Source organism: Ipomoea nil, unplaced genomic scaffold, assembly GCF_001879475.1.
Source record: "Ipomoea nil cultivar Tokyo-kokei standard unplaced genomic scaffold, Asagao_1.1 scaffold3321, whole genome shotgun sequence".
NCBI lineage: Eukaryota > Viridiplantae > Streptophyta > Magnoliopsida > Solanales > Convolvulaceae > Ipomoea > Ipomoea nil.
The window spans coordinates 5,589,942-5,662,030 of NW_017619749.1; the positions used below are offsets into that span (position 1 = coordinate 5,589,942).

The 72,089-nt window shown below is 33.0% G+C and overlaps 2 protein-coding genes and 3 long non-coding RNA genes across 14 annotated transcripts in view; 3 read left to right on the plus strand and 2 right to left on the minus strand.

The window, feature by feature from the left end:
- LOC109170353 overlaps window positions 1-30 on the plus strand; it is a 1,038-nt gene extending 1,008 nt beyond the window's left edge. Inside the window, exon 3 of the long non-coding RNA XR_002052402.1 lies at window positions 1-30. This exon is cut by the window's left edge and continues 31 nt beyond it. This is a non-coding gene — a long non-coding RNA (uncharacterized LOC109170353).
- A 2,671-nt stretch (window positions 31-2,701) lies between these two features.
- Window positions 2,702-4,780, plus strand: LOC109170355. Of its 6 annotated transcripts, none has more exons than XR_002052406.1 (6): window positions 2,702-2,786; window positions 2,939-2,987; window positions 3,463-3,607; window positions 3,692-3,969; window positions 4,061-4,147; window positions 4,226-4,780. It is a non-coding gene; the product is annotated as an uncharacterized LOC109170355 (long non-coding RNA). The 6 variants fall into 6 exon arrangements; XR_002052410.1 differs by having other exon boundaries at window positions 3,539-3,607; XR_002052408.1 differs by having other exon boundaries at window positions 2,939-3,607; window positions 4,226-4,353; window positions 4,424-4,437.
- A 10,703-nt stretch (window positions 4,781-15,483) lies between these two features.
- On the minus strand, window positions 15,484-20,906 carry LOC109170349 (PHD finger protein EHD3). Of its 5 annotated transcripts, none has more exons than XM_019319425.1 (7): window positions 20,802-20,906; window positions 20,243-20,589; window positions 19,419-19,643; window positions 18,993-19,325; window positions 17,726-17,815; window positions 17,554-17,598; window positions 15,484-16,733 (listed from the first exon to the last, which is right to left on the minus strand). In XM_019319425.1, exons 2-7 carry the CDS (start codon window positions 20,474-20,476, stop codon window positions 15,816-15,818), a joined length of 1,845 nt encoding a protein of 614 aa, XP_019174970.1. In that variant the 5' UTR covers window positions 20,477-20,589; window positions 20,802-20,906; the 3' UTR covers window positions 15,484-15,815. The 5 variants fall into 5 exon arrangements, with proteins under 5 accessions (XP_019174970.1, XP_019174971.1, XP_019174972.1 ...); XM_019319426.1 differs by having other exon boundaries at window positions 20,243-20,514; window positions 20,802-20,901; XM_019319427.1 differs by having other exon boundaries at window positions 20,243-20,501; window positions 20,802-20,899.
- Window positions 20,907-24,456: 3,550 nt separating this feature from the next.
- Window positions 24,457-26,553, plus strand: LOC109170351 (BTB/POZ domain-containing protein At4g08455-like). The gene is made up of 2 exons (XM_019319430.1): window positions 24,457-24,975; window positions 25,778-26,553. Exons 1-2 carry the CDS (start codon window positions 24,568-24,570, stop codon window positions 26,243-26,245), a joined length of 876 nt encoding a protein of 291 aa, XP_019174975.1. The 5' UTR covers window positions 24,457-24,567; the 3' UTR covers window positions 26,246-26,553.
- Window positions 26,554-30,404: 3,851 nt separating this feature from the next.
- Window positions 30,405-33,576, minus strand: LOC109170357. Its single transcript, XR_002052415.1, has 5 exons — window positions 33,494-33,576; window positions 33,209-33,314; window positions 31,124-31,219; window positions 30,983-31,036; window positions 30,405-30,749 (listed from the first exon to the last, which is right to left on the minus strand). It is a non-coding gene; the product is annotated as an uncharacterized LOC109170357 (long non-coding RNA).
- Window positions 33,577-72,089: the final 38,513 nt, after the last annotated feature.

Here is a 72,089-nt window from a genome sequence, read left to right on the forward strand (position 1 = left end):
CCGCCGGCTTGGTCTTCGAAGTGAAACAGAGTAGGTATTTGGGACTGTTGATTTCAAGTTTCTTTATGCACCTCAAGTTAATAAATTAATCATGTGGCTGTTACTAAACAGTTGGTGCGCAATTCATCTCCACCGGGTGAAACTGGAATGCTTGTTGTTGATTCTGTGGTATGTAATCCTTGGTGTTTTTTAAAAGCATATATCTTGGTTTTTGTTTAGCACTGTTTATTAGAGAATTGGGTTTATTTCAGGTGCCTGGTGGTCCAGCTTATAATCACTTAGAGCTAGGTGATGTGCTTGTTTGCATGAATGTGAAGGTCAGTTTGCACATCTTGTGGGACATGTTACCTTTATGAAAGAATTACATATACGCAATGTGCATGATGGTCATTTCACAGTGCACATTGGTATATTGCTTGCTGCTATTACTTCCATCTACAATCTTGCTTCTGAGCTTTTAATGCAATGCATATTGCATTCAGTTGGTTGTTTAAGTGCACTGGGCTCAGTGTTTTTGTCAGATCAGAACCAGATTTCTTTGTCGTTTGTTGTCTGTCTGTCTTTTAGTGTTTGAATAGGCTTTAATCATATTGCTAGCAGATATTGGAAAACTGTACATTTCCTTGTCTACATATGTTTAGGAGCCATTTCAGGTCTGTCAGATGAAAGTTGAATGTTGCAGGCAAACTATTCTCATGTAGAGCGCAGAACCTGCATTTTATATTTTTATCATATTGAGTCGCATTACATCTAAAGTTGAAATTGTGATAGTGCTTCCAAATGCTTAAGATCAAATTACATGCTATAATTTTTATTTTATAAATATAAAAGTACTCAATCATGTTTATTGGCAGAGAACATCCTTGCTTTCAACACCACACTTTTCCACCTCCTTTTTCCTTAAACATCTAAATGTCTTGTTAAACAACCAGTGTTCTGTGCTGTAACTTAATTATACCAAATCACTGCTGGAATCATAATGGGTTAGAACCCTATCATTGGATATGCTAATCTCAAGCTGTATTTGATAAAACCATCTGCATTAATTGCCTGCCCCAACCCCTGGTGGGTTCATATGTTGTTTTCTAATTTAATTTCTTTGACAGTAAGACATTGCTTGAATAGTTCTGTTTTATCTTGTTAGGTTAGGGTGTTTTTTTTTGCTTAGGTGATTGGATAAGTCTATACACACACACACACACACACATATTTTATATATATATATATATATATATATATATTTATTTATTTATTTATTTATTTATTATGACATTGTTGGAAAAGGTAGGTCATTAATGTTACTTATCATTGTGAATAATTTCTGGCTTTTCCCTCCTTGGTGCAGGCTAGAAATTTCCGTTGTCACTGTGGCCTTGTCTATGTCGCAGAACCACGGTTTATCTTTAACTTCCATACATGTTCATATTTGCTTTCCCTTGAACTGAATTTACTAATTATTACGTACTGGTCTTTAATTTGTTTCAACTTTCAAGTTGAATATCTATCATCCACTTTTGAAGTATTATATATTTTGTTGCTGTAGACAAGTTGATTGTTAATTAGTAAGCAACTTGTTTTCTTGGATTTTTACAAGGGAAAAGCTGTTAATGTGATGGGGTGCGGGGGGAGTGGGGGTATACGAGTGATATTACATCCACTTTTATTTTTCACTTATATATTTGATGGTAATGAAGCGAGTTCACCATAAAACTACTCTTTTAATTGCTGCATGTTTGTTTATGTGATTACTCTTTTCTTTATTTCCTTTGGTATAAAATGTGGACATTTATTTGATTATAAGTTATTTTTTGTAATACTTGTGGTAGTTGAGCTACTCTGCTTTTTATGGAAGTTTTGCTTATGAAAGTTAATTATCATATTATAAATGGTAAAATGGGTTACTAATGTTTTACACAGGCGTATGATATATGTGCGTGAGTCACATGCTGAAAAGATAGGAATGGTTCAAGATGTTCCATATGAGATCGTGAATGTGGTTGATCAATTTTCCAGAATCACTTGCTAATATGACTTGGTGATGAATGTGGTATTCTTGATTTTCTGGCTCTTACTTTGAAGTCTCATGCATGAATATCTTCTGTATAATCTTGCATTTAGACATTATTCCATTAATAAAGTTAGGCCTATAATTAATAGTTCAGCTGATTTTAATTTTTCTTGAGATTTCGACATTTATCCTTGTTTATATTATTTCCCTCCCAAAAAACCTAGCTGACCACGCAGATGTCAATGAATGAAAAGTGAAGGCGAAAAAATCACGAACCATATGATCGCAGTCCACAAGCTGGGCTGACTATCTCTCCTGTAGCCAGAAAGTGAGCCCCTTCCAAAGCTCCGGTGATACTAAAAGACCAGCACGATCCGCAAGAACCCTATAAGCTTCCCCGGTGTCAGAAAACACATACATCTGTATATGGGTTAAAAGAAACAGTACTGAAAGTTGAAAAAGACCTGATTTTTGACGCCGGTGACGGCACCATGGTCGCGCCAGTCGAAGTCGGTGGGCAGATTGTCAGTTGGGAGGATCGGGGCTTTGTTCATGTCGGCGAGGAGCCTGAGTTGATCGTATCATTGGAAGGTTTCAGTTTTCCCCATGTTTATATTGAAAACAGTTGTGCTTTGGATTGTTAATTTGTCCACCATTAATGCGCTCAATTTGTGCACAATTGCTTATTTGTGTGAAAAATCTAAATATTGTGGGTGTGTATTCATTGTCTTGAAGAGATTTATCTGAAATAGAGGCCGAGAAGAAGACCCTTGAAGAGGTTCATGTTTACTCATGATTTTTTAAAAAAGCTTGTTTACTTTTTTGATATGCAAAATCTACCATTGGCTTGATCTTTGTTATTTGCCTTATATCTTGTGATTGCTGCATTACCTTGCAACTTGTTTATAAAAGATTCTTTTTTGCATACAGGAAATAAAAAAATGCTCGTGAGAGAGATAGGAGAAGTCTACTACGAGCTGTAAGGCACACTAAAACTTCTTTACTTCTATAAATATGTGTTTTTTAGCTGTTTTATCTGCACTGGGTAGTTTAGGCTAGTGTTGAATGACACAAGAAAAATGACCGCTCGTGGCTTGGAAACATTAAGAACTAATCACAGCGTGCAACTTCGTGTACAAATTTGATAACACATGTGATTATGTGAAATCTAGCCGTCTTTGGTATCTGAAACAACCTTCCGTATTTATTGCACATCCTTCTTAATAATTGGATTGCAAGATAGATATATAGCATACGTTGTATTTCCAAGATTTAATAATTACAAAGGCATCGATAATCTGGATCCATGGCTCTTCGTTTTTGCTACCTCTTCGTAGTGTTGAGAAGGTAGTCTCCTTTAATGGACTTCTAAACGTCCATTAAATGCTATATATATATCTGCCAGTTATAGTTGCCAAACTACACTTCTTCAACTTTCTGCAATTCACTTCCAGAATGGAAAACTTAGTAGCCATGGCTCCATTATACATTTTGGGTCGTGATATAGCCCCCATGAACACCACAACGTAGGTATGATGTCCCTGAGAGAAGAGGTGCAGCAAGCATCAATGCAAAGAATGTGTATTCCAGGATAATGAGGTATGTGTGTCAACTAAGTGTGATACTTTACAGTTTAGCACATTTTACTTGCAATTTCATGACCTAATGAATGAAATTTAACAGGGGACTATCATTCATGCAAACATTCCGACAGATTTTGTTATTTTGAAGAAAAATATACTGCTATGTTAAAGGTAGGTCACGTGTACTCAATAAGAAATTTCTGGTCATTAGTAACCTCTACACTTACAAGACAAGCCCACACAAATATATGTTGAAGTTCTACTACAAGACAGTGGTTAGAGAGCTAAATGACAATGTTTTGCCAAGGCTGATGTTTCGATTGCAGTCTTTGTCCTATTTGAAACAGAAACTGGATAGAGATGAAAAAGAGTTGATTGGTAAGTTTTCAACTTTGTTTCCTATTTTTTCTTTCTTATTCTGCCTTGGGAATAAGTTTTTAACCTATATTTTATTTGTATAACTATTTAGATGTAATTGGAATGGTATATCTCCACAAGAGAAGGTCATCAATGGGAAATCTGCCAGGCTTATTGACTTTCTACTAGAAGATACACAGTAATATTCACTCTCCTTTTTATGTCTTATATTTTATGATTTACACAGTATTCTAATCAAATCCTCTTAAATCCTTAGGGGTACTCAAATCAAATGCACAGTTTGGGACGATCACGTCTCAAAACTGGAGCCATTCTACCTGTCTACCAAACATGAGCCTCTTATCATTTTACTACAGTTTTGCAGAGTTAAAGTTGTTCTTAACAGTAACAATGACTTTGTAAAATCACTACCAATGTTGTATTCTATTAGCCTAATAATTTTTTACCCAAACAGCTGGTGATATTAAGATTTGCAGCAGCTATGATGTTACCCAGATCTACATCAATAGTGATTTCCCAGAGTTTCAAGAATTTAAAGCGAAGTATGATTTTTCCTAACCTCATCCATTAAACATTTGCACACAGAATTTAAAGAGAGGTATGTCATTTGCAAACTGTGGAGCTGTCAAGAGGTCTTTGCTAGATGAATTCTCTTCTACCCAAAGTTCCAAGAAGTCTAAGTAGGGGCATGTGAATATGGAAAAATTGGACTGAAAATATTTCAGTCCAAATTTGAGTGAGGTTTGTGTGGACAATTGGACACAAAATTTGCTAAGCATAATTTTAAGTGAACAAGTGTTTTTTTGTGGTTTCTGTGAAAATTTAGTGCTTGAGCACCCAAATATCTTAAGACAATTTTTATCTATGTTTAAAAATCTAAGTCTTTCTTTGGCAGGTATCAATACATAGATATCAAGAAGATATATCTTGATATACTTGCACCTAAAGATCAAATGGGACATATGTGCCTGGTCCAAATGTGAATTTAACTTTTATTTTTTTGCAGGTATCAAGACTTAGATATGATGAAGAAATTGTTTTTTTTTATGCGACATGTAACCTTATAAATAAGAAGGATGTAACATTATAGGTAGTATAGTCTAGAATGAAAAATGTAACCTTAGATAGTGTAGTCTAGAATGCAATATGTAACATTATCTACATGCAATCCAAAATTGTCTACTCTAATCAATGTAAATCAGTTTGTTCACATACCTTATTATGGTACAAAACATCAGTTTAAATCTTTTTTACATCCTCCAAATAGTTATGAGAATCAACCTGCAATATCATTGAAGTGAATTGCAAAATAAGAAGGATTTTAAGTCAAAAACTAAGTCCAAAGTATAACAGGCACATACCTTGCCTTTTTTACATCTTAAGCGAATTGCATAATTAGAAGGATTTTAAGTAAAGATACTAGGTCCAAAGTGCTAACAGGCACATACCTTACCTTTTTAAATATAACAAAAACAGTTGATATTGTATTGATCTTTAAAACCACCATAGTGTTTCCCACCTGGCACAGTAGAGAACAACAATGGTTTAAGTATGATGCACATAATGCAAAATAGATTACTTAATATATGATAGTACCTTAAACCATTGTTGCACACTATTTGCATATAGTGAAGTCACTTGAAAAATAATATGATATCAGGTAGTTTAATTAGAAAATTATCCATAAGGCTTATTGGACATTACCCTAGCTAAGACTACGAGCGAGTGATGATGCCATAAGGGCTCAACCCTTGGGTGTTTCCCGTCATTTGGTGGTCTGAATGGCGGACATAGCTAAGAAACGAGCGAGAAGATGATACTATGGTGAATGATCTGTTGTTTCCCGATCCTGAAGGTCAACTCACTCAGATAAGGGCCTAAGGGGATGGGTTGGTAAACATTGCTATGGGTTCAAACGGATATAGGTAATGGGCTATGTTAGAATTAAAAAAAAAAAAAAATTGTTTATTGTTGGGCTGACAGTTATTTTATTTATTTATTTATTTAGATGGCAATTTATATCCTACATCACAGCGCGCATTGCACTGTGCGCCCAGATGCAAAACGACGTCGTTTTAAATTTATTTATTTTTTTAAAATTTTCCGCCTCAGTGAATGACAGTAATTTTTTCTTTAAAAAAAACTCGTTGTTCAAAAATATACATAATGTTATACTAGAATACACATAATTGTATACATGAATGTACATAATTATATAACAAAATATACATACTCTTTTTAAAAGATAATACACATAATCTAACATAATACATAATAAACATAAACTTTTAACATAATACACATCAACACTTAACATAATACACACAAATTTTCTAATTCGGATGTACATAATTGTATAAAAAAATGTACATAACTGTGTGTAGTGATTCTTTGACTTTGCCGCCATTCCTGCTTCTCTTATCTTCCTCACGGATCGGATTTCAGCAGCTGCTTCCGATCTCTTCTAACATTTGGTATCAGGGTCGGTTTTTAAATTTTTGTGGCCCTGTTCGTGTAAATAAATAAGGCCCTGCCAAAATTAAAATTTATAAAACTAATACCGTAATTTTATTATCTAAATATATAACAAAAAAAAATTTATCTGTGCATCGCACGCACACTGCACGGATAATTGGGCAATAATTTATGGTATCAGAGCAAAATATATATATATATATATATATTGCTCTGATACCATGAATTTTGCTCTGATATCACACAATGCACGCGCCATGAAAATGGCAATTTTTTCCAAAGAGAGGAAAAGGTAAGAAATACGCAACAGGTGAAATGGACTAACACGAAAACTCACAAACTCAATGGATAAAATGTAAAAACACATATTTATTTCTGTAAAAAGAAGATGTGTCTCTTATAAAAATACCAACCCCAAAGCTGAAACAAGATCAGATCTACTCCTCTCCGATCCTCTCCGCTTCCAGCTTCGTTCACCGCTCTTGTTAGTTGTTGTGCTTCCTAGCTAGCATACCTTTGGTTCCTCATATCCCTTTGCTGCTTTCTGGGCTAGCTTCTTGATTTTTGAAAGGCGGACACCATCTAACAGTAGCTGTTCTTCATTTTCCCTGCTAAGTTCTGTATTCTTCTCAGATCATCAATAATGCAAACCATCTTCTTTCTCTGATTACCACTTTACAATGATGAACAATTGAGTTCTCCACAGCAACTGTACGTGTTCGGGATTTCCTTTCACTTCGCCATTCCTTCTCTCATCTTCCTCACGGATCGTGTTCGGGATTTCAGCACCTGCTTCCGATCTCTTCTGGTATCTATTTTAATTTCCACTCATTTTTAACAATCCAAATGCTTAATGTGTGTATGTATGTATATATATTGACTTTTTAGTGTAGATTTGAAAAGCAAAAGACAAAAATGGGTAAAAACAAAAAGGTGGATAAAAATATGTAAAGCACTAAGCTGATTACCTTCTTCTCATTAGGATTTTCAAGAAAAAGGTAATCAAGTTACCTCAGTTAACACCGTTGCTGGAATAATAGAGGTACTTACATACTCTATGTGATTTTGTTTTTCGCAACTAATAATAATAATAATAATAATAATAATAATAATAATAATATTATTATTATTATTATTATTATTACCATAGTGTAGTGTATGGCCATACACTACACTATGGTAATAATAATAATAATAATAATAATAATAATAATAATAATAATAATATTATTATTATTATTATTATTATTATTATTATTATTATTATTATTATTATTATTATTATTATTATTATTATTACGTGTATGGTATGTACTCTTGTGTATTATTATTATTATTATTATTATTATTATTATTATTATTATTATTTGTATTATTATTATTATTATTACGTGTTGCATGACACTCTATACGCTAGTGTCATGCAACACGTAATAATAATAATAATAATAATAATAATAATAATAATAATAATAATAATAATAATAATAATAATAATACACAAGAGTACATACCATACACGTAGTAATAATAATAATAATAATAATAATAATAATAATAATAATAATACACAAGAGTACATACCATACACGTAGTAATAATAATAATAATAATAATAATAATAATAATAATAATAATAATAATAATAATAATAATAATAATAATAATAATAATAATAAAAATTAGTACCCTCGGGTGCCCGTCGGAAAGCTCACAGAGGTCAACAATGTAGAAGTCGATTTCCTAATGAAATGGACTTTGGACGTCAACGTCGTTGATGACGATATGCCATCTATGTAATCCGTTGTTCCTTTTGTTAATGTGAATGTCATGAAAAATTACAATATAGTTGCACTAATAATTACACATTTATAATTATGAAGTTCACCGCAATACAAATAATAAAATAAATAAATAAATACATAATAAAAATATTTAAAATACGTTATTATTATCATGCAATCATCGTACTACAAATGACTATTTACAATTTTAAAATCTTTGTTTATGTGATTTTTTTTTTGAAAACTTTATGTTATTAATTAATATTTAATAAAATAAAATTTTCAAAAAATAAATTCAAAATTGCAAGGGTTGGACTTCCATTTGGAAGATTGTGAGTTCAAGCCTCAGTGGAGGTGTTATTGGTTCTTGGTCTTTGTGTTTCAGTAGGTTGAGAAAGTATGTATACTACATGGAGGCGTTATTGGTTCTTGGTCTTTGTGTTTCAGTAGGTTGAGAAAGTATGTATACTACATGGAGGCAAAGAAAGTATGTATACTACATTGTAACAGATCCAATTATTGGTTTTTGAATTAGGAAGAACACACTGAACACCCCAACCCTAAGGGCCCGCCCGCCCGACAGAGCATTTGGGAGGGTATAAATCATAGTGACTCAACTGAACATGAACCATAGAGGCTAGACCAGTGCTCACTGCGCACAAGGCCCTCACTTTGAGAGGTTGCTCCCACACTGCCGCTAGTGAGACTTGATCCCTGGTCATTCTTCCAAAGTTTCACCTTTATGACCAATCAAACAAATTAATGGTGTTTGCAATTCTAAATAATTAATATATTATTAAAGAAGGCAATAGTTAACTTTTTTAATTAAACAAAGTGAAAAGAAGGCAAAGTAATTCCCTTCTTTTGTAACACTTTGTCGTCCAAAGCAAGAAGAATAAAAGAAGCTATTGCCATTACCTTCTTTTCAAATAGGATTTTGAAAAGAAGGTAATGGCATTGATACTTTACATATTTTAATTTAGGGTTTTTAATTAACACATTTTTGTCCAAGTTATATCAAAAGTGTACATTCTTAGCTATGAGGTTAATTTATTAATAATTACTTTGATTTCCTAGGTTGTATGAATGTGATATTGTGGACCCCAACCCTAGTCCCTACCCTACATAAAATCTCATATTCTCCTACTGGTACACTAACTATCTTTTGTGTAAGCTAGGTTGTAATTGGGTACACACAATATTAAAAGATAAGTAAAATGAAAAATTGAAAGAAAATACAAATGTATGGATGGGGTGGTGTGTAGTGTTGTAAAGAATAAAAATGTTATGTGACAGCAGTCGTTGTTAGATGTCCCTTTCTCTAGCTATATATTTATGGGAATTGTGGACTTAGAGTCAAAGGGGACCACTTTCCGGATATGTATGTTACTTTGTTTTTAATTGGAAAATCAATAATACACCATTGACCACCCATTTCTGTACTAGATAGATAGTATGACTCTGTGGGCCCTACCCTACATCCATGCATGCCATTCTCTCTCATCATAAAATCCAAATATTAAGCTATTTAGGTCCATTTATAACAACTCAAAGCTATTTTTTTCGAATGACATGACTCATTATCTACTAATGTGCATTATGTAATATTATTATATAGCTCACAAACTAAATTTATAACTCGATAACAATTAGTTAATTAGAAGTGTGATTTTTAATTTATAATGCTAACATTATTATTATTATTATTATTATTATTATTATTATTATTATTATTATTATTATTATTATTATTATTATCACCGACATCATCGTATGTGCCTGAAAAATTGAACAGATATTATAACTGCATATAACAATATTTGTCCACATGCATTAACAATTACCTTGTCTTTTATTATAGGTTTGATTTATAGTAAGAGAACATATGGCTCTCATCATATTTTTCATTTTGGTCTTCTTGACACTGTGGACCTTGGGGAAACTGCTATATAGGCGCATTAGGCCAATTCCCATTTCTGTAAGTATTTCATTATTTTAAAAGTATATATTTTTGTTTAACCATGGAGTATATATATTCATAATTTTTACTAATTGAATTATTTTATCATTAGGAAACTGTGGACTCGAGTGCCTCAACGGTTGAGGCATCACCTCAAGATACAGGATCAGGCTCTATTACAACATCTACCTTTGTAAGTTGAAAAATTATACTATGAGCTTCATATATAATTTTTATATTGTAGATTCATAAAATTTATACTTTAGATTCCAATATGGGCATCTCTTATCATACTGAGATCTAGTCATCAAGATCTAGGATCTCCTTTAATTTGCCAATTCCCTCCTTAATAGCATCAGCTTCATGAAAGGAATCATCCTCGATCAGCTCCGATCCTTATCGTCGTCTGTCTCAAACCCAGCTAGGCCCACAGAATCTGATATCCAGCACACCCTTGATCCCCTCCTTCATTATATTTACCTTTCTCTGATCCCCGGCCTTTCCTCTCTAACTACTTAAGGAACTTTTCCCAGCAGACAAACTGCCTGCATGGAAATCACAAAGGCCATGGGGTCTTCAAATTCATAATAAACCATTGCCTTCATTCCCATTAGCATTTCTCCATTTACAAACCTCCACAACATGACCTTAGCTTGCTTTAAAACATGTAGTACTACAGTGCAGTAATGTGGGAATCTCTCATACACTACCTGCTCAATATAGCCACTATCCTCATTTCCAATCTATTTAGAGAGCCCAATGAATATTTCAGAGACCTTTGGCTTCAGTAAGTCAACCTCCACCTTAACTCTTGCAAAGCTAGCTTGGATTGGTCTAGTAAAATTAATGGTTGCATAATCAGCAACTAAAAATTTTCCTATAGGCTTACATATTTGCCTAAGGGTTGTTTAAGAAAACATATTTACACTCAGTCTTGCCAGTTTATGAATTATTGATTGAGATATATTGATTTTAGGAGGAGGTTGGGGAGCATTTGACTGACATTGATGAGCTAGCATCATCCGTAGAGGCAGTAAGTATTATCCTCTTTTTATTTTATTTTACTTATCTTATTTACTATTAAATTGTCAAATAATATCTTTTTTCTTCTTATTTTTTATAATTTTTTTAATTAATTTTTTATTTTAGGTGGCTAGGGATCTTCCTAGTGCCTCTGGCATTGAGGCATCACTTCCAGCCAATAATGAGATAGAAATTGTCTCTGCTACTTCAGCTTCCTCTGTAATTTTTAGTTTTTCTAGTAAAATTAATGGTTGCAGAATCAACAACTAAAAACTTTCCTATAGACTTACATATTTGCCTAAGGGTTGTTTCCAAAAACATATTTGCACTCGTCTTGACAGTCTAAGAATTATTGATTGTCATATTTTGCCATATTATTAAATGGTCAAAAAATAACAATATCTTTTTTCTTCTTATTTTTTATAATTTTTTAAATTAATTTTTAGTTTAGGAGGAGGTTGGGGAGCCGACTGCCATTGATTCAACAGAGATAGTAAGTATTATACTTTTTTTTTTACTTATCTTATTTACTATTAAATGGTTAAATAATCTCATTTTTTTCTTCTTATTTTCTATAATTTTTTAATTTTTTGGTTTTAGGTGGCTAGGGATCTCTCTGGTGCCTCCAGCATTGAGGCATCACTTCTCGGCAACAATGAGATTGAAATGATCTCTACTACTCCAGCTTCCTTTGTAAGTTCTAATTTTTTTATTATTTTTTTTAAAAATAAACTACCATATAAACATTATTAATTATTATATTTTGATTTTCAGGAGGTTGGAGAGCAACCCAATATCACTGCTCTTGAGCCACCATCAATAGAGTCTGTAAGTATTATCCTAATTTTATTTTATTTTATTTCTGTAATTTATTATAAAATGGTCAAACAAACTTTTAAAAAAAAACTTGTTTTCTTTAATATTTTTCATAATTTTTTAAACTTAACTTCTATATTTAATATTATTTTTAATATAATTTCTAGATACATGTTTTGTTAACATAAAAATATTAATAGTTATTTCATTTTCAATTAGTAATTGTATTAGTTTCATTTCAGGATTGTAGAGGCGATCAAGTGCTTGTGTGGTTGGTATGTGGGATTGCGATAGCTTATGGGGTTACGCATATTATTAATAATATCAGCACCCTCAAAGAAGACAAGAGTATCGTGCCATGGCTTGGTATGTTGTGGGGTCTGGGACTTTGTTTTAGCAGTCTCCTATTCTTTTGGGTAGTTACCGGAGCAAATATAATGTTGATAAATAAATTAGTTAGCTTTTGTCCTAGTTTTATGACATTTATTCACAGGTGTAGCACATGCAAAAGCTCTCCTTAATTGTAGGAATATTTAGCTTGTTTACGTTAATGTAATGCTTATATAAATGCTATTTATCTTCCTCTGTTATACTGATTGTCCTCTGTTATACTGCTTTCAAAATTCAAATGTTTGAGCCTCCTCATATATATATTGCTGCCCCCAACTCATAAGTTATCATGCATGGCGTTTGTATGTTTTTTTTTTTTTTTGTAATTAAAGTACATTTTTAGTACATTTTCCTTTCTGTGATTTTGACAGTACTGCAGTAACGTGTAGTTGTGTAACTCACAATGTGAATATTTGACCTTACAAAAAAAAGTGAATAAAAATACTAGGTAACCAACTAATAATACTTTCCGTAATAACCTAGTACTGATTAATGAAAAACTAGTCCACCCATGAGTGCTGGCTTGGAACTATCGTGGCTTGGTGATCCTCGTACAGTTCAATTAAGTGAGTGTCTATAGTGGCTAAGGAGCAACCCAAGATTATCTTTCTAATGGAAACCAAAGTTAGATGCGAGCATGCAGACGGGCTTTTGAGGGAGTCTTCTACTTTGACGGCGGTGGGATGGGGGAGGTCTAGCCTTGCTATGGAAAGAAAATGACTCATTCAACTTACTCAATCACTCCACCAACCATGTTGACGTAGAGATTAAAATCACAAGTTCACTACATTGGAGATTTACGTATTTCTATGATTACCCCGTGCAAAATTGTGGGATCTCTTATAGAATTTACTTTGTATTCTACGGGACAAATATTAATTACCCTCGATGATGGATGGAGACTTTAACGTAATCCTCCCTCAGAATGAAGAAAAGTGGTTGACATCCCCATCTTACGTCATTAATGGAAGTTTTTTTTTTTTTTTTTTTTTCATTCGTGACGGTATGCAACACTTATTTCCATTTGCTTAATTAATTATTTATTTAAAAAAAAATGCATCGGTTTTATAATGTTTTTATTAGGTGGTTAAGGGATAGTTGCATGCATGCTATGTTGACTATTGTTGGTGCTATTATAGCATCCCTACTATGGGATAATACAAGATTAATGTCAAGTCAATAAATTTGGGTGTGGTTCTTTCTAGATGTGGGGTAGGATTATTTTCAAAGAGAATCATTCTGCAAAGAAGGAAATAATGTCAGAATAAAAATTAAAAAAAATAATAATAATAAAAAGATTTATAAAAAAAAAAAAAAAAAAAAAAAAAAAGAGAAGATTGATGCGCGCACCTTGCGCCCGCTAGGGCGTGTCAGAGTGGCCGCCTGGTGGGCACTTTCACTTTTGAACCCTTTTTACCTTTCTTTAAAAAAAAAAAGTTAAAATTTATTCAATTTTTACTTATTCTTTTTGACCCACATTTTTTTTCTTTTTCCTAATGACACTTACAAAAACTCTTCAAAAATCACAACGGGAATCAATAGTGTGATCCTCTTGCACAGTCAATCCTTTTTTTTTTTTTTTGAAACCTATATAGTCAATCCTTTTCTATTCATTTTATAATACAATTTTAAAATAACATCTTATTTTGAAAAGAGTAAATACCCAAAATGGTCCCTCGACTATAGCTAAATTCACAAATTGGTCCTCGACTTTCAATTTCAACTAATTAAGTCCTTAACTTTGCAATTTTAACACAATTTGGTCCTCTGTCTATTTGACCGTTTGTTGACTGTGATTTTTGACCAAAATTGATAGAAATTGCATAGTCAATGTACTCAATTAATATTTTTGAAAGTCAAGTGTTGCAATTAACACAAGTGCAATAGTCAGTGGACCAAAATTGAAATTTTCTCCATAATTTTTATACAGTAAATCCATAATTTCTATATTGTATATCTATAATTTCTAGAAGCTAAAATAAATCTACTTTAGATTCATAATTTCTAACCACAAATCTATATCCATAATTTCTATACTGTAGATTCATAATTTCTATACTGTATATCCATAATTTCGAAACTCTCGGTAAATTAAAATTTATATTTTAGATTCATAAAATTTATTACCAAACTTTTATTTGCGGATAATTGGTTCATCTTTTATAGAGTTTCTCAATTTGAATGCACTATCCTCAAAAATATTATTGAGTCTATCTCTAAAGCCTCCGTACAGTCTGTCAATGCTGCCAAATCCACTATCACTTTAGCAAAAACGTTCTCAGGGAGCTTAGAGAAGTTGTGTGTGTTAGCTTGGGTATGCGGGAAGGCAATTTGAATGGTAATTACTTAAGTTTCCCCTCTCTAATAGGAAGACACAAAAGAGAAATTAGGTTTCATCCGTGATAAGGTTGTGAGTAAAATCAAGAATTAACTGTTAAATTTCTGTCCAAATCTAGTCATGAAGTTCTCCTTAAGAATGTCATACAAGTCATTCCTTCTTATGCTATGAGTATTTTTCTTATCCCGATTGAGTTGGGGAAGGAGATTGAAAGAACCGTAAATGCTTTTTGGTGGGGCTATGAAGGCCTGAAGGGGAGAGACTATGGGCATTAGATAGGAAGGGTTGAGAAGCTTGGATCGTTATGCTGTGGAACTATGTACTATGGGCATTAGATAGGAAGGGTTGAGAAGCTTGGATCGTTATGCTGTGGAACTATGTACACCTTGTTCTATGTTCATAATTACTGAATTATATGTTCGTAATTATAAAACTATTTATTCATAATTTTTAAACTTTATATTCACAATTACATAATTTTATGTTCATAATTACTAAATTATATTTTCATAATTATAAAGCTATATATTCATAATTTTTGAACTATATATTCATATTTATGAACAATTTTAGAATTATGTCAACATTGCAAAGTGGACACGTTTCCACAACATAATTTGCTGGCAAGTGAGAAATTGTGGACAAATACAGTTCTAGTTTGATGCCAACCAAAAGTTCTAACCTTAATTAACTAGCTAATCCAACAACAACAACAACAACAACAAAAAGTCAAAACGACAGCAAAATAGGCATTCATCTCCACCTTAGCTTTAACATGTATTCTCATTCTACAACAGACAACATATATCAATAATTTGGATTATCAAAAAGAATACAGAATATGAAACCTGAAATATATGAGGGATGGTTGTTAGGACTGTTAGTTACTTAGTTTATGCTATGCAATTTGCATGGTACAAAAATCTACAAGTTGGAACTTCAGCTTCTACCTACGTACCCCAAAACGAAGCATCCTGCAACACAAGCCCAGAGTTTACAAGGCTCCATAATGTCAACTACCCTGCTGCTGCAGCAAAATACAGTTCCATCAGAAACGAAACTAGGTTCTTGTATCCAGAACGATTGTCCTATCCACATTCTCTCCCATCACGGCCAAGTTCTCCTCATAGTTGAGAGTTTTGGCAGCATTTAGAAGCATGTCTACACCTCCTGATTTATCTAATGCATCTTCATCCTTTGATTTCTGCTCATCTAGCCCTCCAGTGCACATCCGTGCTCTCTGTCTCAACTTATTTTCAAATTTCTCATATGACTTTTTCACCTTGCGTATGCGCTTAATTCCTGCTTCACATTTTCCACAAAACCACTTTCCTTTAGGAATTGAAGTCCTTGGGGGTTGCAAGCAGTAGATATGATATGCACGATCACAGCCATCACACAGGACAATTTGAGTGTCATCACGATCAGTCAGGCAAATTCTACAAAGACATGATGGACAATACCAGCGGGAACAATAACAATTCAACTCCTTTCTACTCAAGCATCTCTCGTGGTAAAATTTGTGAAGGCAGAAGTTATGGCCACATATTTGGAACTTTTCACCACTTTTTACTTCAGTTTTACAAACATTGCAAACAGGCTCTTCGTCAAAAAGTTGAACTTCATCATCCGCTAACCCATTTGAACTCTCCTCCAACTCTATGAGCTTTTCTAATTTCATAAGCTCATCATCATGTACATCCATCGGTGCTCTAGGGGCACTCAGTCTTTCACACACTACACAGTTGTCATGGGGTGATTCAATCCCCTTTGCAGTACAGTTGGCGCAATACCAACTCCTTGGAGGAATTTCTTTAACTGCAGGCTGAATACAGGAAACATGATACATCTCCTCACATGAATCACACACTAAAGAATCAATTCCATCTGCTTTTTCTCCACAGTGCCTGCAAGTACATGCCTTGGGGTGCTCTGCTCTGCTCTGCAAGTGATTTGTGTTGTTTTCTTGTGTAACAAACTGGAAATTCCCCCCCCCAAAAAAAGCAACAAGTTATCAATTGAGTTAGTACCAAGCTATAAAGTCTTCAAGCCAACTACTAAATCATGTGTCAAAACCATATCTTGTAAACTACTCCAAAACTTCCACAGAATGTATGCAATTAACTCATAATTGAGAATAAGAATTGAGACAATATGTTGCTGAAAACAAATAAAAATATACTTTGAAAATAGTTATAGTCCTACTCAGAAGTCAACCCAAAGTCCTATTTAAGGGAAAAAATACTAAGGGTGTGTTTGGTTCGCACATAGGAATCGGAATCGGAATGGGTATCAAATGCTTGGTAATGGTAATGGGTTTTGGTGGAAGTATTTAACATGTTTGGTAGTAGGGTGGAATGTGAATGGTTACTAATAGTAGTGCTTGAAAATGAATAAGGGAATGAAACCCTTATTTTATATGGGTATGGGTTTTTCAATTGATGGGGTATTCGAAACCCATAGTAGTGCTCTAAAAACCTATCAACCAAACGACAACAATCACTTTCATACCCATTCCTATGGGCAAAACCCACCAACCAAACACACCCTAAATGTTACTTCCCATGATCTCTTTTTGTATGTCTCAAAAAATGATGACAGGCAAATGTGCAAACACGGTAGAAGCCAGGTCACCCATGACCCACCATATCTCTCAATCTCAGGAAAGATCTTGAGTGCATATTGCAATTAAAGAACTCCCCTCAGAAACTACAGACCTAACAGAATCAACTTTACCACCAATCCCCCAGTCAAAAGCAAAATTAATGAAGCAAATTATATTGAAAACAAATTCTTACCTTATTCTTATCATCCTCAGAAACATTGTGTGCCATACCAGCCACCTGTTACCCAGATGAAATGATTAGCAAAAACATATCACAAATAAAACAGAGAGAGAGAGAGAGACGGGGTGTGTGTGTAAAGAGAGAGGAAGGAACCCAAAACTGGGAGAGCTTGCATGCCATGTACCTGAGCCTGGAAATAAGACATAGATTTCTCTGAAAGACACTTTGAAATAGCTAGAATTTCACTCCCAAACTTATGAAGCTTTGTCCACATCTACAAGTGAGCAGATGATTGAGACATCAGCAAATTGTAAGGTTTTATTATCCTGACCATAGCATCAAAACACAAAACATGCAATAAAAGACTAGTCATCAAGCATGCAAAACCACTCCCAGCTCAAAAAGATTCTGTCAACATAGATTTTGGACAACAATGTTCACAATATCTGATGGATCCAATTTCCTTTCTTCTGCATTAAAATTCAACCTTATACCAATTCAAGTCAACAGGCATATGATTAAAGGGCCCAATAATCAGATATAACTTGAAAAGCATCAAAGCATACAGCAACCACAGGCATAAATAGAACCAAACATAAAACACTCACAAAAACAAAGAAAATGATAAGGCCACAGATTCTTAAAGAATGCACAAGTTTATTGCAAAATCAGTTCTGCATAAGAACCTCATAACCATAGCAAAAGGAATCCTAACATTTGCTACACAATATCCCTTTGCAACCATTAACTACAGGCTTACTAAATCCTAAAAAATCTCTTCCCAGGTAAGTGTGAACCCCTCTAACAAATCCACTTATACTAAAATAAAACAAACAAATAGGTTCATTCTTAACATACTTATCCAGGGATATGCAAAACCTCTGTGAAGGATAAAAATGTCTGAGATATCTCTCAGAAGTGTTCCAAAACATTCCTAAAATTCTTATTACCAAATAACAAAAAGTGTGATGAGAACCAATAATATATGTATGAAGCTGCATGCAGTGAATGACATGTAAGATGAAACAAGAAACATATTCTTCAAATTTCAGATTTGAGGATAGTATCCCACTTGGACAGATTATATTTGTCATAAGGCTAAAGTGAAAGTTAAGTATTAAATATGGAATTTGACATTGCTTCATTTTGTGAAGAGCATCTGAAGTACTTAAAAAAAAACAATTAAATAATAGTGTAGAAAGAATGCAAATGACTTTTGATACACAACTGGAAAAATATAACAAGATACAATGAACGACATAAGGGTTGTAGAAAGGTGAGGATCATCTACTGAAGCAAAATAATCCACTTAAGCCCATGAGCCTCAAAGTGTCAACACTAAACAATTTATGCAGAGTATACTCAGCATAGTATACCACATCTATAGAATGATCAAAGATGCATCACACACACACACGAAAAAGCACATCCAGGAAACTTCAAAAAGGTACCTCTTGAATATCAGAGTGAAAAGACATCAGCGAATCTTCATACAGTCCCTCTTTCATTTTTGAGTGCATAGTACTGATATTCAGAAATTGGTCAACCTTCATTCCTTCAAAATTTTCAAAAAGTACACTGCATAATTGAGAAAATTCTTCTGATAAGACAATATCTGAAAATATGCGCCGACAGACTTGAGTAGCAGTGCAATGATTTGGTTCATTTACTAATCCAGTGGGCACTATCTCCAAATTCCCTTTAGCTTCATCTTGAATATCAGAAGGCATAGAGTTTGATGGATAAGTGAATTTCCTCACAGTTTTGCAGCAGTTACCAGATTCCTAACAGAACAAACAAAAGGTAAAATGAATCATGAAAAGTGGTGTTGATCTAACTGCACATCAAGCAATTGCCAAGTCCTATTATAGCTATACCTTAACTGCAGTTGCACAGTAAGTCTCGGGGTGTGAAGCCAGTGCCTCTCCTATGCATTCTTTCAAGCCACTGTCACTCTCTAGTGACTGGTAGATCTGCTCCAGAGCAACATTCCTCCATTTATTTATGGAGAAATAACTGGAACCATTTAAACGTCCATTTGACTCCACATGAGCAACACTAGTTTGCATATAAGAATTTCTGAAGAAAATTCTGTCGACTGACTGCAGGAAATAGGATCAAGAAACCATCAAATAAATGAGGCATTGATTGAATGTTGATGCTAGAAATTGTCAAAGTGGTACATACTCCACCCTTATTGATTAGCAATCATTGGGCAGAAAAATCAACCCAAAAAGTTTTTAACAGAAAAATAACAATAATCTTCAAAGTCAACACAATATTTCACTGTTAATTTTAGAGGAGCAAAATGGAAGTAGATCAATAACAGAAATCACAATGACATGTTACAACAACAACAGAAGCAGCAGAAAACAAAAACACATGCATGTACAATTCCAATTACAATTTCACTATCAGTACCCAAATTGGCTGGCACCTCATGTTGTACCACTATAATTACATGTAAACTTAAAATCCTTGTCTATATTATTGCTTCAGATTAAATTATTAATTGTGTGAATGTGTGATATCTTTTTACATGGTTAATTGTGTTATAGTGGTTGTTTCACAGCTAAATATAGTCTATATAAGAATGAACCAGAGTTCAATTTTATAATCAGCCCCATATTTCTAAGAACAGGCAACAGAAATAGCAGAGAATTATTAGAGAAAATATAGGGAATACCAAAGGTTAGCTAACCTTGGAAGTAATTTGAACAGTTGAATCCTCAGAATCTTTTCCTTCTGATTTAAAGTGCTTCCGTCTCTTGTACGTTCTTAAACAATTTCTGGAAGACTCTCCAGATTTTCCTCTACCATTTGCACTTTCAATCCCAAAACCATTAGAACACTTCATTGCCTGAGTATTTTCCACAACAAGACTTGTGCAGCTGCCGCCACCATACCCATTGCTTTCTTTCTCTTTACTCACCATGTCTACATCAAGCAAGCCCTAATTCCTGAAGTTGTCCACTATACATGCTAATATAAATATTTTTCCGACTAGAGAGAAACACCAATTTGCACAATTTGAGATATTCAATTTCTCTGTAAATTCACGGAAATGAACCCATTTCACAAATTCACTATTGACGAAGATAAAATTCCAACATTCAAGACTTGTGGATATAAAAACTTCATCTCCAAATTAAAAAATTCAAGCGAAAAACTTATGCTTCACTTCTTCTCTAATTATATAGGCAAAAATAAACATAAAACTGTAAGCATGTTTGTATATGTAGAGAGAAATAGTAGTTCACCTTGGTGTGCAGAGCCTGAGTTGAACCCTAGAGTAGAGAGATGTGAGAGAGATTTGGGCTTATCCGAGACCGAGAGGGCTTTTCAAAATTTTGAAAACTGAGAGGGTGCGTTGGTGGAGTTGTAGTCCAAATTTTTTCGCTTAATTGACCAAAAATTGACGGTGAGCGCCTACATTTTACCGCCTTTGCCCGTCACCCGCTTCATTTGTATGGGTTGTATATAATCATGTATATGTACACGCTAAAATAATGAGGTTTTTTTTTTTAAGTACAATAAAATAATGAGTTAATTCTCAAAAATCAAAATATTATTTTGATTATATGTGTATTTTTAAAATAGTCATAAGTTTTAAAATTTGCTAAACTTAATCCTAGTCTATTTTTATATTCTTAAAAAATTCTCAATTAATTTGCTACTTTGCTGGTTAAATGAGAGAAACTAGTCAAATTAAGTGATGTGTCTTCTTATTTTTCTTGAAATTAATTACTAAAATGGTCCCTTGACTATAATAAAATTACTAATTTAGTTCTTGATCAATTAAGTTCTTCAACTTTAAAAATCTTAACCAATTTGTTTCTTCTTTAGTTTTGTCCTTAGACTTCCGTTAACTTATGACTAAATTGGCAGTCTTGCTATAGTCAAAAGACCATTTCAGTAATTAACTTTGGGATGACAATTCGGTTCCATTTTCCCGAATCGAATCAAACAACTAAACGGTAATGGATTCTTGTATACTGAATGATTTGGTAAAAAACTAAACCGAATCGAATGATTTGGTAAAAAACTAAACCGAACCGAATTATTTGGTAAAAAAACCGAATCGAACCGAATACCGTTTGAATTTTTTAAACAAAATTCAAACGATATTCGATTTGATTCTAAAAAACGGTAAATGAAAATATTGTAAATTGCAATGTTTGTATTTTCAGTGGTCTAGAACAAATTGTTGAATAGCCAAACACTTTCTTTAGCATTTTGATATTTGGGTTATTATCATCCTAAATGCATTATAGATATCTAATTATAAATTAATTAAATGCATATGTATTATTTGTTGTTGTAGCTACTAATTTATTTAATTTAATAAGAGTAATAAAGTGGCATACATACTTTTCATCAACAATAATTAAATCATTGTTTTTTTTTTCCATTTGTTGTTGGGACAATTTGTTTTTTTTTTTTAGAGTTTGTCAATGACAATTGTTACAATTCCTGTCAATATAGGATGATAATAAATAATTTAAAATATATAGTTACACTAGATATTGTTATAATGATATATTAAGAATTTACTTACAGATTTATTTAGAAGTTTTAATGCATTTATAAAATCCTGATGTGTAAACTTGTTCAATTAGAGCCAATGTGATGTCAACATTATTAATTCTTTGAAAAATGATCATATCGTTTTAGAGTATATGTGTAATTGTATTTATGATTAACAACTTTGTAGTTAGGTCGCGCAGGTCTGATAATGATGCAAGAACAATTTTGTTCGATAAAAAAATAGTATAATATTTATAAAGTAATGTACAGTTGTACCATTATAAAAAATACATACCAAAAATATTAATACCATAATGACCTAAATCATTAAAAAAATGTAAAAATATAATTGAAATATTAAGTTTTGTTCTAAATAATCAAAATAACATTAATTGAACGAAAAAAAGGAAAAAAAAAAAGAACTAAAATTGTTTTGTTTTGTTTTTTAAATGCATAAAAATCAAATGATTTTTAAAGTTCCTGATTTATAATCTTTGAATGTTATGTATTCTGGGACTAATTATTTGACAAAAATTTATGTTAAATTTTATATTATATAATTTTAATACATTTTAACATACTCGTAGTATATGTTTAGCAATTATGCCAACTCTAAGGTCTCGTTTGGTTTGCGGAAAATATTTGAGGGGAAATGGAATTGAAATTTCATGGAAAAGAAATTAACGGCAAGATTAATTACATTGTTTGGTTGGTGGAAAATAAATTAATGGGAATATCGATTCCATTGTTTGGTTGAGTTTGGAATTGTAAGGAATAATGAGTATAAAGACAACTATACCCCTACATAATAATAACAATAATAATAATAATTGTAATTAATAAAAGTTGATGAGGGTATAATTGTCCTACTTGTTTTCCATGGAAAACATTTTCCATGGAAAACAAAATACCAAGAGGGGCCATGGAAAATGTTTTCCATTAACAAAACAAAGGAAAATCTAGTTTTCATCAAATTCAAGGAAAACAATTTCCTTGGAAAACATTTTCCATGAACCAAACATGCCCTAATTGAAATGAGGTTCGAACATAAAACCTTTCTTATAAAAATTAATGAGTAAGTTAAAAATATTAAATAATTAACAGAATATTTTGTTACTAAAGTCTATACTCATAGAATTTAAGTTATTTAATGGAATAAAATAATATAATAGAGGGTAAATAAAGAAAATCTGTAAAAAATACTAAAATCAAAATAATATGAACAATCATTCATTTTAAGAAACAATTATACCGACATTTTTTTTATTCCAATTAAGAACCTAACATTATTGGCTCTTATTATAATTGCAGATTTCATTGTCACAATTATAAAATAAGGGTGGGGATGGGGCAGAATAAGCAAATATTTTCAATCGTTATGCCATGGAACCGTGTTCACCATGGATGGTGAACACGGTCCCAACGGTAACAGTGCACCGTTATCTTTTTTTTTTTTCTTAATTTACCGCGCAACTTTTCGAGGAAGCTTCTTCAACATAATCCCATAAAAAGAAAATTAATAATTTCATAACTGCACATTCATAATTGCTTGGATTTATGAATGTGCAGTTATGAAATTATGAATTTTCTGTTATGAAATTATGAACTTTTTGTTATGAGATTATGAATTTACAAAAAATTTATAATTACATAGCTGTAAATTCATAATCTCATAACAGAAAATTCATAATTTCATAAATGTTTTTTTTTATGCGATTATTATAAATTTTCTGTTATGAGATTATGAATTTACAGTACATTCATAATCTAATAATAGAAAATTCATAATTTGATCAAACGTGCGCCGTTAACACAATATTAATTAATTTTTTCCCGTAAAACGGCACCGTTCAGACCCGTACGTTTCCAAAGCATAATTTGCGAAATATTTTATTCCCCTCTAAAAATTTGTTATTCTTTAAATTCATTTTGATATGTATATCCACCATTGGACATTATGAATTGCTCAGTTGATTGATTGCATTAACTTATAACTAAAGACTAAATCATCTAATAAAAAGTAACTTTGCCTCTGGAACTTAATGTACTTGATTAATCAAAGACCACAATGTGAAATTTTTGAATTCCATTAAAAATATATATAGAAAAGGTAAAAATTTATGTAAGATTGTCTCACAGGTCTCAATATGTGAGACGTATCGAATATTTAATTAATGAAGTCAAAGATTTGATCCATCAATAAAAAAATAATCAAAGATCCGACTCACTTACAAATTGAAACCCGTAAGACAATTTGATACAAGTGTTACCATATCGGAAAATGTCTCAAAAATATTAAAAGGTCTGAAAATTTTATTTTTTTGAAGTGGTCGATAACATTAATCATCATAAGAAGATAATACAGAGTGAGGCCCAGTTGGCCCATGATAAGCAGCAAGGCAATTGGGCAGGGCATTTGTGAATTGTGATGAAAGTGAAGTCATGAAACATGGTAAAAGGGAGCGGATAAAAAGGGGAGACTGAGAAAGAGAATTGAAAATGAGAAGGCACCACAGGCGGCGATCATCGACGCCCTCAATGGAATTCGGCGACGTAGACGAGGACGAAGAGGAGGAGGAAGAAGAAGAATCTCCGGAGTCGACGAGGATGAAGTGCGTGTCCTGCAAAGAGGAGTACTGCGCTCGCGACGCTGGAACCTGCCGGGAGTGCTACGAGGAGGCCAGCGAGACGGAGGAGGAGCTCAAGAGGGAGATCGAAGACCTCAAGGCCAAAGTCAACTTTCTCAGATTCTGGGCCCTGCCCGATCATCCCCTTCACCTCTCCTTTCCCCACCGCCCTCAATCTTCCACTCCTTGTTTCTCCGACGTCGTTTTGGTCGCCTCCAACGACCAATCCGCCAAGAACGCCCCACATTCCGTTCCCGTTCCGGCCCATCGCGCTGTTCTGGTTACACTCCTCTCCTCTCCTATTTTTTTTTTCCTGCATATTTCATATTTCTGCCTGCAATGCCAAACGCTACCGAGTTATAATTTCAACAATATCGAATCAAATCGAATATACTAAGCCACAAATTGAATTGAGTTAATTATACCAAAAAATTTATACAGTAATCTTAAAATTGTTAGAAAATCAGAGTGCTAATAACTTGTAGGGATGAAAGGAAATCGTATTGCTAAAGTTATAGTTTTATAGGCATATGGCTGGCAAACTTTTATTTATTTATTTATTTTTCATAATCGAATTGAGCTATTGCTTTAATGGCTGCACAGGCAAAGGTTTAATAGCAAATGTTTTATGTTGCAGTGAGGATCTATTTCTTTTGTGGCTTCCCTAGTTATAATATTCAACATTTTGTGTAATGTTTGACATAATTGGTTGGCCATATTTGTATGAAACTCCGACTTGGACTTGTAATATTTGCTGTGCACATATATCCGGTATCCCACAATCTTAATGTATTTGAGGCACATGTTTCATTCTTACTATGTAAACAATAAATTGGTTTTCTCATTAGTGACCTTAGGTTTGTGATTACTAATTGATCAATTATTGAATTACATTTTCTGAGGTCATATTTACTAGTTCATGATTGATGTGCTGGTTTACATTTACCCAACCAAGTATTATCCATTTGAGTATTTGTGAAAATTTTCCCCAAGTAACTTACCTGCATTTGTTAAGTCACTATCTTATCTTTTACTGGAAATGTATGGTTTAATTGTTGAGATATGTGTGAATGTTGAAACAGGCGAGTCGGTCCCCAGTATTCAGAGCAATGCTTGAAAATGAGATGGAAGAAAGCTTGAGCGGCACAATTAAAATTAGTGATGTATCATATGATGCTCTTCGAGCCTTTGTGAATTATTTGTACACTGCGGAAGCATGCCTAGATGAGAACATGGCCTGTGACCTTCTAGTTTTGGCTGAAAAGTACCAAGTCAAACATCTCAAGACCTACTGTGAGAAGTTTCTAATATCGAAGCTGAACTGGGAGAACTCACTTGTAAACTTTGCGTTTGCTCACCAGCACAATGCAAAGAACTTGCTCGATGCAGCGTTGGCATTGATCATGGACAACATGGACAAGCTGAGCAAGCGAGAAGAATACAAAGAACTGGTGGAGAAGGATCCCAGGCTTGTTGTAGAACTCTATGAAGCTTATCTCTCCAAACAGGTCAATACTGCAGTTCGTAAAGATCCCACCGCAAAGGCATGAACAATACCCAACTCTCATCTATTTCTTCACACATTCATTCAATGATGAACCAGTTGATGCAAATGACTTGTCATGCATGTGTAATTAATGCATCCATCTTCTTCATGTTTAATTACTCCAAAGATAACAACTCCACTATTTGTTATTATATATATATATATATTTTTTTTTTCTTTTCTTTTGGATTAGATAGTTGAAAACAGCAAAACCTGGATCGGATCATTTTGAACTTGGGACCCAAAATTGAAAAAACATTATTGTATTGTTAAGTGATTTGGAATGAACCCTTCCTTAGCTTATTACATAATTACTCATATCTCTAAATTTGTATTGTTGTTGTGGTACCCTTCACAAGACTCCCAGGTAGGGGCGATGCACATAACATAACAATTGGAGTGCAATCTTTAAGGGGGCTCATGGATCCTATTCTAAAGTAAAGTTAGGTTGCATGTTTAAACATAGGATATGATCAATTGTTATGCTGTGCAACCGTGTGCACCATGCATGGTGCACACGGTTGCATAACGATGTCATTTCATTAAAAAAAATAAAAAAATCTCACGGATTGTTTATGTAGAAAATGAAAATAAGTACACTATCATCCCCTTTTAATCAAAATGAGTACAAATCATGTTTGAACTATAAAGAAAAAATTCTTAAAATGGTCCTCCGACTATGGTCTTTTTTCAAAATTGATCTTTTGACTTTTAATTGCACTCAAAGTAGTCATTTGACTATAGTGAAAATCCCAAATTACTAGTTTTACCCCTCATTTTAACACCCACTTAACACCAAATTAACGGAGGACCATTTTGGCTTAAAATTCAATAGTCGAAGGACCACTTTGGGTGCAATTAAAAGTCAAGGAACCAATTTGAGAAAAGATCATAGTCGGAGGACCATTTTGAGAATTAACTTCATATATTCGAAATATCTATGACAAGTTATTGTATCGGTGTAAAATAAAACTTCTAATTCGATCTATTCTTCTCGTAACAAAATCAACTTGTAATTCTACACAAATTGAATAGTTTTTGTGTGTGTGTGTGTGCAGCGAAAGGGGCGAGAGCGGAGAACCCCCATCAAGTGATTCTACGGATGAAACCTCCTCTGTCGTCAGCATGAAGAAGATCCCTTAAGCAACAAATTAAATAGTAATGATGCTCACAAAATAAATTAAAGAATAAATGGGTCTCCACGTGCGATAAAAAAGAATGAGTTCTTGGATCATGTGCAAGCGGAGCATGAAGTGGAAAAAAAAAAAATTTGCTTGGCTAGTTATAATATTCAACATTTTGTGTAATGATTGACATAATCGGTTGGTAATATTTGTATGATACATTGAAACTCCGATTTGGACTTGTAATAATTAATTAACATGAAGTCCGAATTAACTAAATTCAATAATTAAAAGAAAATACATAAAGACAAGTATAATGGTCGAGAGACAACGCGTTTGTATTAATGTTTCTTGTGTAAAGAGATGACAAGATATTGTCTAATAGATTAGGACATAAAAGAAATGGTCCAACAAACACCCTAAATTGAGGGTGGACTGTGAAACCAAGTCACGGCCCCACCATTCGGGCTTGGAGACGGGCTCTCGTGGTCACCCTCGAGGCCCTTGTTCTGTATCTATGAATTTATCACTTTCCTAGTTATCATATATTGTTTTATGGGAAAATGGAGAGTTTGGTCGTGAGTTATAACTGTAGTGATGACTCAGTCCCTATGTTATTACCGTATTTATTTTTAGTTCCTCAATTATGAGAAAAGTGGCAAGTTTGATTTCTGGCGCTAGTGGTGTGTTGACAAATAAATAAATTTCTTAATAAAACTTGTAAACTTAGCCAAAATACTTTCTCCAAATCGACAAAAGCCATAAGTTGCTTATGTAATCAACGAAGGAACTCTACTCCCGTTTTTCTAAAAAATAAAATTTCAATATTTCAATTCTATTTTAAAAAAACAACAACTTAAATTACAATTTTTTTACAAATACAAAAATTTGCTCTATAACAAGGACAAGCTTGGTATCCTTTTCCTCGATTAGCATAATTCTATGACATTTTGATGGGTAATAAATCATCACATCTACATAAAAAAATTATCCTCAAATTGAGGAAAAGATAAAGTACCACAACTAAGAGATGACATCCTATAATTAAGGCTAAATTAGTTCATCAATACGGGAAATATTGATTATTTATGTAAACATATAAAATAGAGAAATAACTTACTTGTGAATTTCGCAGTTTGGAAGTGGACGAATTTGATATTTCAAAGTTTGAGGAAGAAAAAGACATTCGATTGTAGGTATAAGAAGAAAAGAATGATTCTTGCGCAATAAGTTTCAACATAAGAAGGGGATTATAATTTGAAATTCTTATTTTACCCCTCTATTATTAAATTGTTTTTAAGTTTTTTGTTAGTTGCAGACGGAATATTAACGCTAGAGACCACACTCGTCACTTCACTCATAACTGAAGAACTAAACTCGGATACTGCCATAACTTAGAAATTGAATCGAAATTTGATTATAACTCAGGAGCTGAAGATGCAATTTTTCCTTGTTTTATTTGATATTCTATATGTTATACAATTTTGTGGAATTCAATGAAGTATAGTATTGCACAAATAAATAAATATTCGTACGCTACTACGCTAGTTTTTTTTTTTTTTTTTTTTTTTTTTTTTTTTTTTTTTTTTTTTTTAAATGTACATCATTCCTACGCATGGCATGAATTATCTCGGAATATGTACATATAAAATTGACTCTACTGACAAAATTTATAGAAACTAGATAACACTTTCATGAAACTAAGTTTACTTTTTTAAAAGTTTTTTTTTTTTTTTTTTTTTTTCGATCTTTTACCAAAACAACATGGTAACTGGATATGAATTTTTGAAATACAATAATGAGGGTGCATGCATGTAACAATATAATTGAATTTGGTTGTTCAACAAATTCAATCGTGAGAGTAAATATTAGTGATATTTGTCAATATATATCGTTCTACAAAAAAATATCATCGTAGATTGAAATGATACCGTCTTTGTAGAGGCCAAGTGATATACTGCATCTATATGATGAGCAAAAATGTTAAAACAATAGACACTTGGATAGGAGAAGTCGTATAAGATTAAAATAAAGAGGGAAATTAAGGGTGCGTTTAGTTATTGAAAATGCAATCAAATACTTGGTAATGATAATGTTGTGTTTTGATGAAAATATTTTACATGTTTGATATATCATAGGGTGAAATTAGAAAGGAGGAAACTTGAAAGAACTTCAAATTTCTGGGACTCTTCTAACTAGCTTGATAATATTTGTTAGATCATGATCAATTGCATATCACAATATATCCATCAAACGTTGCCATCAATGGAGCTTAATTTGTTTCATCTCCACCATCTAGGAGGCAGAGGCAAATCAAAAACCAACTCCGTCTCCCATGGGAGATGGAGGCAGTTTTCTGACACCCAAGGAGACATAGCTCCGTTTAACGGATCGGAGCTGGAGAAAAAGTTTCGTTTCTTTTATCTCTTTAATTTTGGTATAGAATTGTATCTTATGGGATTAATTTTTTAAGTAATCACACATTCCTTTGTTTTATTATTAATTTTGGGCTTTTGACATTTTAATCAATTTGTCTTATTAATCGTTGTCTTATTTGTATAGAACGCCCCTAAATTTTTTTATAATCTTGATGAAATATAAAGGAGTGATGGTGTTTCGACCAAAAAGGAGGGAGAGAGGAGTAAGGAGTGAGGGACTACTGTTCTAAGAATACCCATGCGAACATATTCGAGAGGGAAGGGGCTACTGAGTTAGGAAGGAATGAGGATATATATATATATATACTAAAATTCTCATTAATTTAAATTTATTCATAATAAACCTAATACATATGTGCAATTAGGATTTTGGGATAAAAGCAATCTTGGTTTTGTTCTATTTTTGTGGATTTTGTCGTGTCTAAAAAAAAAATGCAATGCTGCTAGCGCATACAAACGCCATGCATGATAACTTATGAGTTGGGGGCAGCAATATGTATATGAGGAGGCTCAAACATTTGAATTTTGAAAGCAGTATAATAGAGGACAAGCAGTATAACAGAGGAAGATATATTGGAAGAATACTGTACTGCATTATCATTGTTGAATAGCTTTTATATAAGAATTACATTAACGTAAACAAGATAAATATTCCTACAATCAAGGAGAGCCTTTGCATGTGCTACACCTGTGAATAAATGTCATAAAACTAGGACAAAAGCTGACTAATTTATTCATCAACATTATATTTGCTCCAATCAAGGGTAACTACCCAAAAGAATAAGAGACTGCTAAAACAAAGTCCCAGACCCCACAACATACCAAGCCATGGCACGATACTCTTGTCTTCTTTGAGGGTGCTGATATTATTAATAATATGCGTAACCCCATAAGCTATCGCAATCCCACATACCAACCACACAAGCACTTAATCGCCTCTACGATCCTGAAACGAAACTAATACAATTACTAATTGAAAATGAAATAACTATTAATATTTTTATGTTAACAAAACATGTATCTAGAAATTATATTAAAAATAATATTAAATATAGAAGTTAAGTTTAAGAAATTATGAAAAATATTAAAGAAAACAAGTTTTTTTTTTTTTAAAGTTTGTTTGACCATTTTATAATAAATTACAGAAATAAAATAAAATAAAATTAGGATAATACTTACAGACTCTACTGATGGTGGCTCAGGAGCAGTGATATTGGGTTGCTCTCCAACCTCCTGAAAATCAAAATATAATAATTAATCATGTTTATATGATAGTTTATTTTAAAAATTAAAAAAAAAATTAAAAAAATTAAAACTTACAAAGGAAGCTGGAGTAGTAGAGACAATTTCTATCTCATTGTTGGCGGGAAGTGATGCCTCAATGCTGGAGGCACCAGAGAGATCCCCAGCCACAACCTAAAACCAAAAAATTTAAAAATTATAGAAAATAAGAAGAAAAAAAATGAAATTATTTAACCATTTAAAAGTAAATAAGATAAGTCAAAAAAAAAAGGTATAATACTTACTATCTCTATTGAATCAATGGTAGTCGGTTTAAAACCGTTGTCTATGTGCATGACTTATAACAACACCAACAACACTTAATAGACAACGGTTAAAAAACCGTTGTTGTTTCTAGAAAGGACAACAGTTAAAAACCGTTGTCTATGCGCGGGACTTACAACAAGACCGACTTCAACAACAGAAATTTTACCTTACGACAACGGTTATTGCATTAGTATCATTTAGTGCAAAAACTAAGTGCATTTTTAGAAACCGTTGTCTATGTGCATTTTTCTTGTAGTGAACACTTTAATAAACAAGAGTTGGTGTGACTTGGTGGGTTTAGCCTTGTTTGTTATGTTAGAGGTCTTGGGTTTTATTCTTCCTGGTGACATCCTTAACCTATGTTATAAAACCGTGTTTAACTCTTGTTGGTAACATCCTCACTTTTATTTTATACAACTGTTGTCTTTTATAAAATAATAATGCGCAAAGACAACGGTTTTTGTAGTGTAATAAAAACGTTGGAGGGCAACGGTTTTTATACATCCTTAATTTTATAAAATTATAACCGGTGTCTTTGTAGTGTTGTTTATTCAAGTACGCTTAAAGACAACATACCAAAAATTATAATCGGTGTCTTTGTAGTGTTGTTTATACAAGTACGCTTAAAGACAACATACCAAAGACAACGGTTAAATAAAACTGTTGTATTAAATAAAAAATAGTTTGTGCAACGGCAACGGTTTTATAATACCGTTGTCGTTGTAGTGTTGTGTATTCAAGTGCTATTAAATACAACACACAAATGACAACGGTTAAATAAAACCTCTGTCTTTTAAAAAATAACAATGCGCAACGACAACGGTTTAAAAAAATTGTTGTCTTTGTAGTGTTGTTCATTCAAGTACACTTAAAGATAACATATCAAAGACAACGGTTAAATAAAACCGTTGTCGTTTAAAAACTAATAATGCACAAAGATAACGGTTTTAAAAAACCGTAGTCTTTGTAGTGTTGTTTATTCAAGTACACTTAAAAGACAACATATCAAAGACAACGGTTAAATAAAACCGTTGTCATTTAAAAAATAATAATGCGCAAAGACAGCGGTTTTTTTAAAACCGTTGTCTTTGTAGTGTTATTTATTCAAGTAACAGTTAAAGACAACATATCAAAGGCAATGGTTAAATAAAACCGTTGTTAAAAAAAAAAAAAAAAAACGCACATAGACAACGGTTTCTAAAAACCGTCGTCGTTGGAGTGTTTTTTTTGTCAAATTGCACAAAGACAACACACTTATAACAACGGTTACTAAAAACCGTTGTCTTTGACAAAAGTGTTGCATCAAAGACAACAGTTTTGAACCAAATTGTTGTCGTTTATACAAAAGACAACACTTTTGTTAAAAAGTGTTGTCTTTCTAGTGTTATCTGTGTGTATTTTTCAGATAGTGTATGATGGATTTGAAGACCCCCTGGCCTTTGTGATTTCCGTGCAGGCAATTTGTCTGCTGGGAAAATCTCCTTAAGTATGGGCATGCAGTTTAGAGAGGAAAGGGCATTATATTAGTTAATAAGTAAAATGGTCCCTTGATGATAATGCACAAAATGAACATACTTTTTGCCTATATTTGTTTGTTGAGTTTTGGCTTGTCTTCATTGTTTTTGAGGTTAAATGATTACTTTTTGGTGATGAAACATCAATAGAAATGCAAAACACTGTAAGTAGTTAATATATATAACCAAAAGGCTAACATCATAATTATTGTGATGTAAAACTTAGTTTTTGCACTAAATGATACTAATGCACAAAAATATTTTTAAAATGCAATGAGCTTAAAAAAAAAATTGATATGTTTACATATGAACTCATAAAAACAAATATAAATATATAAATTACCTTAAATTATACAAAGAAATCGCGATCGTGAATATTGATTCCTTCCTAGCTTCCAAAATCTTTAGTTTAACCACATCCTTAAAATTGAAGAAATATTTACAAGAACCTGTATTCAAAGAAAACCAAACAGTGAAAATATGAACAAGAAAAGCAAAACCAAAATTAAAATGCAAATTTTAGATATGAGAGAAAAATATGGAAAATGAAGAAAAACAAGGAAAAGTAATAAGAAGCAAGAGAAAAATTTTAGAGATAGATGAGAGAAGATATAAGGTAAAATCTTACCAAATTTTAGTGGCATTGAATAAGTTGAAAGAGTAGAGAGATTGAGAGTGTGGAAGGAAATAAGGAGAGCAGTTGGAGAAACTAAAGAATTTAAGAAAGAGAGTTGAAGTTTGGGTGGCCAAGAATGTGGAGTTTAATTTGGTGATGCTATGAATTCGGGGATGTGGAAAGAATTTATAAGAAAGAACAAGTTTGGTTTGTGAGGAAGAAGGGAATAAGGTTCAAATTGGCCACTGAACGTAACCTAAAAATGCAATTAGGCCATTGAACGAAAAAAAAGTGCAATTAGGCCATTGAACACTCAAAAAATGTGCAATTAGGACACTGAACTCTCCAAACGTATGCAACTTTACCGGATAGCAGGTTACCATCAATTTTAGCAGGTTACCTGCTTACGTGTCAGCTTAGTTGGCATTTTTAATAATTTTTAAATAATTTTTAATAATTAATTTTAATAATAAATTTTATAAAAAATTAGAAAAAATTAAATAAAAAATAAAATAAAGTCGTTTTTATTTTTTAAAAATTTTTTTTAATAAAAAGTTATTATTAAAATTTATTAAAAATTAATTAAAATTTATTAAACCTACCAACTCAGCTGCCACGTAAGCAGATAACCTGCTAAAATTGAGGGTAACCTGCTATCAGGTGAAATTGCACATTTTTAGAGTGTTCAGTGGTCTAATTGCACTTTTTTTTTTTTCGTTCAATGGCCTAATTGCATTTTCAGGTTACGTTCAGTGGCCAATTTGAACCTTATTCCGAGGAAGAAGCAAAGGAACGAAGGATTATGATAAGAATGAGGAAGTTGGAAAGGATATTCTATGAGTTTTAGTTGCGGAGGAGATCGATCTCTTATTATAATGAGTGAGATAGAGTGTGGAGCCAGATTGCAAAGGGAAGAATGGTGCCAACAAACTTCACGAGAATTCACAATTGTCCACTTGTGAAAAAAAAAAAAAAAAAAAAAAAGAAGAGTGCCAGGTAGGCCACCATGGGTTCTCTCCTCGTTTTTCTCCAGTAAACAACTAACGTGTCCTGCATCTCTCTCCTCACGCCATCCACAATTTCCTTTTGGAAAATATTACATGTATGTCTTACTCACAATTAATTTCTTGATGTAGACACTTTTTTTAGGATCTATATAATGAAAATAGTCAATCTTTATTTGTAATGGAGTACAAGTGAGAAAATAGAATTTGGGAGTAACTCTTTTCTTTCTTAAAATTTAATTTGCTTATTATATGATCAAAAGAAATTATATGGTTAATTTGTTTATGGAAAATGCTTCTTATCCTTCCTATTTTTTCCTCATTTCTATGCATTATATACAAAAAATTTCCACTTTCATTATTTGTTCACCTCAAAAGCTACATTTATCAACCTTTCAAAAAAATGATAAAAAAATTTCCCCGACCAAGGACTCTTCATACTCCATCCCACCCACCGTTATGGAGTCTACTACGAGTTAATCAAATTTAGAGACATCATAGATAATAAGTTCACATAATAATCAAATAACACTCTAAAAAAAAAAAAAAGGTTTCAATAAAATAATCAAAATAAAACTAGTAATATAATTAATGTTAACATAAATTCATTTTTTTTTTTAAAATTAATGTTAACAAAAACTATTATTTACATTACAAGTTATATTTTAGGAAAAATAACACTTTTTCCCCCTGAGTTATATACTTATAACACTTTTTCTCTATGAATTATTCAAGTGGCTCTTTTTCTCCCTAAAATGTTAAATGAACATATTTACCCTTAAAATAAATATTTCATTTATTTTTCTTCTCCAACAAACTATTACTATAATTTGGTTCAAACCAAACAGATACTATAACAACCAAACCAAAATATTCCAATTACAATTTAGAATCAAAACGCGATATTTAAAGTTTATTAAAATCGCAAATCGGAATGGCCGGTTCATGTTCCGAACTGAAAAAATAAAATACATTTATTGTTGAATTTAGACTATTTTAAAATAAAATAAAATGTTAAAATAAAGACGGTTCAAAATCACGAACCGGATCCGGAACCGCCGGTTCACGGTTCATGATCCAGTTTTTTTGGTTCATAAATTTAATAAATTGAAATTTAAATATTGGATTCTAGATCTGAATCATAACCGAAAATTTTTAATTCGATTGCTATAGTGTCCGATTCAGTTTGAACCGAACTGCGATCATTGCTACATATACACAATAATTTGTTGGAGAAGTAAAATAAATAAAATGTTTACTTTAAGGGTAGAAATGTCAATTTAATATATCAGGGGGAAAAATCACCACTTTTAAAATAATTGAGAGGGCTAATGTGCTTACGTAAATAATTGGGGGGAAAAAGTGCTATAAGTATATAACTTAGGGGGAAAAAGTGTCATTTTCCCTATATTTTATATTAAACTAATCAAGTTCGAGCTAAAATTATATTAATTTATGTATTATTTCCCCATGCACTTCTTTATTTAATTTATGTATTAATATTCTGTTAATCCAACCACAATTAAGCTCAATATTGTACAACGGTCCATGTTCTGTCCAATAAATGTAGTACGGAGTAGTAGTTATTATGGGAACTTGGTGTAGAGAGCTCCCAGGCACCAGCCAGAAAAAAAAATAAAAAATTGTGAAATATTTGGAAGGTTTATGGGAAGTTGGTGTATGGCAGCAGATAGCAATAAATAGTAGTGTGATTGGTAGTTGAGAGAGCAATTCCAACAAGGATAGTACTCTGAATAGCTTTATGATCCATATCTTTGAAAGAAAAAGATGTTGGGAATATATTTCTATGCAGAGCATGGTCAACATTCAACATATGGGGCATTGGGGGAATTGCATTGCCTTTTTCTACCCTAAATTTCACACCATTGTATTTTTATCTAGTAAAATATTACTATTTAGTATTTACATCAAAAAATGTTTATAAAATTATAATTTATACTAAATATTTAATTATTTATAATAAACATATTAACTATATAATTTCTTTTGATCATATAAGCAAAAATTTTACAGAGGAAAAAGTATTTTTTTATTGAAATTATTAAAAATATAATTTGGGATATAATTGTACTTTTGTGTTTAAAATAATAATAATAATAATAATCTCAATTAAAATTTTCCAAACACATATATTATTTTATACTAATAAAAAAATTATTGATATATAGTATACTAATATATAGAATTAACTCATATGATGAATTTCTATAGAATGCAGCATATTTAGCTTTAATTATTTTTTTAAAAGGAAAATCCTATGAATTTTGTCTATATGTGGGCAGTTGGGCACTGGGCAGGGTAAGTTATATAGATGGGTAGATGTAGTGTATGTAAAGTAGTACTAATTACTCTACATTGTCACCACTACTTTACATTGTGTAGGAGATATGGCAATAAATTAAAGAAAAATATTAGTTAGACTCCTAAAATTTTCTCTCATTTTTTACTTTTTTCATTTCTACTCCTTACCCCTATTTTATCAGTCTCCTTGTTGGTGATACCAATCAGATCAATATAAAAATGTAATACTTATATTGAAAAATGTAATACTAATCAAAATCAATATTTTTGTTACTTATAAGAAAACAAAATAAGTTACTTAATTGTTCAAACATTTCTCGCAATACATGAATAGTCATAAAGTTTTATAATATAATAAAACTAAATAACAAATAATATAATTCCTAATTCCTAATATATATAATTTTATTTTTTAAAAAATTTCAGGGACGGGGCATATTTCCATCCCTATTCATCGAAAACCAGAGCTGTTCTGGTTTGCTCAGTTGGTTTCCCGTTGAAAACCAGAGTAGCTATGTTTTCTGCTGGGAATCAAGGTCCGAAATGATTGTGAACTGACTTGATCTGTGGAAAATGACTTCAGCCAACTTTTTAACGGAAGTCATTTTCCTCCAAAATAATCATATTTTCTAAAGTCAATAAAAAATGATTTCCGTTGACATGATTTTTCAGACACATCTAAAAACAAGAAAACTCAAAAAATAATTTTCATAAATTATTTTTGGAATAAGGTTCAAATTGGCCACTGAACGTAACCTGAAAATGCAATTAGGCCACTGAACGAAAAAAAAGTGCAATTAGGCCACTGAACACTCTAAAAATGTGCAATTTCACCTGATAGCAGGTTACCCTCAATTTTAGCAGGTTATCTGCTTACGTGGCAGCTGAGTTGGCATTTTTAATAAATTTTAAATCATTTTTAATAAATTTTAATAATAAATTTTTATTTAAAAAAATTTTAAAAAAATAAAAACGCCTTTATTTTATTTTTTATTTAATTTATTTTTCAATTTTTTATAAAATTTATTATTAAAATTAATTAAAAATTATTTAAAAATTATTAAAAATGCCAACTCAGCTGCCACGTAAGCAGGTAACCTGCTAAAATTGATGGTAACCTGCTATCCGGTGAAATTGCATACGTTTGGAGAATTCAGTGGCTTAATTGCACGTTTTTGGAATGTTCAGTGGCCTAATTGCACTTTTTGTTCGTTCAGTGGCCTAATTGCATTTTCAGGTTACGTTCAGTGGCCAATTTGAACCTTATTCCATTATTTTTCAAATTTTCAAGCTATCACACCCTTATCAAAAGTAAGTAGGCTCAATATACAAATAGCCAAATAATGTGACACTTGATATCAACTATCGAAATTTTTGGTTCTTTAAAATTTTATTATAATTTGTGTTGTTTCAGTTTTATTCAACAACTTTCCGTGTCATATGAGCTAGCTAGCTAGGTTTAGACTTGAGAGGTAAAAGTTGTGAATTGTATATGAAATTGAAAGAAAGTATTTGAGTAAGAGCATCTTAAAGGTAAATATATTATTATTTATAGAATTAAAATCAAATACAATATTACTTGTGACAAAAGGTGGAATCATCGACCATAATGACTTAACTTTTAATTTAATTTTTATAATAAATTTTACCTCTACAATCAGTTGAGTTGTCCATACAAACTAAATACAAAATTATTATAATCTCTATTATCAATACCTAGCATGTAATGAGTCACTCTCCCACTCTACTTCTTTGTAACCTCTTTCCCTACTTAATCGAATTTCCCTATAATAAATGCCAACATTGAAATGAGATCCCGGCCTATGTCACACTCCTATCACTAAAACAGTAAAACCTCCACCTGACTCATCTCTAATAGCTTTTTGCACTACCATCAATGTCTGCTTTAATACTTTTTCCCATTGGATTCGTCCATAATTAGCTTCAAACGCAACTGACATTTTTATTCTACCATATTTGTACCCCTAGCTAAAATCGGTCTATATATAGTAAATAGGAAATCATTATTATTTTTTATTTAAGAAAACACTAATTTTTATAATAATGAAATATTATTTAGAATCACAATTAAGGATCTTTTAATTAGACATTTTAAATATTTTATTTAAAATATACAAATATTTATAATAATATTAAAAATAATACTCTGTATTATTTATTTATTTATTAAAAAAGCTAGTTTTCGCTAAAAACCAAAACAACCGGAAACCATAGATGTTATAGTTTATGGTGGAAATCGGTTTATGGTTTCCACCGGAAACCTTGTTCTAAGTATGGCGAAAAATGATTAGATTTTCCTCTGATCCGTTAACTAAAAATATTTTTCATTGACTGAATTTTTCAATTGCATCCAAACACGGAAAACCCAAAAAATTATTTCCAGAATCATTTTTCGAGTTTCCAAACACAGCATAAGTTCATAATTTTTTTTTTTTGAATGGCATAAGTTCATAATTTAAATCTCTTTTTGTTTGTATATTAGTACATTATTCGAAATTGTTGCTCTGTATTCTACAATATAGTAGTAAGTAATAGCTTAGTTAGCTTAGGTTATTAATTAATTAGTTGGATGGAAAATATGGTTAAAAGCTATTGTCCTTTAGCTAGAGACTATAGAGTATAGACACAAGAGTGTTGGACAAATTTGAATGTCAATTTTTGAAACCAAAAATACATGTAAGAGCATCTCCAAAGGTGAATGTATGTCCAACGGCAAAAATTAACATCATCTCACCATCTCAGCAAAATATACTCCTTCAAATGTGAGAGGTAGAGTATATTCTCCATTTTACCCTTGTTTCTTTTCATAATTTCAAATTTGTATTCTTTATTTGTTTTATATGTGATTTTTATTTATTGTTAAATACATATATTTAAAGTTTGTATTATTAATAATAATAATAATAATAATAATAATAATAATAATAATAATAATAATAATAGTGTATATGCAATCTAAAACAAAATATAATGTATATAATGACGGCGTAGTATACGTAGAAACTAAGATATCAATGGTTGGGGTGCATCATGCATGCAATATTGCAATGCATCCTAGGTTTTATGAACAGAGAAGAGAAAATAATACTCTGTAATTGATTTAGGCTCTCCATTAATCCATGTTGCATTGGATACCACCCGAATAGTATTCCTGCTACACGTCCAAAAGCAACTTGAAAGGGATTACTTGAAAGTTGAAACAATGTTTCATTTCTGGTAGTGTGGTAGAATTATCATAGAAATAGAAATGGTCTCATCCCATTACATTTAGCTAAGCCAAGCATTTCCATGATATATATGATACACATGTATGTTTAAAGGAAGTATAAATTAATAATGTGTTTGGTTCATGAGTTTACATCAGAAATGAGAATTAAAATCATAGTTAGTGTTTGATTGAAATTTTTTTAAAACACAACTATGAGATTTGATTACATATTCAATTAAAAACGTTATCCCCTAATTAAAAATGAGTATCATTCTATCTTATTCGTAATATGATTTTTAAATTTTGATTAGTGCTTTTTAGATTTTTGTTTTGTATTATTAAAATTTTTATTTTGATTATAAAATGATATATAACCAAATATCAATATAAATAATTTCACTATACTACTAAATATATAAAATACTTTCACAACAACTTCTTACTATTTGATAATTAACTAGTATTAGATTCTTGTTCATGTTCACATGTGCGATCCAAATCAAACACATCCTAAATGGATACTGCACAGTTTTTGAGAGATGTTATATATGGGCACTTCACAATTCACATGCCAAACCCATCATCTTTTTTTTTTTTTTTTTTTTTTTTTTTTTCTCAAAAAGCTAAGCTGTCTTCTTTAATTCCTCCCTCCCGAGCCCTTAATAAATAGAGCCATAGAGGTGTTGATTTTCCAAGGGCATCCTCAAAACCCCACTTCTACTCTCCAAAATGTCAAAGATATGTGTGTGTACGCGTATGTATGTATATTGTACCACATAAAAGATCAATCACTATTTAAAAAAAAAAAAAAATCAATCACAAGATATGATTGAGAGTTTTAATAAAAAAAACACATGGTCAATTTTATAATTATTAAAAAAATTAAAAGCGTGGTGTACGTGACAAATTATACCATGGATCAGAGTCTACCTTGCATTATAAATCAAGGTCCAAAAATAACCTTCAAATTCTATATCTATAGTTGACACATTCTATACCTGCAATTGATAGTTTATGTACATGTAGCTATCATATTATGTCTAAACAATTATCAAGTTATTTGTTTATACATAAGAAACTGTTAATGATAGATACAAAATAGGTTAACTGAAGGTATGGAATGTTTTAATCATGATTTACAATATCTATAGTTGACACATTCTATACCTGCAATTGATAGTTTATGTACATGTAGCTATCATATTATGTCTAAGCAATTATCAAGTTATTTGTTTATACGTAAGAAACTGTTAATGATAGATACAAAATAGGTTAACTGAAGGTATGGAATGTTTTAATCATGATTCACAATGAAATATGAACCCATATTGAACCCCCGGTCCATGGTATAACAATTGGGTGTATATACGCCCGATCACCCATATAAAATTATAATAGATGTGTCATCCCACTACATAATAGTTGACAAAAAACTCACCAAATTTACTCATATATTTCATCAATTTTTCTCTATATTTTTTCAAATAAGATTTATATGAATTGTGTAATTTTAAAATAAAATATTAATTTCAATGTTGGTCTACTTTCGTTTCAGGAGATTGAAATGTCTCCAACAATAATGAATTGGAGGCTCTAGCTTATGATAGGCGGGTGAGTTTTACATTAAATTCAACATGTTATTGTATACATATTTTATTGAGTGAAATCAAAGTGTTGGTCATATTTACTTTCGTCCTTAAGTTATTATTAATGTTGTATTTTTTATCCTTTTATTAATAAAACATTAGGGACGAAATTTACAATTTTAGTAAATTCATTGACGAAAAGTACAACGTCAATGATTTAAAGATAAAAAGCGTGCATGACCAATATTTAGGGACAAATTATTGATTTTTCTGTCGTGATCTTCTTCTTGAACTCTCTCTCGTGATCTCCTTTTTGAACGAAAGCTCTCTCGTGGACATATATGTAATATGTATCATGTATGTATATTGAGAGTAGAGGGTCTAGGGCCATGCGCCATAGCGCCATTATGTCTTTGATTTATATTACAGTATTTTATTCTCACTTTTGTCCTTTTTCCAATCCCTTTATTTGTCCTAGCTAATTCCAATGGCCCAATTGCACACATTGGTGAAACGAGTGTATGAACACTACATATAGAAGAACAGGTTCAAATTGGTGAAATTTATACGTATACAAAATAATAATCTCTATTATAATATAGCCAAACATTTTTTATAAATAAAAAGAAATTGTTTTCCCGCCCATGAGATGCGACGCATTTGGAGGGGGGAGGGTGGGGGGGGGGCGTTTTGGACTTAAAAGTCATAGCTTTTGCATTGGACAACTTAATTTTAAAATATTTCATTCATTCTTTATGTCTGAGCAACTCATAAAACCTTTTGTCTATTCACGTACAGTGGAAGTACAACGTAACAAGCTAGTAACCGACTACAACCTTCATGTCGTCACCTTTTGTACTCTTTGTTTTGCTCGAAATGCCCTCAAAACCTCTTCAATTCATAAAAAAAAAACACACAATGTCCTCGCATGAGTCTTTATATGAAATGTATGAGTCTTTATATGAAATTAAGCAATTAAAATCACACAATTGTGACACTCCGTTATTTTAAATAATTCTATTTTTAATAAAGTGTTCTTGGAAATAAAATTTATTTTTTTCAATCTTAAATATTTTAGCTCAAATACTTTCAAAATAAATTATTTTACTTCGAAATTTAGATAAATTATTGTATGGTTTATGATTTTATTATTTAAAATTTTGCCAAAATCATTTTATAATTACCAAACTTCTTAAGCACGATGTTTTAAATTTCTAAGTATAATAATATTTAATAAACCCAATAATTCAACTATTATAAGCCCAATATTTTTGTTCAATCTGTATATATTATTTTTAGAATAGCCCAATAAATAAATAAATAAATAAATAAATAAATATATATATATATATATATATATATATATATATATATATATATATATATATACCCTATCAAATATAAAATTTGGATTTTTTTAGTCTCAAACAACTAACAATATATATAATCTAATCTAATCTAGTAATTAATGCAGTAGTAACACACCCATAAACCTTGGGATTTATCTAATCTAATCTAGTAATTAATGCTTAATAGTTCATTGTTTAGTTAAGTATTAAAATTTGGAAGTGTTACAAGTTGGTAGATGAGCCTAGGTTGACCTTAGGATACAAAAGTCTAACTATAGGAGCTTAGTTTATAAGTATTTGGGAATGGAAATCTAGGTCAGAAGCCATAATTTGTGACTCCTTAAGGAATCGCGGTGAGGATGTGAGTGCCCTTATGATTGTATTGATTTGAATATGGAAATTCTTGTGATTATTTTGGATACATGTGACTGCCCTATTGAAGGTGTGCGTCTCTCTAGGCAAGTAAGAGAATTTTTTTTGGATAATTGGGTGATCTATTTAAGGACTTGAGGTTAAATGAAAAAGAGACTTGGAAAGTCTGTGTTCTGAGAAAAATGCTGACATTGGAGATTTTAGAATTCAATTTAAGTGTGGTGAAGTTGGATGTTGAGTCGATTTGTTTAACTGTTTGTGGGAGAGAAAGAAGGGGATTTCAAAGCGCTTTAAATGTTCAAGTTTCGAAAGAAGTGTTTGGAACATGTGGTTTGGAACTAGAATTGTGTATGCAAGAGTTAAGAGAGGGTGTCCTACTCTGTTAAGTGTTATTGCTTGAGCAAATGACCTTGTAAGGTCAAGTTTCTCATTTTTCTTGTGCAATTGAATACTCTCTTGTTGAAAATCCTTACTATTTTTCAAACCTCGACCTTGTTTTCTTTTCAAAATGGTTGTATGCAAGGTGTCGACAACTTAATTTTCGAGGTCATAACCTTGATAATCATGACACTATTATTAACTAGTTGTTCCTGAGTTTAAAATTAAATCTGTTATTCTCTTCCCTTTGTGAGGGCAAACTTTTTGAAAATAAAGCATGTTTTGTTAACTGTTTTTCTCTACTAATTCCCACTCTGGTTTGATTTCATATACATAAATAGATTTTAGTTTCGAAAACAAAGCTTTTTTAAGGGGTAGAATGTGGCACCCCGTTATTTTAAACATTTCAATTTTTAATAAAGTGTTCTCGGAAATAAAATTTAATTTTCAATACTAATTACTTTAGCCCAAATACTTTCAAAACGAATTATTTTTCTTCTAAAATTAAATAAAAATATTTTATTGTCCATAATTTTACTATTTAAAATTTATCTAACGAGTTTGCCAAAATCATTTTATAACTATGAAACTTCCTAAGTCTAGATGTTTTATATTTCTAAGTACAATAATGTTTAAGGAGCCCAATAACCCAACTATTCTAAGCTCAACATTTTTGTTCAATATATATATCTTATCTTTAAAATAACCCTAAGCTCAACCTTCCTTATCATCTTCTTCGTGGAGCTTCTTCTTCTTCCAAACCCTAGGTTCAAGACTTTGTTTGAGGATGAGATAGATGCTAAGGTTTTGGTCTGGGAAGGAGGAGGAAATTGCAGAGGTTCAAGCTCAAGAGTAGATTTTGAGGGGAAGCAGTGGAGATCCCAGGTTCTGATTTCCCTTGGAGAGCGCAACATTATTCTGGTCTATCTTTTATGAAATCTCCTAGTGTAGTGGTGATTTATCATGGTTGTAGTTGAATGTTTTGACTCTTAGTTCTGAATACTTTAGACTTGATTAATCCCTTTACTATTTAGACATTGGATGCTTGTAATTATGGTGTTAACTACTATTGGATCTTGTAGAGCCTAATACTCTTGGTGGATGTAGCTTGACACCTATTCTAGATGGATATGTGCGGCAGTAACACTCCTGTAGATTTTGAGATTTATTTAATCTAATAATCTAGTAATTAATGCTTAATAGTTCATTGTTTACGTTTAAGTTAAGTATTAAAATTTGAGGGTGTTACAAAAATAGCTCCAATGAACTCAATGAAAACATAAAATGAGGTATATTTGGCACTTTTCAAATTTTCATACTTTAACTTTAATTGTCCTTAAGCAAAACAAAATCAAAGCTAGCGAAACCTAAGTGCCAAAGATAACACCATGCAATCACATTACTCAAATGATCAAGTAACCAAGCTATGCAAAAGGGTCATGAGTGTAGTATTCTTCTTTTTACCTTGTAAATGTGCTAAAGTGACAATGGTAAGCTCAATCAAATGAAACTTCAAGGAAACAAAAATTCCAAAGATCACTCACATCTTTTCAAATGGAACACCTCTTAGCGCACTCAACAAACAAGCAAAAGGGCTGATTCAATCCATAACTCCCAAGGACCTTTCAAAACTGAGCCAACTAATGGAAATGATGCACACAAAACCAACCAAACTTTGCCTAATTAGGCCCCAAATACCTAAATATTTAAGGTGAAGGTATAACATGAACCACTTTCCTCTCATTTTAACTTAGCAAGATCTCTCTTTTCTTCTCACCGTTAGGATATCAACTTCAGATATACTACGTGAACACAAAGCCTTGTGCTTTTCATGCATGAAAAATAGAATACGGTTATGCTTAATTCAAACATCTTCTTTAAAATCATCTTGTGTAAATTCTTCAACAATGGAAACTCACAATATTTGTGATATCCAAGACATGTTCAATGTTTGCCCCCAAATGGATTCAACAATTCATTTAATCATATGATCACATATCACAAAGTTCATAATGGATTCAACAATTCTTCGACAAGTACGACCGTATTCTGAGCTATAATTTATTATGTCTGAGCAACTCATATCTCAGTATGAGTGTATTGCTTGGCATAAAACCATCTGTCTACTCATGTAAGTACAACATAACAAGCTAGTAACCGGCTACAACCTTCATGTCATCACCAATTTTACTCTTTTTTTTTTGCCCGAAATGCCCTCAAAAACACACAAATGACCTACACTTGGTCCTTGTATGAGTCTTTATATGAAATTAAGCAATTAAAATCACACAATTATGACACCCTAAAAAGAGTATTGAATATCACCCTAACAATCTAAGATCAAATAAATACATAACAAGACCAGCAATGCAGATTTGAATCCACTAAAGAATCAAGTTAGTAGAAATGCATAAAGTGGCATACACAGTAGTCAATATCATCTTTTCTTAATGAACGCTTGTACGTCAGTGTGTAATTTCTTCTACCTCTCTTCATACGTCACAAGTACGACCGTATTCCGGATTATAATTCCTTATGTCTGAGCAACTCATAAAACCTTTTGTCTACTCACGTACAGTGGAAGTACAACGTAACAAGCTAGTAACCGACTACAACCTTCATGTCGTCACCTTTTGTACTCTTTGTTTTGCTCGAAACGCCCTCAAAACCTCTTCAATTCCTAAAAAACACACAATGTCCTTGTATGAGTCTTTATATGAAATCAAACAATTAAAATCACACAATTGTGACACTCCGTTATTTTAAATAATTTTAATTTTAATGAAGTGTTCTTGGAAATAAAATTTATTTTTTTTCAATCTTAAATATTTTAGCTCAAATACTTTCAAAATAAATTATTTTACTTTGAAATGTAAATAAATTATTGTATGGTCGATGATTTTATTATTTAAAATGTACTTGAGTTTGCCAAAATCATGTTATAATTACCAAACTTCTTAAGCCCGATGTTTTAAATTTCAAAGTATAATAATGTTTAATAAGCCCAATAACCCGACTATTATAAGCCCAATATTTTTGTTAAATTTGTATATATTATTTTTAGAATAGCCCAATAAATAAATAAATAAATAAATAAATAAATAAATAAATAAATATATATATATATATATATATATATATATATATATATATATATATATATATATATATATATACCCTAACAAATATAAAATTTGAATTTTTTTAGTCTCAAACAACTAACTATATATATAATCTAATCTAATCTAGTAATTAATGCAGTAGTAACACACCCATAAACCTTGGGATTTATCTAATCTAGTAATTAATGCTTAATAGTTCATTGTTTAGTTAAGTATTAAAATTTGGGAGTGTTACAAATTGGTATCATAAAACTTAAGATGAGCCTATGTTGACCTTAGGATACAAGAGTCTAACTATAGGAGCTTAGGTTATAAGTATTTGGGAATGGAAATCTAGGTCAGAAGCCATAATTTGTGACTCCTTAAGGAATCGCGGTGAGGATGTGAGTGCCCTTATGATTGTATTGATTTGAATATGGAAATTCTTGTGATTATTTTGGATACATGTGACTGTGGCTATTGAAGGTGTGCATCTCTCTAGGCAAGTAAGAGAATTTTTTTTGGATAATTGGGTGATCTATTTAAGGACTTGAGGTTAAATGAAAAAGAGACTTGGAAAGTCTGTGTTCTGAGAAAAATGCTGACATTGGAGATTTTAGAATTCAATTTAAGTGTGGTGAAGTTGGATGTTGAGTCGATTTGTTTAACTGTTTGTGGGAGAGAAAGAAGGGGATTTGAAAACTTTGTGCTTACAAGTGCTTTAAATGTTCAGGTTCCGAAAGAAGTGTTTGGAACATATGGTTTGGAACTAGAATTGTGTATGCAAGAGTTAAGGGAGGTGTCCTACTCTATTAAGTGTTATTGCTTGATTTGAGCAAATGACCTTGTAAGGTCAAGTTCCTTGTTTTTCTTGTGCAATTGAATACTCTCTTGTTGAAAATTCTTACTATTTTTCAAATTTCGATCCTGTTTTCTTTTTAAAATGGTTGTATGCAAGGTGACAACTTAATTTTCGAGGTCATAACCTTGATAATCATGAAACTATTATTAATTAGTGTTATTGTAATTTATCTATTGATTTTTCTTTAATTTTACCTGAGGTTCACCCCCACCCCCCCACCCTGCTTATTTCTTCAATTAATTTTTTATTATTATTATTTTTTTTTTGAAAATCTTTTTTCTCTTTCTTTTAAGGTATGGATAGGATATGTACTTGTGTAATTAATGATCTTTTTTCTTACTCTAATATAACATGGATTGTTATCTTAATGCTTTTGAAGAACCTTCAATTGAGTTCTAATAAACTTAAATTGGAGAAGGCCGAGAGGCCAGGGAGTTGGAAAAAACACCACACAACCTAGTTTCAAAGCCTACCTCCGTGGCCTCTCCAACACATATAAGTTTCAAACTTAAATAAATTTTCATATTAAACACTTAAAAGGTCCAAGAACTAGAAGTTGTCAATAAGCCCTACTCACAACACAAACCTAGTTTCAACGGTAGGCTTTTTTTTTTTTTTTTTCCTCAAAAGTTTATTTATTTATTCTTCTCCATATTATTATTCTCTAAAAGATCAAACGATTTTTTATCCTTACTTTCATTTGCATTTTAGATATCCATTAGTTTTAATGAAATTAAATAATTAAAATTATAATAATTAATTGAGTGTATGGAAATAATTTATTACTCTATATTATCTATAAATATTGTTATAGGTTTGATATATAATAAGAGGACATATGACTCTCATATTTCATATTTGGTTCTTCTTGACACCGTACACCTTGTAGAAATTGTATATGCGCATCAAGCTAATCTGCACTCCTGTAAGTATTTCATAAAAAAAAAAAAAAAAAGAATGCATTGTGTGATATCAGAACAAAATTCATGGTATCAGAGCAATATATATATATATAATCGATTACACTTTAGGCGTCCAAAGTTCTAACTTTAGACGCGAATTAGTCGATTTTATTGATGTTTTTTGTACTAGTGCCTGCAATAATCAATAGTGTAAAGGAGCAAGTGATAACAATCGTGAACCAGAGCATTATTAACAATTTACACTGAGCAAATTGTAATCTGCAATTTTGCATTCTTGATTTCTACAATACTTCAACAAGAATCCAGCTAGTAACAGATCAAGCTTTGAGAGGAATTTTAATGAAATCCTAAATCCTAATCATGTTTGTTGCTTTAATTTGTTTCTTGAAAACTTTAATTCACCTTAATATAACTGACAAAAGTTCATCCACTTTTCCAATCATCATAAAATATGTCTAAACTTACATATCAACTTCATTGAATGTTGTCAACAATGCAAATGTATTTTGCGATTCCATCAAGCGTGTGGCAACTCTTTTTCTAAGCCTGGTCATAGGAACCTGCCATCCATCAAATGGGAATTTTTCATAAATATTAGGCAGCAGGTAATAAGGGAAAACAATGAATTTGTAAGTCGTACTCGTCTTTCCTTTTATTTGGGGGGAAGCTGGGTTTCTGTAGCAGAGGTTTTAGGGGAAGGTGGTGATGATTCCTTTGATTTTTCCTTGACTGGAGGAGGTTCAACTTTAGTCTTTGGCTTCTCTTTCTGCTCAACAGGATCATATGGTTGTGGAGCAACATGATTCATTCACACCTTCACCAGATTCTGAAATGACAGCAACCTTGGTGCCAGGTTGCACAGTATCTCTTTCCTGGGCTACAAACTAAAGAGATTTAAAAGCACATTAATTTGAGTAAACAACTCAATCTAACATTCTTACTAAGAAGAAAACCTACTCTTCAAGAATGTAGCAAGCGTGACATCACTTATGGATTCACCCATATAAGGAACAACATCATGAACCAGATCACCTTAAGCACAAGAATGGATGAAAATGAAGTCAGCAGCCATGAGCCCATGACAACATAACTACAACATATATACACAGTTACAAATATATTCTTCAATCACTCTACATCAACCTAAGAGGCCAATCATAATTAAAGGCTTAAAGTCATTGAAAAATAATGTTTATTTATTAATTATTCCCATTCTCAACTAAATTTCTTTTGAGAATAAATATAAAATAACAAATGTGGTATCCATGCAAACAGCTTAAACTTTTAGTTGAGGTGGAACACATACCTCAATAGTTTTAAACAAATCCTTCAGTTATGAATTATGTGATGGAACCTTATCCATTGTTACAATAGATTAAAAACATCTCATGTGTACTTGTCTCATTAACACTTCCAAATGACAACAAGAGAGGAGAGCATGGAGGAAAAGGGTGGGAAGATAAACCAACCACTCTTTGATGTTTTAAGACAATCCGATTTAGCAAAATTACTTTATAAAGATATGCACACAGTTCACCAACGGTGACTGCCACATTATTTTGTGCATCTAATTTCTCCACCCTACTAAAATTGGAGCCAGCCCAACAGAATTGAACAGATAACCAATGACTGTCAAAATAAGGAAACAAATAAAATGGATATAGATTTGAACAGATAACCAATGACTGTCAAAATAAGTAAATAAACAAACGGGATAGTATAGAGAAATAACTTTTTTGTGAACTTAAGATAATGTTTACCTAAACAAACTTGAGACAACAGGAATAAAAGGATACAATGTAAAAAACATAACAAATCTCATCAAGAAATGAACACATAATTTTCAGCTCAAACATACAGTATCTGCTTTGAAGAATGCCAGAACTCTAATAAATAAAATGAAGGCATAAGAGTTTTACCCTTCTTAATTTTTATATGCTTGCCAGAGTGTGTTTGCCTCACATGCCCACAATCCCAGCAATGGACGCCTTGGGTCGATTCTTTTGAAAGCCAAAATCAATTATGTAGTATTTCGCCTAATTTACAGTCACCTTAAATACAAGTTGCAAAAAAAGAATGAAAAAACACAAACCTATAATCAAAATCCCTTAATCAGATCAACAATTTTATAGCAGAAATTGACCACAAATTTGCTGCTTGACTATAGAAGATTAACGCAAACAAATAAAACTGAACATTTTATAAATTATTCAGCAGGAAAGTGCATCTTGTCTCTTGTCTATTGCGATCTAAAACCATAGTTCAACTACATTTCAATTTTCAAATTGCCAATGAATCTTCAAAGCAGTTTTGTGATAAATATCATAAAAATTAAAGTATGGTTTTGATTTTTTTTAAAAGAAGAAAATGTCACTTAGTTTGGATGTCACATACACAAATGGGAAAATGGGAAAAAGTTTCAGAATACAAAAACTTAGTGGCTTTGAATACATAGGTAGAGACGCGAGAATCCTAAATACTTGATCAGCAACCCAAAAGGGATTACTTGTACACAGTAGCATTAAGTAATATATATTACTATTATAACTAAAATAAATAAATAAGTAATATATATATATATATATATTATTTTAGTTATAATAATTATTCGGGGACGGGGCGGGGCGGGGAGGGGTATCCCCATCCCCGTCCCCGTTCCCATTCCGTACGGGGCCGGGGATCCCCGATGGGGACGGGGCATATTGCCATCCCTAAGTACTGTCAAAAAGATTTTTTTTTTTTTTTAAAGAAAAAGTTAGTAAAAGATCTTTTTTAGCATTTAATAAATAATGGTAATTAATGAAGTGTACTATAGCCTATAGGAAAGTTGTCATTCAGTCCACAAAATCACAGAAAGAAAAATGTACTAAAAAAACGTTATTGTTCAATAAAATGTACTTTAATTTATTTACTTTGCTTTTAAATTTTATATGTAATTAAAAAAAAAAAAAACATACAAACGCCATGCATGATAACTTATGAGTTGGGGGCAGCAATATATACATGAGGAGGCTCAAACATTTGAATTTTGAAAGCAGTATAACAGAGGAAGATAAATAGCATTTATATAAGCATTACATTAACGTAAACAAGCTAAAATATTCCTACAATCAAGGAGAGCCTTTTCATGTGCTACACCTGTGAATAAATGTCATAAAATTAGGACAAAAGCTGACTAATTTATTCATCAACATTACATTTGCTCCAATCAAGGGTAACTACCCAAAAGAATAGGAGAATGAAAAAACAACCTCCCAGACCCCACAACAAACTAACCCATGGCCAGATACTCTTGTCTTCTTCGAAGGTGCTGAAAATTGTAATGATATGCATAACCACATAAGCTATTGCAACCCCACATAAGAGCCACACAAGCGGTTGATCCCCTCTACGATCCTGAAATGAAACTAATACAATTACTAATTGGAAATGAAATAACTATTAATATTTTTATGTTAACAAAACATGTATCTAGAAATTATATTAAAAATAGTATTAAATATAGAAGTTAAGTTTAAAAACTTATGAAAAATATTAAAGAAAACAAGTTTTTTTTTTTTTTTTTTTAAAGTTTGTTTGACCATTTTATAATAAATTACAGAAATAAAATCAAATAAAATTAGGATATTACTTACACACTCTACCGATGGTGGCTCAGGAGCAGTGATATTGAATTGCTCTCCAACCTCCTGAAAATCAAAATATAATAATTAATAATATTTATATGATTGTTTATTTAAAAAAAAATTAAAAAAAAAATTAAAACTTACAAAGGAAGCTGGAGTAGTAGAGACAATTTCTATCTCGTTGTTGCCGGGAAGTGATGCCTCAATGCTGGAGGCACTAGAGAGATCCCTAGCCACCTAAAACCAAAAAATTAAAAAATTATAGAAAATAAAAAGAAAAAAATGAGATTATTTAACCATTTAATAGTAAATAAGATAAGTAAAAAAAAAAGTATAATACTTACTATCTCTGTTGAATCAATGGCAGTCGGCTCCCCAACCTCCTCCTAAAACCAAAAATTAATTTAAAAAATTATAAAAAAGAAAAAGAAAAAAAAAGATATTGTTTGACCATTTAATAATTTGGTAAAATATGGCAATCAATAATTCTTAGACTGCCAAGACGGAGTGTAAATTTGTTTTTGAAAACAATCCTTAGGCAAATATGTAAGCCTATAGGGAAGTTTTTAGCTGCTTATTCCGCAATCATTAATTTTAATAGAAAAACTAAAACTTATCGAGGAAGCTGACGTAGCAGAGACAATTTCTATCTCATTGTTGGCTGGAAGTGATGCCTCAATGCTGGAGGCACTAGGAAGATCCCTAGCCACCTAAAATAAAAAATTAATTAAAAAAATTATAAAAAATAAGAAGAAAAAAGATATTATTTGACAATTTAATACTAAATAAGATAAGTAAAATAAAAAAAAAAAGAGGATAATACTTACTGCCTCTACCGATGATGCTAGCTCATCAATGTTAGTCAAATGCTCCCCAACCTCCTCCTAAAATCAATATATCGCAATCAATAATTCATAAACTGGCAAGACTGAGTGTAAATATGTTTTCTTAAACAACCCTTAGGCAAATATGTAAGTCTATAGGAAAATTTTTAGTTGCTGATTCTGCAACCATTAATTTTACTAGAAAAACTACAACTTACCGAGGAAGCTGAAGTAGCAGAGATAATTTCTATCTCATTGTTGGCTGGAAGTGATGCCTCAATGCTGGAGGCACTAGGAAGATCCCTAGCCACCTAAAATAAAAAATTAATTAAAAAAATTATAAAAAATAAGAAGAAAAAAGATATTATTTGACAATTTAATACTAAATAAGATAAGTAAAATAAAATAAAAAGAGGATAATACTTACTGCCTCTACCAATGATGCTAGCTCATCAATGTCAATCAAATGCTCCCTAACCTCCTCCTAAAATCAATATATCGCAATCAATAATTCATAAACTGGCAAGACTGAGTGTAAATATGTTTTCTTAAACAACCCTTAGGCAAATATGTAAGCCTATAGGAAAATTTTTAGTTGCTGATTATGCAACCATTAATTTTACTAGACCAATCCAAGCTAGCTTTGCAAGAGTTAAGGTGGAGGTTGACTTACTGAAGCCAAAGGTCTCTGAAATATTCATTGGGCTCTCTAGATAGATTGGAAATGAGGATAGTGGCTATATTGAGCAGGTAGTGTATGAGAGATTCCCACATTACTGCACTACATGTTTTAAGCAAGATCATGTTGTGGAGGTTTGTAAATGGAGAAATGCTAATGGGAATGAAGGCAATGGTTTCAAATTTGAGCTAGGGTAGTAATGGAAGGAGGAGGAGGAGCACCGTATGTACCACCCAAGAGGTGGGGCTTGAAAGAAGGGGAAGAAGTAGAAGTAATGCAGTGGGAAAAGGGAAGGAGAAGGTGGTTTATTATATATGAATTTGAAGACCCCATGGCCTTTGTGATTTCCATGCAGGCAGTTTGTTTGCTGGGAAAAGTTCCTTAAGTAGTTAGAGAGGAAAGGTCGGAGATCGGAGAAAGGTAAATATGATGAAGGAGGGGATCAAGGGTGTGCTGGAAAGGGCGAATGAGGAGGGTGGATATAAGATTCTGTGGGCCTAGTTGGGTTTGAGACAGACGACGATAAGGAGCTGATCGAGGATGATGCCTTTCATGAAGCTGATGCTATTAAGGAGGGAGGGGCTAAGGAAGGAATTTGCAAATTAAAGGAGATCCTAAATCTTGATGACTAGATCTCAGTATGATAAGAGATGCGCATATTGGAATCTAAAATATAAATTTTATAAATCTACAATATAAAAATTATAAATATGGAACTGTGCCCACCTTGCAAGGTGGGCACGTGCTCATAGTATAATTTTCCAACTTACAATGGTAGATGTTGTAATAGAGCCTGATCCTGTATCTTGAGGTGATGCCTCAACCGTTGAAGCACTCGAGTCCACAGTTTCTTAATGATAAAATAATTCAATTAGTAAAAATTATGAATATATATACTCGATGGTTAAACAAAAATATATACTTTTAAAATAATGAAATACTTACAGAAATATGAATTGGCCTAATGCGCCTACACAGTTTCCACAAGGTCCACAGTGTCAAGAAGAAGAAGACCAAAATGGAAAATATGAGAGCCATATGTTCTCTTGTTATAAATCAAACCTATAATAATAAAATTTACAAATAAAATAAAGTAATTAAAATAAAGGACAACTAAGATCAGAGATAGCAATTAAATTGAAATGAAAGTGTAGTTGTGTTGAAATGAAACTACAGTGTATACAAAATGAAACTGAATAACAATTTCACATATTTGAGTATATATTGTCCAACGAAACTGTAATTATATCAAAATGATATTGTAATTGTGTTGAAACGAAACATCACTACATATTTAATGTTTTGACCACAATGCATTGTGGACCGCGGTCCACAATATAATTTGCCTAACTAAACATCATGGGCTTGGGTTAAATCATATTGAGTCGGCCTCGAAATCGGCCTAGCCCAAGTCAATTCACTTTGATAATAGTTGGTTCTTAATATATCTATCAATATTGTTATGAGTTAATTCTAGCAATAGTCTTCCGACTATTGTGAAATTTAGTCCTCGTCTTTTAATATGGACAAAATAAACACTTGACTATCAAAATCGTTCCACCATACCAAGGACTTTATGGTCCAATGGTATCCAATTGCTCTTCTAAGTGTGAGGTGATAGGTTTGAGCCTTCCTTCTAGAAATAAGGGTCAAACACTGGTTACCAATTCTCCAAACACTCAAATAATCAACTTTTACTGGTTATATTATAGTATTATTAGGGAAATCTAGAAGAAGTTGTTGTTATGGTGGGAAATCTAGTATGGATCACGTAGCTAAATCATGGGGAGTGTCTCACTCCAAACACTGCTCGGAGTTCAAGTGTGCTAGAAGATTTCAAGCACCGGGTGGAGGAGTGAAAGAGTGTCTTGGCCAATAGGTGGAATGGTTCTCACTGCAGGACTTGTGTTTGTCAGGTAAACCTTCTATTAAGATGACATCTCTTATTCTCTGTAGGGGGAGGCTGGGAACGATACGAAGGTCTGGGGATGGAAATGAATTTCTTGGAAAATACAAATTGCAATATCTACATGCATGCCGGTGCATTTAAGTGTAAAATATTAGTGTGCACTTTCCTTTTTTTTTTTTTTTTTTTTTTTTTTTTTTTTTTTTCAATAGTAGTACCAAATATTAACATTCCTCAGTATCTTGTTCATTTTATCACGTTCTTATGCAGACAACGCTACAAACAAGCAGCCAAAAAATTGAACTCAAGTTACGTTCTCCCCGGGCCAGGGAAGCAAGAAGGCAAGTGGAAGAAAAATAGTGGATTGTTATATTAACGTGTGTTCACAGGTCTAGTTGTAGTTTCTAATTTTTTATTTTTTATTTTTAGCGAAATCATATGCTTTGTGGTTGTGCCCTAAAGGGCCGTGCCACACAGAGAGGAGTAAGAACAATACCTCTGGTGCAATCATTTTTTTCCAACATAACATTTAGATCTTAGATAAGATTTTCACATTTTGCTAATTTATCTAACTTGTATGAACACAAAATTAAAGTATCAAAAACTGAAAGAACTCAGTTCAAACGTGGATGCTAATTACAAATACAGTGAAGAAACAAAGGGTGTCAGTAGTAAATATGTTGAAGCCAAATCAGCTTAGACTCAACTGGTGACGACGAAGAATTCGTCTCCGGTTTTTCCTCTAGATTTTAGTCGAAGAATAAAGAATGGGAGTACCTAGAATCGCAATTCAGGCCCGAATTTTAGGCTGTGCAAGCTGGGCTACTGCACAGGGCTTCAAATTTTAGAGGGATCCCAAATTTTAGAAGCTCAATATTTTATTTTTACCTAGTTAGTTTAGAAATAAAAATTAAAAGTTTTTAATTAAATTTAAAAGGATTTATAAAGAAATGGTAGGAACATGTAGTTATTGTATTTTAACTTTTGAGGTCTAAGGTTCAAAACTTGTGCACACTATTATTATTTCAGAATATTTCTATTTTTATCTGTGCGTTGTACGGAAAAGATTTGTTATAATCTTTAAATTATAACAACGAATATTATATAGTGCAATTGATGAAATGAGTTGAATCGATTATGTTTTTTTTTTTTATGTTATCCTTGCTTGAATTTGAGCAAATAATTGCCCAATTATTCGTGCAGTGTGCGTGCGATGCACAGATAATTTTTATTTTGTTATATGTTTAGATAATAAAATTACGGTATTAGTTTTATAAATTTTAATTTTGGTAGGGCCTTATTTATTTACACGAACAGGACCACAAAATGACAAAAATCTAAAAACCGGCCCTGCATTATTCCTTTTATCTAATATAGCACTATTCCTTTTATCTAAACAACACCCTTCTTACCTAAAACTTCAGCCATGCATAATGTTTCATAAATATTCATTGTCATAAAATATGCAAAATTTTACAAAGTAACATACATATCCGGAAAGTGGTTCCCTTTGACTCTAAGTCCACAATTCCCATAAATATATAGAGAAAGGGACATCTAACAACAACCGCGGGCACATAACATATTTATTCTTTACAACACTACACTGACCACCCCATCCACACATTTGTATTTTCTTTCAATTTTTCATTTTACTTATCTTTTAAAATAATATTGTGTGTACCCAATTACAACCTAGCTTACACCAAAGGTAGCCACCTGGCCTGCATGTTTAGAACTGAACCAATATAATCTAATCTTGAATAGGTTTTATATATATGTTTGGTTACTAAGCATTCACGAACATGTTTATGAACGTGAACGAATTGAAATTAACAAACATATTCGTGAACGTGTTCGCGATCGTTAACAAACACTAATGAACGCTTAACAAACGAACATGAATAGGATTTTCAAAAATTAAACCTTAATAAACGAACATGAACACGAACACTCCAATAACTTTAACAAACGAACACGAACAACTAACATCCGTTCGTTTATGTTCGGCTCGTTAACAACCCTAATGATAATGTGTTTTTGTAAAAGTATTTTACATGTTTGGTAGAAATTTAATGTATGGCCACATGTAACAATAAGGGAGTGTTTAGTTTTCACATGGAATCGAAATAAGAATGAGAATCAAATACTTTATAATGGTAATGGATTTTGGTGAAAGTATTTTGCATGTTTGGTAGTAGGGTACATGGCCGGTTTTAGATTTTTGTGGCCCTGTTCGTGTAAATAAATAAGGCCCTACCAACAGGGCCTGAATTGCGAACAGGGCCTTATTTATTTACACGAACAGGGCCACAAAAATCTAAAAACCCACACTGCACGTATATTATCGTGTAAATATACGCACACTGCACGGATAATTGGGCAATTATTTGCTCAAATTCAAGCAAGGGTAACATAAAAAAACATAATCGATACAACCCATTTCATCAGTTGCACTATATAATATTCGTTGTTATAATTTAAAGATTATAACAAATCTTTTCCGTGCAACGCACAGGTAAAAATAGACATATTATGAAATAATAATAGTGTGCACAAGTTTTGAACCTTAGACCTCAAAGTTAAAATACAATAAATACATGTTCCTACCATTTCTTTATAAATCCTTTTAAGTTTAATTAAAAACTTTTAATTTTTATTTCTAAACTAACTAGGTAAAAATAAAATATTGAGCTTCTAAAATTTGGGGCCCCTCTAAAATTTGAGGCCCTGTGCAGTAGCCCAACTTGCACAGCCTAAAATCCGGGCCTGTAGAATGACAACTAACTCCCTATGCTAAATCTGTTTATTTATTCTCATCCTCCAACACAAGAAGCCCAGAAAGCACCGGCACACATCCACCAAAGGAATGGACCCTAAGTTCTTGAGGAACAAAAGCACTAAGCTGGAAGCGGAGAGGAGTATATCAGTGGTGATCGAAGTGATGATATACTGATAGCATTAAGCAGATAGTACGTGTAAATGCACTAATCTATACTTGGTTTTATGATGAGAGAAAATCAGCATCAACAAGAATGAGTGGGTTGTTAGTTACAATATTATCAGGATGCTTTCCATATAAATTATTAAGCGTGTTTCAGTTGTATTGCCCTTTTTTCATTTGAGCAATTAATGCGCACCAAAATTTTTGTTTGCCCTAGTATGTTAATTTTTATTTTTGTTTTTTTTTTGGATTACTTATTACCCATCAGAACAACATTATAGGATTGTATATGGATTTTTTTTGAGCTACTTTTAATTTAAAGAGTTTGGTTGCTCGCGGCCGGATTATATATATAATAATATAAAAGAGACAAGAAGCACTAAAAAGATCACTTACCACAAATTCGATCAAAAAAATAGATATGAATCTAGCTATTTTAATTTTTAATAACACTTTTGGTCCTTGTAATGTATTTGATTTATTTATTTATTTTGTCGATGGGGAAAAACTACATGCACAAGAACATATATAATTGAACATTGAAATAATTTGATGGTGAGTTGAAATGCGGTGTCCCTTATTTAGGGCAAGTCACTTGCTTATACTCATAAAAGTGACGTCGTCCTCGGCCGAACTTTTGAGGGTTTCCTTCCCTTCTCTCTTTTACTTCTTTCTTTTCTATATAGAATAGAAGTAAAGATTTTCAAAAATGTTCAAAATCTGAATTGATTGTCATACAATTTTCAATCATTAAAAAAAAAAAAAAAACTAAGGGTGCCATAAATTTTCAATTATTCTTTTCTGTGATCAGAAATTAATTTTTCTATAACTTATATAAAAAAAGTAATTGAATTTATATGAAAATACATTTTGACTATTGAAGAAAAATGCATGATTAACATAATTGGTTACCTTGCTTACATAGCACTAAATTAATTTTTTTTTTTAAATACTCATAATTTGATCATCCATTTGGAATGATAACCGATGTTACCACATTATATGGTAGTTAGCTAAATTAGAAATTATCATTAGTACTCATCAAATGATAGAAAAGTTCAAAATTTTATTAGCTCCAAAACGAATGCCCAAGTTGAATAGCATAATTCTTGTATTTAAAGGTAATAACGAGTTTAATAAAATACACACTCAATAAATAGTGATGTCATGTTTTCTCAATCAAACCTAAAAGGGTAAAAATTCAAAATTTTGACTTCAACCCTACAGTTACTGTGCATTAAGTTAATGAAAATTGAAATTGAAATAATGATTTAAAACAGTGGGGTGGGTATGTGAGTGGAAAATTATTTTTGACAAGAGAGCTGGGAGAGAGAAATGGGTGGGTATGGGTAGAAATTCTTCTCAATTTTTAACCTTAAAAAACCTAAAACCATCAACCTCAACTTTTATAAGCTAGCTTTATACGTTTTCCATTTAAGAAAACTCACTTTGGGTATGTTTGATTTATGAGTTTACACATTATGAATGGAAATTAAAATCATACTTAATAATGTTTGGTTGATAACTTTTTAAAACACAAATATAAAATTTAATTATGTACTTCTTCAATTAAAAATCTCATTTCCTAATTAAAAAATGTATCATTAAATCTTATTGATAAGTAGTAGAAAATAAGAGTACATTTATTATTATTTTTTCTTCATGGGATTGGTTGTATGAAGAGAGAGAAACCAGAGAATGGCATAGAATCTATGATAGAAAATGGTAAGTAGGCCCGGATTTTAGGCTGTGCAAGCTGGGCTACTGCACTGGGCCTCAAATTTTAGAGGGGCCCAAATTTTAGTTCAATATTTTATTTTTACCTAGTTAGTTTAGAAATAAAAATTAAAAGTTTTTAATGAAACTTAAAAGGATTTATAAAGAAATGGTAGGAACATGTATTTATTGTACTTTAACTTTGAGGTCTAAGGTTCAAAACTTGTGCACACTATTATTATTATTTCATAATATGTCTATTTTTACCTGTGCGTTGCACGGAAAAGATTTGTTATAATCTTTAAATTATAACAACGAATATTATATAGTGCAATTGATGAAATAGGTTGTATCGATTATATTTTTTTATGTTATCCTTGCTTGAATTTGAGCAAATAATTGCCCAATTATCCGTGCAGTGTGCGTGCGATGCACAGATAATTTTTTTTTTTGTTATATATTTAGATAATAAAATTACGATATTAATTTTATAAATTTTAATTTTGATAGGGCCTTATTTATTTACACGAACAGGACCACAAAAATCTAAAAATCGACCCTGAGCTCAAGAAGTGGTCGACTTTTAGTGATACAGCTGGGAGCCTGGCATTGGAAAATGGAAATTAAACAACGGGGAATATAATAGGCAAACCAATTAACACTTTGACTATTTTTTCTTTAATTTTCCATGAAAAGTAATTTGAGCGTTGGCAAAAATTAATTAATGTTCGCTAAACTTGCGAAATACATCATATATTGTATTAATGATTTAATTTTGATTTTGATTTTGATTTTGTTTCAAACGCATAAGAAGCTAATTAAGGCTGCCAGAAATGCCCGCATATGGTTGATTTTGATTTTGATTTTGATTTAATCCGTTAATTAGCTTGCCAATGTCTGAAGCAAATTAATTAAAACTAACATACAACAACGGCAGTCCTTTAATCATGTAATCGGGCTATTAAAATTAGTCAGCCAAGGTATTTGAGCAATTTTGTTTAGGGTGAGGACATACACTTGTAGTTATTATTTGTGAGTACAATGTACATTAAGAAAATTTTGACATGTGACTCTAATATGCAAAAGATCACAAGAAAGTAGACCATCTTAAATTGTATTTCTATAGCTGACCGCTTTAAATCAAGAAAGACAAAATTTTGAGCAATTATTCTTCCCAAATAAACTTTCAAAAAAAATTCTTCCCAAATAAAAGGTCAAATCCTCAATCTCAAGAACCTCCATACCCCGACCCGACAGAGCGTTTGAGATGACGTAAATCATTGTAACTTAGTTGAACAAGGAGCCCCAAGCCCCTCCCACTTTGAGAGGTTGCTCCCACACTGCCGCTAGTAAGACTTAATCTCTTGTCATTCTTTTCAAACTTCACCATGTGACCAACTAAGCTGCGGCTAAATTTGAGCAATTATTCTTCCCAAATTTTACCCCTATGACCAGTTAAGCTGTCCATGCGGGCTAATTTGAGCAATTATTATTACTATTATTGGGTGACAAGGAAAATTTATAGTCAATATCTAAGAATGCGCATGATATGTAATAGTTTGAAATCTACATAGAAGAGGTAAATCACATTGCGGGGATAACTTTTGGCTCCTTTACATTTTAACTTTCCGGATATCTTTCTTAATTTTTCTTGTACTTTGAATACCAAACTTCTATCCCTTCAATGGGGTCAAATAGTAGGACTAATAAGGGTAAATTACGTAGTACTTCTATAACGTGGTATGTGCTCAAGAGAGTTTTATAGTATTTGACTTGTAGCCGTTATATATATAGACTCACAAGAATTAGAGGACATTCTTAACTTGATATTAGTTTTGCACATTAAGAATGAGAATCAAAATGAGTTAATGTTTAGTTAATAATTTTTTAAAACACAACTATTAAATTTGATTACTTCTTCAATTTAAAATTTCATTTTCTAATTAAAAAATATATCATTTGCATCTTATTTGGTAATATGATTTTTTATGGTTGAATTAGTGTTTTTAAGTGAGTTGTAGTAACTAATTAAGCTGACTCATACCAAGACTATGTGGTCTAATGATACCCGAGTTGGACTTTCATTTGGAAGGTTGTGAGTTCGAGTCTTAGTATAGTTTTTTGTGTTTTAGTAGGTTGAGAAAGTATATGAACAGATACTACAAAAAATTAAGCTGACTCATAAATTTTACTTGTTCAATCAAACAAACTCTCTAAATATGGCATTCATTTCATACCATTCTCTCTCTCATCTTCATAAAACACATTGTATTATTGCATGCACCCCAGCCACAACCCTAAGCTCAATCATTGTTTTGTTTTACCCTATACCCTATATATTTGTTCCATCGGCTCATAATTAATGCCATCAGCCAATCATCACTTCATTTTTATTTTAAAAAACTCAAAAATAATAATGATTTGAGTTTATAATCAATCCCCAAATGCGAATTCATTTTAAGAAAATACTACATGTACTCCCATGTACAAAATCTTTGATATAAACACTTGTATTGGGACCCACATGCAAAAAATACCTTATCAAAATTTGTCACATTAGAAAGTAAGATTAAGGAGTACATGTAATAGAACTCTTAATTTTATAATTTGATAATATTAATTCCCGCGTATATAAGATGTATGTACTATATGTAGTATGTATGAACAAGGAAGAAGAAATATAGAGCAAATAGACCTCTTTTATTCATGTTGTTCTTGCAATTAATATTCACAAATTAATGATTTAGAACTTTAACTAAATGTAAATAAAAATGGGAAATTTGGGTTTATGCAATTACCTGCAGGTTCATATATGAATCCACAGAGACCAAAAAAAAAAAAGTATTAGTCTTTTAAACATACGTCTTCCCAAAAGCAACACTAGAAGCATTCTTAAATATACCTTTGTACTCCATTCCCCCGAATGTGCATATCGATCTGAAAAACATAGCATAAAATTTTCTCCTTCGGCCACCTATAACGACAAAATACATTAATATTACATATATGGAAAAATAATTGGTACGATTTTGGGTGCCCAACGAATAGGAATGAGAATTAAAATAATTGGTAGTGTTTAGTTGACAATTTTTTAAAATATAATTATAGGATTGATTATCTTTTAATTGGTGTATGCGGATTTGAAATCAAATTATTTTTTATTTTTGAATGTAGAATGCTAAAAGAGTCCACAACTAGTTTTAATTATTAGAGCATCCACATCAGTGAATATTATGAAAATAATGTTAGATGAATTATCTTGGGTGGGGATAATAACAAATGTGGGGTGGGATTATTTGTGAAAATAATTGTTCTGCAAATTCAAGCATAATGTCAGAAAAAAAAAAGAAAAAAGAAAAAAAAAAAAGAAAAAGCACAATGTCTACACGGGCGCGTGCAATGCACGCGCCCGTGTAGCGCGCCTGACGCGGCAGGTTTTTTATTTTTTATTTTTTCAAATTTTGTTTTGTTATTTTTTTTTCTTTCTTTTTTCTCTCCCCCCACCTTCTCTTTCCTAATCACTCTTACATTATCTCCCAAATCTCCCCAACTTAATGTGGATGCTCTTATTAGTTGGGTCTACACTCTACATCCTATATTGATGTACACAGCTGAGAGCTCAGAGTGAGAGCTGACATCATTCTCAACTCTCTCTTTTTTACAACCTAGTACTAGTATGATATGGATGGCCTTCCCAACGTAACATTATTCCATGACAATTATGATGTGCATCCGTATACACCATATACATCATGCATGGTGTATACAGATGCAAAAACGACGTCGTTTTGCATCAAAACGTTCGTTTTATTTAAAAAATCAGTTTCGATTCTTAGCAATAACATTATGTTATTCATTTTTTAGTTTATTCATTCAGGATTTTTAGTTATGCAATTCTAGATGTATAGTTATGCAATTCTGGATGTGTAGTTATGAAGTTATGGATGTGTAGTTATGCAATTCTGGATTTATAGAATTATAGTTATGAAGTTATGGATGTGTAGTTATGCAATTCTGGATGTATAGTTATGAAATTATTGATGTGTAGTTATGCAATTCTGAATTTATAGTTATGAAATTATGGATATATAGTTATGTAATTATAGATGTATAATTATGAAATTATGAATGTATACTTATGCAATATAATTCTGAATTTTTATTTTTTAAGTTAGACGTCAAAACAACGTCGTTTTTGCATTCAAATACACCATGCATGTTGCATGCTCATATAGATACTGCTATCTTAGTTTATGTACACGTACTTACCTACCTCTCTCAACTCACCCGCATTATATAATTGTTGGCTTTAATCCCATATATTTTTAAATTTTAATAAACTAATATTTTCTTTCGTATTTTGCTTTTAATCTAAATTTATTTTTCCCTTTTTTCTTCTCCTACAAATAAAAAATTTAAGTATAGTGCTTGGTGTATTGAGCTAGGGGTGTGACCATGTCGGTAGTTTACAAACACAAAATTTACACTTTTCGTTTCTAAGTTATAATATATATAATTGTATAATTCGTTCTTAAGTGTTGATCGTGCTCACTTTTCAGCTTTTCGCTCATATATATGTTATCATTGATGTTGCATTTTTTGTCTCTTTACTAACAAAAAATTAGACAAAAAATATTACAATTTTAGTGTAACTTAAGAGCAAAAAGTGAGAATATAAAAACAAAAGGTGGATATGATCGACAATTATAGACGAATTTTATATTTATGGTATAACTTTGGGATGAAAAATATAATTTTTCTCAAAAAACAAATTAAAGAAAATCAATTTGGGTTCCCTTTACAACTTTCAATATTCTATTTGGAAATTGCTTTTTTAGACTGTCAAATTTTCTTTCAAATTCTCCAATTTTTTAGGGGCAGTATTTATAATTCGTTTGTTGAGTGGTGATGGAAAGAGACAATGTATTTGCGTGGCCGTTGCATATTTGCTTTTTTTATGCTAGGAGATGGTCTTACCATTATAACCAACTTTAAATATATTTTTTATTTGTTTTATTTGTATTTTTATTTTGTTAAATACTTATATTTAAAATTTAAATTACATCATTTTAAAAATCTAATTGAGACGATCGAAACAAGACTAATACTCCATATTGAATATATAATAATCAAACTTTCAAATACATTAAACATAACTACAACATAATAAAAATTAGAATACTTATTTAAGGAATGCTACAATATTCCACACACAACATTTTATAAATAGTTAAGTTGGTTATAATAATAATCAAATGCTACAATATTCCACACGCAACATTTTATAAATAGTTAAGTTGGTTATAATAATAATCAAATGCTACAATGTTTCAGACGCAACTTTTTATAAATAGTTAAGTTAGTTATAATATAATAATCAATATATATTACATTATTGTTATTTGGTTTTCACTTTTGAAGTTGAGTATAATTTTGTGGTTGCTTAGCCTGCAATCTACATGTAATTATCATATCACATGTTTGTACTAGGTTGCATGCAATAGTTATGCTGTGCAACCGTGTGCACCATACATAGTACACACAGTTGTAAAACGATGTCGTTTTGATTAAAAATATGCGTCCCATTTAAAAATAATAATCAGTTTTGATTCCCCTCAACAGCATTGATGTGGATATATAGTGACAGGATAATAGGGCTGGCACCCGACCCGGATCACAAATGGGCATTGACTCAGCATCACATGGGAATCCAACGGGCAGAACTCCAACGGTTAGGAATTCCAACAGGTGTCACCTTTATTGTCTTTGATGCCACCTTTGATGAGAGAGAGTTAAAGCCTCAACGCCTCATTCATGACTCTTCATATTCTTGCCGTTAGCTCAGCTCCCCAATGATGACTCTTCATGTTGTTACCATTAGGACCTAGCATAAATAGAACTTCCCTCAGCTGAGCAGGGGACATTTTGTACTTTCTATACTGAGACAAGAAGCAATACAACTATTGTTACATCTATTGTTACTCTCTTATAGCGTTGTTATATTATTATTACCGGTAACGTTATTACCGTCATTGGTGCTTTCATTGAGAGCCGAACTCAAGCAGGCTACAACACTACTCTTTTTCTCTTTCGACAGCAAGCCTGAAAGAATGGCGTCCCGCAGCTCCCACGGTTCTCGCAACGTGAACAATGGCAATGCCTCAGGTGACCTCCGGGACCAACTCACCAACAATCGCGGAGGGGACCTCCGAGGACAGCTCAACAACGGGAGGCCCAGGGACCTTCGAGACCAACTCAACAATGGGGGGGTGAACCAAGCCGTGAACCTCCAGGCGACCGCCGATATCATTCAGCAAGCAGTGACGGCGGCGCTAAATCAGGTGGCGGTGGGACTGCAAGGCCAAGTGCCCACGCCGCGGCCCCAGCAAATGGGGGTAAAGGCCCAAAGAAGTGGACCGGCCAGACGACAACCAGGCCCTTCCCAATCTGCGCCAGAACGATTGGGACAGAGGGCGCCCGTGCGGCAAAGATTAGGATCACGGGCCGAGGGGTCCTCTACCAGAGGCCCTCGCCAACACGAGAACAGACAAGCCGAGAGATCACCCACAGAGGAGGTGGGCGAGTCTCGGGAGCCGACCCCACGCCGACACGTTGATGAGTCGGCCCTACGTCGACACTTGGAGGAGCGACGCGTCGATGAGCCGGCTCTGCGTCGGAACGTCGAGGAACCCGCTCCGCGTCGACACTCAGATAGACAGCACGTCGATGAACTAGCTCCACGCCGACACATGGAGGAGCGGCAGCCGGCCCCGCGTCGGCACCCTGACGAGTCGGCCCTGGTCGAGAGGCTGCAGAGAAGAATCGAGGAGTTAGCAAGAAGGGTGGAGGCACGGGAGCAGTCGCCGGAACCTGAGGTACGGATGGCAGCACCATTCTCCCCTAGAATCATGGACGTACCTTTGCCGAGGGACTTTAGGTTGCCCACCATCAAGGAGTACACGGGGGCCACTGACCCACGTGTCCACATGACGAGGTACAAGGCTGCTATGGTAATGATCGGGGCAGGGGACGCCATCATGTGCCGAGCGTTCTTGTCCACACTGGATGGAGCGGCCCAAGACTGGTTTAACACCATCCCAGATGGGTCGATCCAAAACTTTGGGGAGTTATCCAAGAGCTTCCTAACATACTTCTCCGGTAGCATACATCGCAAGAAACCCTTCTCTCACCTCTGTGTAGTGAAGCAAGATAGAGGCGAGAGCCTCAAAGACTTCCTGATCAAATGGAAAAAGGAAGTCAATAATGTCTACGACTTCGACTCCAAGGCGGCGATCCCGATATTTATCCATGCCTTAAGATCAGGGTATTTCCACAAGCAGCTGAACGCTCACCACCCCCGCTCTTACGAAGATCTGATGAGGATGGCTAGCCGCTATGCCGAAGCAGAGGACGTCGACAGGAAGAAGAAGGACGAAGAGGATGGTAGGAAAGATGGGAAGCCTGGGAAAGCTGGTCCGCCCAGCCAGGCACCACTCTCGAACCACCCGACCGCAGGGAAAGGCCGAGACCACGAACGGCCTCGCCTGGTCCCCCTGCGTAATTTGACTCCTCTTACCCATCCCGTCAGTGTCATTCTAAAGCAAGCTGAGGAGATGGGAATGGTAGAATTCCCCGAGGAGTGCATGAAGGTCTCCCCAAAGGCAGACCAAACAAAGTACTGCAGGTTTCATAGGCATGCCGGACACGATACGGATGAGTGTCACGTTTTGAAGAGACAAATAGAAAACCTCATCCAGCAGGGCTACTTCCGACATTTCGTCAAGCGATCCAAGCAGCAGCAACAGCCGCAACACAATCCACCAAAAAATGTCTGGAGGAATGAGGATGGCACCGAGCCGTCCACCTCAAACGCCAAAAAAAGAGACCACGACCAAATATCTGAGCAGAGTGATAGCGAGAAAGAAACCGAGGTGGCGCCTAGACGACAAAAGAAGCACACCATACACTTTATCTATGGTGGACCTGCAGGGGGCGACACGCCCGCGGAAAGAAAGAAGTGGAGCCGGCAGCTATACGTGGGAGAAGTGGCGAGTCTTCCCAGAGAAAAGAAACAGAGACGGGAGGCCATCACCTTCTCTGATGATGACCTCCCAGAGGGCCCGTTACCCCATCGTGACGCCCTGGTAATTGAGATGGACGTCAATGATGTCATTATCCGCCGCATCTTAGTCGACACGGGAAGCTCAGTCAATGTGATGTATTACGATGCCTTCACCAAGTTAGGGATACTTAGGAACCAGCTCAAAGAAGTACGTACCCCACTCTCTGGATTTACGGGTGATTCAGTGGAGACGGAGGGGTCATTGGTCTTACCAGTGGAGATAGGCACGAGCCCTAACATTCGCAAACTTGACTTGGAATTCATCGTGGTAAAACTCACTTGCGCGCACAACATCATATTGGGGAGACCGGCACTGGAGAACCTCAAGGCCATAGTGTCGGTGGAACACTTGTGTATGAAGTTCCCCACTCTGAGCGGGATAGGGGTCGTCAGAGGAGACCAGCGAGCGGCCCGCAGTTGTTACGTTAAAGCATGCAAAAAGATTGGCAGAAATGATCTATAAGTCCACACCATCTGTAAGGATGATCGATCGGGTATGGAGCTAGGAACATTTGATTAAGTATTTTCCATAATATTCTAGTAGTCGTTTGGAACTGGTGTTTGGAAATCGCGGTCCGCCCGCTTTGCATTCTGAAATCTTTTGGAAAAATATCTCGTGCTTGCAGTCCGCCCATGTTGTTTCAAAAAAAAAAAAAAAAAAAAAAAATTGGCTGAGGGTGCGCCTCAGCCAAGGCCGAGGCACAAGCCCCGGCCAAGTGGCCGAGGTCGCGCCTCGGCCACATGGCTGAGGCGCAAGCCACGGCCCCGAAAAAAAAAAAGAAAAAAAAAAAAAAAAAAAAAACGATCGGACGAGGCTACGCCTAGGCCACGATCAGCCGAAGCGCACGCCTTGGCCACGATCGGTCGAGGCGACGCCTCGGCCGCGATCAGCCGAAGCGCTGTGGCCGAGGTCGCGCCTCGGCCACATGGCTGAGGCGCAAGCCACGGCCCCGAAAAAAAAAAAAAAAAAAAAAAAACCGATCGGACGAGGCTACGCCTAGGCCACGATCAGCCGAAGCGCACGCCTTGGCCACGATCGGTCGAGGCGACGCCTCGGCCGCGATCAGCCGAAGCGCACGCCTTGGCCACGATCGGTCGAGGCCACGCCTCGGCCACGATCGGTCGAGGCGACGCCTCGGCCACGATCGGTCGAGGCGACGCCTCGGCCACGATCGGTCGAGGCGACGCCTCGGCCACGATCGGTCGAGGCGACGCCTCGGCCACGGTAGGTCGAGGCGACGCCTCGGCCACGGTAGGTCGAGGCGACGCCTCGGCCACGGTAGGCCGAGGCGCACGCCTCGGCCACGGTCGGTCGAGGCGACGCCTCGGCCACGATCGGTCGAGGCGACGCCTCGGCCACGATCAGTCGAGGCGATGCCTCGGCCACGATCAGTCGAGGCGATGCCTCGGCCACGATCAGTCGAGGTGACGCCTCGGCCACGCTCGGTTGAGGCGATGCCTCGGCCGGAGGCACGCACCTCGGCCAGCCTAAGCCGCAACCCGTCTCGGCCAGCATAAAAAAAAAAAAAATTCATGTGTGATTTGGAAAATAAAATCACATACTCGGGATCAATCGGGATTCTCCACGATATCAAGCAAATTCAGCTTACTCCCAAGTCAACTCAAACACATCCGTTGCCTCAGGAGTAGGGGGGACTGGTGACAGGATAATAGGGCTGGCACCCGACCCGGATCACAAATGGGCATTGACTCAGCATCACATGGGAATCCAACGGGCAGAACTCCAACGGTTAGGAATTCCAACAGGTGTCACCTTTATTGTCTTTGATGCCACCTTTGATGAGAGAGAGTTAAAGCCTCAACGCCTCATTCATGACTCTTCATATTCTTGCCGTTAGCTCAGCTCCCCAATGATGACTCTTCATGTTGTTACCATTAGGACCTAGCATAAATAGAACTTCCCTCAGCTGAGCAGGGGACATTTTGTACTTTCTATACTGAGACAAGAAGCAATACAACTATTGTTACATCTATTGTTACTCTCTTATAGCGTTGTTATATTATTATTACCGGTAACGTTATTACCGTCATATAGTTATGAATTATTGTGGATATATAGTTATGAATTTGTGAATATATGCTTATGAATTTATGAATATTTAGTTCATTCATTGTAGATATTTAGTTCATTCATTGTGGATATTTAGTTCATTGGTTGATATTTAGTTTATTCATTCTGGATTTTGTGTTATTAATTCACTGTGGATATATAGTTATGAATTTGTGAATATATAGTTATGAATTTGTGAATATATAGTTATGAATCTGTGGATATATAATTCAAATTATGCACAAAAAATATTATTGCCGAGAATCGAACTTGATTTCTTTTTTTTTTTAAATGGAACGCGCGTTTTTGGTCAAAACGACGTCGTTTTTGCAACCATGTGCACCATTTACCGGTTGCATGAGACTTGTGTTGTGCACCTCACCACATCCACTTCTTTATTTATGTATTATTATGTGGACCCAACCACAAAATCAAATTTGCAGTGTCCCTCTTTAGCTCAATATGCACAACGGTCCACAGCAACTTTCTATCCAATAGGATAGTTATTATTATTACTACTCGTCCAATGGATATATTTATATTGATGAAGATTGAATTGAGGACACTTTTCCTTATAAGAATTTGAATCACATGAAAAAAATGTGTTTATATATATATATATATATATATATATATATATATATGTGTGTGTGTGTGTGAATTCATCATGAAATTATTATCTTAACTTTTTCAATGTTACAAGTTAAACTTTGCAATCTCTTTTCGACACGTAAAATGATGTATTAGTTTACTCCACCCGTGGGATGTTATTTGGGGATAATGAAATAATGAGTTAGGATTGTGTGTATAAGCATACCTCATATTAGCTAAATCACACTTGAAAATTTTTGTTTATGAAACACAAGAATCATGCTTTACTTATTCGATAATCTCTTTAGGTAGTTCTATTTTTGAAATTTTTTGACAATCTTTATGGGTGATAATAGGACTGCAACCACATACACATACTACTGCTATACCAAAAGCTATACATTGTGTCTATTAATTGCACTCGTGACTTTCAGTATGAGATTCATGCCTCACTCACTCGACCACCTATTTCAAGACTATTCGATCTCTACCATTATTGTTCATGTTCAGTTGAGTTACCATGATTTACATCCTCCCAAATGTTCTGTCGGGTCAGAGTGTGGGGGCCCTTAGGGTTGGTGTTCAGCCTTTTGAAAGAAGACTATTCTCTACCATTATTGTCGTAATAGTATATATGTTCACATCTACACTAGCAATAAAATCATATAGAATTTAAACATGGAAACATTGAGATAAAACACACACAATTACGTTGAAACTACAATAAAAATAATTTTTTTTTTAAATCACCGCAAACGTACCCTCTAAATCTATAAAATGATAATTTCTTTTCAATTCAATACCATATATAACTACCGAGTATTTCATAGTATATTTAGGAAAGTGATAATTTCGATTTGTTAGCATCGTATTTTCTAAGTAGTAGAACGCATAAAATTATTATTTATTTCTTGGTCTGTGTATTGATTAATGCTCCTATTCGGCTTAACCTTGATGCCTCGATAGAAATTGAACTTGTCAAGAAATCACCACGGAAGTTTCT

Bases quoted from the DNA above. Each gene is read 5' to 3' on its own strand.
- LOC109170351 (XM_019319430.1), top strand. From the start codon at position 24,568: ATGAGAAGGCACCACAGGCGGCGATCATCGACGCCCTCAATGGAATTC. The intron at 24,976-25,777 runs GTTACACTCCTC...ATGTTGAAACAG, and splicing joins CGGCCCATCGCGCTGTTCTG to GCGAGTCGGTCCCCAGTATT.
- LOC109170349 (XM_019319425.1), bottom strand. From the start codon at position 20,476: ATGGTGAGTAAAGAGAAAGAAAGCAATGGGTATGGTGGCGGCAGCTGC. The intron at 19,326-19,418 runs GTATAGCTATAA...TTGTTCTGTTAG, and splicing joins ACTGTGCAACTGCAGTTAAG to GAATCTGGTAACTGCTGCAA. The intron at 17,599-17,725 runs GTACATGGCATG...TCTGGGTAACAG, and splicing joins TGTCTTATTTCCAGGCTCAG to GTGGCTGGTATGGCACACAA.